We start from the raw sequence: 72,089 nt of genomic DNA on the forward strand, positions 1-72,089 counted from the left end.
ATAATACCGTTACTCTACTAATATAATAATACCGTTACTCTACTAATACAATAATACCGTTACTCTACTAATATAATAACACCGTTAGTCTACTAATATAATCATACCGTTACTCTACTAATATAATAACACCGTTACTCTACTAATACAATAATACCGTTACTCTACTAATATAATAATACCGTTGCTCTACTAATACAATAATACCGTTACTCTACTAATATAATAACACCGTTACTCTACTAATACAATAATACCGTTACTCTACTAATATAATAATACCGTTACTCTACTAATACAATAATACCGTTACTCTACTAATATAATAATACCGTTACTCTACTAATACAATAATACCGTTACTCTACTAATATAATCATACCGTTACTCTACTAATATAATAACACCGTTACTCTACTAATACAATAATACCGTTACTCTACTAATATAATAATACCGTTGCTCTACTAATACAATAATACCGTTACTCTACTAATATAATAATACCGTTACTCTACTAATACAATAATACCGTTACTCTACTAATATAATAATACCGTTACTCTACTAATACAATAATACCGTTACTCTACTGATATAATAATACCGTTACTCTACTAATATAATCACACCGTTACTCTACTGATACAATAATACCGTTACTCTACTAATATAATCACACCGTTACTCTACTGATACAATAATACCGTTACTCTACTAATATAATAATACCGTTACTCTACTAATACAATAATACCGTTACTCTACTAATACAATAATACCGTTACTCTACTAATATAATCATAACGTTACTCTACTAATACAATAATACCGTTACTCTACTAATATAATAATACCGTTACTCTACTAATACAATAATACCGTTACTCTACTAATATAATAACACCGTTAGTCTACTAATATAATAATACCGTTGCTCTACTAATACAATAATACCGTTACTCTACTAATATAATAATACCGTTACTCTACTAATATAATAATACCGTTACTCTACTAATATAATAATAACGTTACTCTACTAATACAATAATACCGTTACTCTACTAATATAATCATACCGTTACTCTACTGATACAATAATTCCGTTACTCTACTAATACAATAATACCGTTACTCTACTAATATAACAATACCGTTACTCTACTAATATAATCATACCGTTACTCTACTAATACAATAATACCGTTACTCTACTAATATAATTATACCGTTACTCTACTAATACAATAATACCTTTATTCTGTTAATGCAATCATACCACTACTCTGTTAATACAATTATACGTTTATTCTGTTACAACAACCAAACCTTTGTAAATACAATCATACTGTTACTCTGTTACTACAATCAAACCTTTACTTCGTTACTACAATCAAACCTTTATTCTGTTACTACAATCAAACCTTTACTTCGTTACTACGATCAAACCTTTACTCTGTTACTACAATCACACAATTTACAACCTCGATCCATCTATAATATGTAAACGTGTAGAATCATCAGCTGGAATTCCACAAAAATCGCCAATAATGAAACCTCCCCATGTTTTCACTAATCATGCTTTAATTAAACGTGATGTTACATAGTGTTATAGTCTATTGTATACATAAGAGCATGTACAACATTATTCAGGAAATTGCTTCAAATTGCGATGAAAACGACATTTTAAAGAACAACTGATTACCTTTTAAGGGTTCTCATTTTTATAAAATCAGTATTACATTTTTCTTAAAATTAAATCAGGTAATTTTAAGAGTTTCAGACATCAAAAAGCAGTTACACATGTAAGTAAAAATCAGCGATTGTTTCACTATTCAGATACACATATAATACCACTCTAAACGAAGCCACAACAAAATGTTGATCTTCATCATATATATAAACAATGCTAGATTTTACTTCAAAATGAACAGAACTTCAACTCTCTCTATATCCACTAAACTATTTTTATTGAGTTTGTTTCATAAGCTGCTACTTTCCAGTAAAATGCTCTTTTCTAAGTAACTGTAATTTTCATCTTCTTTGGGAAATAGAACAAATTGTAGCCTTGTTGTATGTAGGAGACGTCAAACGGTTGTTCTGAACAATTGTTTCGAATTTAGTATTAAATTATGCGTAAAGAACATATTTTAAAATGTGTCATACTTTCATGGATACGTAAGTTAAGTTGAATTTTTAAACGTGGTTTAACGTACAAGTCACTATGCATTAAGACAAATATATACAAACCTATGTTCACATATTCACACAATAAGGTCGCCAACACCAAATACACCTCTATAGACTACCAGTCAGTGGAATAGCTTTTTAAAAACACCAGCCATACATAGAAATGTTTCAAATTCTTAAATGTTTTTTAACGTTGCTAAAACTTTAGAAGTCTCTCTCTCTCTATATATATATATGTGATAAAATGCTAGTGTGTGTGTGTGTTTTCTTATAGCAAAACCACATTGGACGATCTGCTGAGCCCACGAGGGGCATCGAACAGCTGATTTTAGCGTTGTAAATCTGTAGACTTACCGCTGTACTAGCGGAGGTCGCCTATACTTCATAACTTGATAAATATTAAGTTACAGACTCGGAGAAATGTAAAAATAAGGTATTTGAAAATTAGAAACATAAAGGTTTACCTAGTGTAGTAAAACAAGTTTGTGGTTTTGTAGAAAGGTTCGTGTTACTGTTTCGAGTGTCATGGCTATTGGTGATACCAATGGTTATGAAAATGTGTACAATGATGAAACACGAAGAACAAGATCGTACAAGTTAAAACAAATGTATTTGACAAATAAAGCACATGTATGTAATAAGAGCGAAGAATCATCACGTGATCATTTTGACAGAAACGTTGGTAATAGTATACTAGTTACAAGAATATGTAGATTGTGTTTATAAAGCTGATTGATATATATCTTATTAGTAGCTCGGTGAAAGTTCAGTCTTTCGAAGATCGTGTCAAATTCACAAACTAAAGTCGCTAACTCTAAACCAGTTTCCTATAGATACCAGCGTTACATCAACACGTGGCGACACAACGTTTGCTTTGACCTTAGACCTAAAACGGAGCAGGTACATAATTTTATGAGTGAGCCTGCGGGTCAAACTCCAATTGCTTGTTCTCTTCCTTTTCTTACTTAGGTGTAAATATGAATGTTATTGTCCACGCAAACCCGTCTTCTCGTTGTCTAATGCAAATCCGCAACTGAGAAAACCAAGTGTGTAAGAATCCACAATGCTTTCATCGTGAGCCAGATGGTGGTAGCAACAGTGTATTCGCATTCTTATAGAGATGGAAAATAAAGACCATATTTTTAAATAATATTTATATAATGAAGAAAAGCAGCCGTCAAAACATTCGTCTGGCCTAGAAGTGTCGAAAGAATTCAATGTAAAACCTGTATGTCTCGTTTATTTACGACACTGCCAGTTATCTGTCTTAACACCAAGACCTAAGAGCCTCTAGCGAGCAATTCACACATGAATTTATAGTCCTTACTTTTCATATTGACTTTAGAAAAATCACGCAGCTTAGCTTTTATAACGTAATATTATAAGTTATAATAAGGGAAATATCAGGGACAGGGGTCTTTTTTTAACTTGTTGGTCAAACAAAACACATTGAATTTCATTTATCAATGTCGGCCTGCTAATGTTTTCCCCGTACAATGAAAACCTGCGACGAATGTTGCAGTGTTTATGAATGCCATTTTCTCTGTAATTAAATTTAATAATGGTCATATCTTTATTAACCAGAAGCAAACTAAGTTAAACAAGAAAATATGCTTTGTAAGCAAAAGAAGCTCGTTCGTAGAAATCGCCGATGACTTCAAGGTTTTGCTATGGTAGAACAGTTATAAATCTTGCGCTGTTTTTTTATCAATTTAAGTGCACGTGGCTTGAAGATTACGTTCTAATTAAAACACTCTGGTTCGTGCCTAGTTTAGTAAGTTCAGTTGAAAATTACTGCAATCGAAGATAAAACGACACATAATCACTTGTTAAAGTTTTTCAAGAAGAATAAATGTATTCAAGATTTTAAAGTAGAATTCGAGTCAGCCAAAGTCAGAGAAGAAAGACGCGCCTGGCCATGTTCTTCGCCATGTTGTCGGGCCTTAAGCCGCAAGATGTCCAGGCTTGTTTGAGCCATGTCGGCTGTCTTGCTGACGGAAAGAGGGCCAAGCTGATGGAAAGAAGGAGGCAAGATACCGACGGAATTTGTCGGAACTGTATGCCCGTGCTGACCAGGCAAACCCGCTGAGCTCAGCATGTAAACGGAGAGGAGAGCCGAACTGAGCGGACTGACTGTGCTAGACTTATGCCACGGTACAGCCGGCAGATTTGTCCCGACTCCCGGACTAGTAGCCCCGTTGTTGGCTGAGAACAAATGGTTTAGGCCTATATGACTAGGAAGCCCTCCGATGGTCGATGAAACGATGGGGCCGTGTAGCCCGTGTCCCCACAAAGGATCCGTTCCAGGAACAGATGTCCCCGAAAATACGTGAGTTGGATGTAGTAGTCCCTGCAAGTCTCCACGAGGGGACAGTAAAGATTCCATCCCTGGGCTGTATGTAGGACTTTCACGACCCAAAGCCTTCTCTCGCTTTCTCCACTTAGCTCGTCGGTTCTGAAACCAGACCTGAAAAATTGATAACTTTGGTCATATAAAACAGTACATAACAGAGATAGGTTTCAGTAAATTAGTGAGACCTTGAAACATATTGTACAGAAAGTAAGTGAATCTAAAAGATACAAACTTTTTTCACGTTACTTATCAGCATATTTTCCTGCTCAAAACTGAAACGTTTTACTCAACTAGGTCAGTGTAAACAAGATACATCTATAACTTATTTAAAAATTAAACAAACTTACTACACAACTACTGAAAAACATTTTGCACGTAACTGATCATAGAGTTGATAATTTTATCACCTCTGAAATTTTTACCAGACTTTGGTTCGTGTAATTATTCTTATAATATTGCTTTTGATCCATTTGTTTAGATAATTAAATGTCCAAAAAAGACAATTTTCGATTTATATAATGATTAGATATAAAAGTATCTGTATTCATAAAAACAAAATTTGATTATTAAATCAACTTTAGAATTTAATAATCATAGAAATTTAGAAATCTTTACGGACATTCTATTAAAATTATGAAACAGTTTTTGACGTTTTGACCACCTGAGGCCAACGAATGTTGCTCTCAGTGTGATTAAAGTTCATAAGAGAAAAAACAACAACACGTGTTTCTCTGTTATAAAGATAACTCAGAAGTCAATAAAATATCGATAATACTCAATAACATTCAGTTTATTGGTTGTCCCTAAATACATTTTACTGACACGTTTGACGTATATTTCTCATTTAGGCGCAGCTACTGTTCAATGAATATTACATTAGTGTTAAACCGACTGAGTGTTTAATCAACTACACTAACCAAAAGTATTTTAATTCTGTATAACACTGTTCTAATTTTATGAATGTCACTTTGGCGTCACACTAACTTAGTGTTTAACCAGATACAGTAGCCAAAAGTGTGTTGTTTTTTTTAACGCTACTCCGATCTTGTGAATATTGTGCTAACATAACGTGTACATTTAGTGTTTAATGAGCTAAAATGCTCGAAAGTTTTTGTTATAACAGTATTCTTATTTGGAGAACAATCACCTATTTTTACCTATAGTGTTACACCTATTTAGAATTTAACGATGTCAGCCATATAAACTGTTCAAAAAGAGCGTTTCGCTCATATATTATATTCGTTGTATTACCGAAATGTTCATCAAACTCTAGGCCTACTCTCAGAAATCTGTTATTATCGATAACATGAAAAACGTTCGTTTTTTTATCCTAATTGTTCTAGGTGATATATTAATGTAAAAATATAAAATTAGGTGGTATTTTTATAGCACATGAAAATAATTTATAGTCATAAAGTAAATCAATAATATATGTATAAATATTGTCACACAAACGTTTTATCGAAATTTATAAATCGGAACCACTTTAAGTGCTTGAAAAATTCGAAACAAAAACAATACTCCTGTGGGAAGTACAGTAGCACGCCTAACAAACAGGTAGTCAAATGTCTCAAAAATATAATTCGGTTAGAATAAAGTGACTAAACAGGAAGTGGCGGCACGCTCTGTTTGACTTCAATATTTTAGTATTTAAATTTATTTAGAAATTATATATATATATATTGTAAAGTATTTAACTGCCATCTGTTGGCAACTCTCAGAAATATTGGCAAGTCCATGTCTGACAAATATGTATGCGGATTGGCCGTTGGATAGAGTCCTGAATTTCGAAGCTGGCGACTTGGGTTCGAATCCATACGTTTTCACAAAGTACTTCTTGAACTTGAGTTTTAATAGTAACGTTCAGTCCTTTAATGTAGATGTTTAGTGTTAGGGGTACTGCTGACTGGCTACTTCCCTTCTGGCCAGTAGTTCAGAAATAGAGACAACTACGGATAGCATTAATAGTTCTACCATAAATGACATACACTGCTGACCAAAATCTTAAGGCCAATGAACATAAAGAAAAAATATGCATTTTATTTTTTTAGATTCAACCACTTATTTGAGTAGAACTACGAAAGATGAAATAAGAAAAGGGAAAATAAAAATAAAAAACCTTTTTAACATTTAATAGGGAAAATGTGAACACTATGAAATTAGCCTAAACACTAGCTGATCAAAAGTTTAAGACCATACCAAAAAGAAGTCCTTAACAGGGTAGGAAATGCCCAACAAGAAGTCTCAGTAGTGAGTTGCTCGGCTGTCATTGCAAATAACTTCAACCATTCGCTTTGGCATGGTCGATGTAAGCGTTTGCAGAAGGCTGTCTGGAATATTATTTCAAGTGGTGAAGATGGCTTCATGAAGATCATGAACTGTTTGTAATTGAGGTCCATAGAATATAGACTTCCTTTGCCATCCACCCCCAAACATTTTCAGTGGGGTTCATTTCGGGTGAACACGCTAGATGGTCCAAAAGAATCACGTTATTCCCCATGGAAAAGTCCTTTGTTCTGCGGACATTGTGGATTGCAGCATTGTACTGCTGAAAGATTCAGTCATTTCCACACAAGCGAGGGCCTTCAGTCAATAAGGATGCTCTCTCCAACATGCCAATGTAGCCAGCTGCTGTTTGACGCCTCTGTATAAGCTGAAGCTCCATTGTTCCAAGGAAGGAGAAAGCACCCCAGATCATGATGGAACCTCTTCCACTATGTCGTGTAGAAAATGTCTCCGGTGGGATATCCTTATCGCGCCAGTAAAGTTGGAAACCATCTGGGCCATCCAGGTTAATTTTTTTCTTATCAGAGAACAAAACCTTCGTCCACTTTTCTACGTCCCATGTTTGGTACTTCTCAGTAAAGTTTAACAGTGCTGTTTTGTGGTGTGGAAGGAGGCGTGACCTTTGAAGACGTTTACGGTTTTTAAAGCCTTTCTCTCGTAGATGCCGTCTTATTGTTCTTGAGCTGCATTCTGCGCCCATAAGGGCCTTAATCTGGTTCGACGATCGGCTGGTGTCTTGCCGGACAACCCGTCGAATCTTCCAACTTAAAGCCGGCGAAATTTTCTTGGGCCGACCACTTAAAATTCTTGTTCCATATCCCTCAAGGTCTATATCTTTAATAAATTTGCAACAGCAGTTTTACTACGCCCAATCTTACAAGCAACGGCACATTGAGAGAGACCTTGCTTTTGTAGCTTGACAATTCTGCCACGTTCAAACTCTGTCAACATTTTAGCCTTTGCCATGTTTTTACTCAATGTAAGGATATATCAGTGGGAGATGTTGACAACACTAATGCTTGAACACAAATGACTAAATTTCGTTACGTGTTTACCGATTAACGCTATGTTTCAGTATGGTCTTAAACTTTTGACCAGCTAGTATTTAGGCTAATTTCATAGTGTTCACATTTTTCTATTAAATACCAAAAAGTTTTTTATTTTATTTTTCCTTTTTTTATTTTCATCTTTTAAAGCTCTACTCAAATAAATAGTTGAGTCTAACAACGCAATATGCATATTTTTTCTTTATGTTCATTGGCCTTAAGATTTTGGCCAGCAGTGTATATTACTTTCTTGGACAAAAGGGTATTAAGAAAGGTTAAAATCTTAAATAATATCCATAGGTTAGATGCTTTTATTTTAATTTAAAGGTGAATTAATTATAAATAACCTGGTTTACATTCTAAACACCTCCAGCATTTCGTTTAGGAGAATATTTAATTACTTGCGTATGCACAATGTGTGCAAGATAATTACATTCTTTTATAGTTCAGAAATAATTCATTACTTGAATTTTTTATTGTAATATAATATTCTGCAATACACGTGAATAAGAAGAGAAAAAATAAAGCGGAAATGAAACACACATATAGATGTGTGCAAACCAAACGTTGATATTGCCTTTCTGGAAACACCATGATATAACAGCTAACCATCATGGAGGTTAAGGATAATAATGAATAATGTATCATTTAAGCTATATTTTAGTATTTCTTCCCAAATGACTAAATATGTTTGTTATTGAACACGAAGCTACACCGTGGGCTATCCGTGCTCTGCCCGCCACAAGTATCGAAATCTGATTTTTATTTTCGTAAGTCTGCAAAATTACTATTGATTCACAATGGGGTTTACAATGGGCTAACCGTGCTATACCAACCACTGGTATCGAAATCCGGTTATCAATCGTAACCTTGCAACCAAGCTCACAATAAGCTATCTGTGCTCTGTCTGCCGCGGGTATCGGAAACCGAATTTTAGGGTTGTAAGCTGTGAGACTAACCGCTTATCCACAGAATGACACAGACAATGCTTGGATAAATGAATTAGTTACACTTACCTGATGTAACTCCACTGGGGTGTTCTGTGTGGCAACCCATAAGATGTGATCCCAACATTTCTTTATCTTGAGACCGACCTAAACCCACATCTGTTTTGGGACTCACTATTTGCTTCTCCAGAATGACTTACAGCGTATATACCCTAATCCAGTTTACTCGTACTGTTTTTACAATCATTTCTGTTCATTTATTGATAAAACAATGCTTCCCATAATAACGATTACGGATGATAAGACTAATATATGATACCACTTTATTGATAAAACAATGCTTCCCATAATAACGATTACGGATGATAAACAATGCTTCCCATAATAACGATTACGGATGATAAGACTAATATATGATACCACTTTATTGATAAAACAATGCTTCCCATAATAACGATTACGGATGATAAGACTAATATATGATACCACTTTATAAGCTTTACCTGGCCCGGCGTGGTCAGGTGGTTAAGGCACTTGACTCGTAATGTTTGGTGTGATGGGTTTGAATCTCCGTCATACCAAACATGCACGCCCTTTCACCTGTGGGGGCGTCATAATGTTACGGTCAATCTCACTATTCGTTGGTGAAAGAGTAGCCCAAGAGTTGGTGGTGGGTAGTGATGACTAGCTACCTTTCCTCTAGTCTTACACTGCCAAATTAGGGACGGCTAGCGCAGATAGCTCTCGTGTAGCTTTGCGCGAAATTAAAAAAACAAACAAACAAACAAAATAAGGTTTTCCAATGTTTCAAAGAATGTACTGAAACAGCGAATTGCGAAAGTTTTTTAAAAGCAAACTTAGCCTTTAAATTATTTAGAAATACAAAATACCACGTTTTACTTTAGATTCTTTAGTTTTAAAAACTATATATCACCTATTCTTACACTGACAGACAGTACTTTGTTGTTGTTTGTTTAGCATTCGTTTCGTTATTATTTTTAGCCTCTAAGTGCTTTACATCATTCCATTACTAACAAAGTTCCCGTTGGCTCTTTCTCGTCGTAACAATAGCGACAATAATATAAAATAAATTCTATATTGAGCCAGTACTTGGCGGGCTCCTGTCGACAGCTGTGATTCACATTGATTATACTAGTCTTTAATAAGATTGGACCGTCGCATCGAGTCAACTGGATGAAGTGTTATACCATAAACCACTGTTTCCCAGCCCTGATCCTATAACTACGGTTGCGTGTATTCCTAATTGATCACAAATTTGTTCTAATCTTCAACAAGAAACACTTGGGGCGTGACAGCGGGGTGCAAAGCTGTCGATTGTAAAGTACAGAGGTAGATATTGTTAAGAGTTCGAAATGAATTTTCACCCCTCCAGATCGACTCTTTTTTCCAAACTATTCAACCTGACCTGAAGCGTCAACACAGACACTTTATAGCATAACAATACAACACTATTCAATTATGAATATATTACAATGTTCGCAGTGAAAAGATAATATTATAATATTTAACACTTATAATAATAAGAATAATGATCTTAAAATTATTTAATGAATTTTTGGAAATTTAATTCGTAGAATTATTATTACATGATAATTAGACACGTGGAATATTTAATAAGCACGCGTTTCACACACTTAAAGTTGTAGAAAGATACAAGTCGATACCAGACTAATGTTGTTTATAATTACTTACACATACAAGTTCATTCTTTTTAAAATGTCGAGTTTACCAACGAAATATCAAAAGTATTGAAGCAAAATCAAATATTTGTTTGTTTTGAATTTCGCGCAAAGCTACACGAGGGCTATCTGCGCTAGCCGTCCCTAATTTAGCACTGTAAGGGTAAAGGGAAGGCAGCTAGCCATCACTACCCACCGCCAACTCTTGGGCTACTCTTTTACCAACAAATAGTGGGATTGAATATAACATTATAATAATCCCATGGCTTAAAGGGAGAATATGTTAGGTGTAACAGGGATTCAAACCCGTAGCCCTCGGATTAAGAGTCGAGTGTCTTAACCACCTGGACATGCGGGGCCCATCAACTATTATAGAATGAATTTATATAACTCCAAGTTGCGTCCATTTTCCCATATTGACCTTTATGATGCTGTTTCGTGCAAAATGCGAAACGTTCCAGTCTTTTAAGTTGTACAATGGACTATCTGTGCTCTGCTCACCACGGGTATCGACACCCGGTTTCAAGCGTTGTGAATCTGCAGACACACCGCTGTGCCACTTAAAATGGTATCGTTAATAAATTGAAAAACTTTATCAAACAATTAGAATTATAAGTCTTAGAAATATGTATGAGAGCAGAATGATCGATTGTTTGAAATTAAACACAAAGCCAAAGCTGCACAAAGAGCTACCTGTGCTCTGCCCACCACAGGTATTGAAACCCAATTTCTAGCAGTGTGATTCTGCAGACATACTTCTGTACAAATGGGAGACATGTGAGCTCAGCACTTTAAAATTTAGCAATAAAATTTGATTATTTAATCTTAATTTCAACATATTATTTAAGTAATCCCAAAGTATTACACCAATTTTGTTTTACTTAGAATATATAAAGTTCTATACTTTTCACACGATATTTTCTTAATTTATCCGAGTTTCTGATTGATTAGGTTAAATCTTTTCTCGTGATTGAGATATTTTGTTTTAAATTTCATTGTATATTTTGCTGCATGCTTAATTACAAAAACAATCGTTGTTATAACAATAGCACCATAATCAGTAATTCTTTTATCTTGAATACAATTGTCGCTTTTTAAGAACATTTTGGCTTTTGAATGCATATTATACGCTTTTACAACATTTTTTTCTTTGAATGTAGCCCGGGTGAGTCGTAACCGTTAGCTTCCTTGGCAAATGGGTCAAAGGTCCAAGGTTCGAGCCACGATACGCAAGTGAACTAGCTCCACACTTTTCATTATGAAAACATTGTAACTGTGGCAGTTAGTCTGTATATTCAGTTACGAGTAGTCGTGTAATAAGATGTGGATACTACTATCTGTTTTTCTTTCCTCAGGTCAAACTCTCCACTGGCTCAGTGTTAAGTCCAGAGTCTTATAACGTTAAATTAACGTTTCGATACATATTGTGAGCAGATCACAGAGAGTCCACTGTGTAGCTTTGCACTTAATAAAAAACAAGCAAAATATTTTTATCATCAGTTATATGTTAGGGATGGTTAGGCCTAAACACTAGAGGTATCAGACTCGGTTTTATGTAGCGTAAGGTGTCATTCAGACAAACAATGATAAATGCATAATTGTTTACATTAGCCTGCAATTTTATAGTTATAACAGTTTTATTCATGTTAGTTTTCAACCCAAGCTTTTTTTGAGTAACAAGTTGTAACCTTTTCAGTATTTCCTCAGTTTAAATTATGTCATCACTTATAAAGCAAGGGTATGAAAGACCTCGAGGCAAAAATTCCCTTTGCTTGCTCCTTTCTCCAACAACCACGCACGTTCAATATTATTTACTGATAAAGCTAATTTGGCACATAAAAGCAAAGAGCACCCAAAAGTAGATTTATATTTTCTTTTAGCACGAAGGCCCGGGCCTGGTCAGGTGGGTTAAGGCGTTTGACTCGTAATCTGAAGGCCGCGGGTTCGAATCCCCGTAGCACCAGACATGCCCTTTCAGTCGTGGGGACGTCATAATGTGACGGTCAATTCCACTATTCGTTGGTAAAATAGTAGCCCAAGAGTTGGCGGTGGGTGGTGGTGACTAGATGCCTTTCCTCTAGCCTTACACTGCTAAATTAGGGACGGCTAGAGCAACTAGTCCTTGTGTACCTTTGCGCGAAATTAAAAACAAACCAAACCAAACAAACCAAACCAATCTTTTAGCTCGTAACATCACAAAGTCCGTTTATTAAATCCTTACACAGAATCACCATATCTTTTGTTTTAAATTCATAGCATGGATAAATCGACTATAAAAAATAATGATAATTTGATTGGATTTTATCTTTAGGACTACTATTTATTTAATAAAATTTCAACGCTTCTCTTTTAAAAATCAATGTTTCCACAAGTGTACAAAACTGTGGAAAGTGTTGAAATAAATGTTCTTCAGTTGCTTAACTTTTTTATATTACACTGTGTCCCACGACTGTTATAGAAATATATGGTGTATATATTGTTTATTAGTTTTGTATATATATACTCTCTTCACGTGTCTTCACTACCGTACTTCATATAATCGCGTATCAGTTGTAATCCGAAGACAGCTTTCTGAGTTTAGTTGAAATACTGCTGAATAAAAAACAAGCAAAGGAACAACGATATTTTAATACGTTTTGTCGAATACCATTATACCATTTTCTTTTATATGTTATATTACTTTCGGTTGGACATTCTATCACTTGTATGTCTGTCCCTTCGGGCAAGTTGCCCCGCTAGTTCCAACTACTCTTATGCCCCTGTATGTCTTCAAAGCTTTTATCACGTGCTCATTGGTACCCACATCTGCATTGTGCATGAGATATCTTGTTTGCTATTTGAAAATAAAGCTAATTCCTTAACAAGTGACCTCCTCCCATGTCTCAGCGGAAAACTTGTAAGGTTACAAATCCAGATCTGTTACGTGTGGTGGGCACGGCCCAAATAACCCTGCTTGTAGCTTTGTGCTTAACAACAAGAAATAAGCAAAAGCTATCTTCGAGATAAAATAATCGACTGTTGGTAATATTAATTGATAACTTCATATGTATTTATAAATTATCTTTCTCACAAAGTAAACAAAATCAAGTTCGGAATAGACAAAGACAAATAACCTACTTTCGTCTAATGTTTACACATAATTTTAAAGTAAATCATAATACTTCTTAATACGTGAATCACACACGGTCTTTTTAATATGGTTAAGGCACTTGACTCGTCATCCGAGGGTCGCAGGTTCGAATCCCCGTCACACCAAACATGCTCGCCTTTTCAGCCTTGGGGGCGTTATAATGTGACAGGCAACCCCTCTATTCGTTGGTAAAAGAGTAGCCCAAGAGTTGGCGGTGGGTGATGATGACTAGCTGTCTTCCCTCTAGTCTGACACTACAAAATTAGGGACGGCTAGCGCAGATAGCCCTTGTGTAGCTTTGCGCGAAATGCAAAACAAACCAAACACGTAAAGGTTGTCAGCTTTTATGAAACAAATTGCAAGCTATACGATCTAAGTTTTTTTAACTCACTGAACAGGTGAAATTTCCAAGTTGTTCAAAACAATGCGTAAGTCAAGTTATCCAAGGTGTTTCTTGTTGTGTTTTTTTTTTCAGTTCCAAGACTTTTTTTAGATATTTCGTAGTTACTAAACGTTTAACGTTTTTCCAAATATTTGGAAACACTTTATACCTGTGAAACGATCCGAAGGTTTTAAAATATTTTCAATCGTTATTGCGACTCTGATAATTTGAACATCAGGAACAGTGAGGCGTATGATATATTGTAAACGTCCCATTTACGCAAGCATCCGTTCTGTACGTAAGGCCTGTGGGAAAACCGTAGGAGCGACTGTCAGATGTCGCTGTTGATACTTCAAGTTGGAGTAACTAGCCTAAAAATTGGCTGTTGGTGCTGTTGACTAGCTGTCTTCCCTGTGATCTATCACTTCAAAATTAGGGACAATTGCGTACAGGTAGCCGTTGCGTGACTTTCCTTAACAGTCAAAAACTCTCAACCTGACGATGACCGAAGAAGGTCGAAACGTTGTTCGCTCTTCTATGTAAAATATTTTCTCAACCCAAACGAGCCGTTTTTGCATATATATTTCTCAAATAAACAAACTATTATATATTATAAACTAAAGACATTGAGATCTTCTTTGACATTGAGAGCAACAAATAGATAAAAAATCAGACACCGGCAGCACTATTTATATTTGATTTTCGAAGTAAATTAATTAATTAATTAACAATAATTATTATTAATAATTGTGATAATTATATTAATACATTGTTCGAGAATATTTTAAAACTAATCTTATCATTTATGGTAATTATACAAATTATTGTGTGTTAATAACACTAGACATTGTTAATTAAAATCAGTGATTGTATCCTATATTTCAAAATCGTTTATTAATAGCTTGCTTTTGTCTGCTGTGTTGGCGTAACTGACGCTTCGCTTATGTAGAGACACGTATCCAGTAATGTACGTGCACGTGTTTAGTCGCACTTTTTTCCGACAAAGTATTTATTAATACCATATGGCGAGTGGCTAGCATCAGATAGCATCGGGATTGTGACTGTGGAATAAGAAAAACATAGAGCTTAAATTATGTGTCTGTTTCAAATTTCCAATACATTAATTATGTATATTTATTTCATGTAGTAACGCCGACATTATAACGTGTGTATTTAATAACATTATACGCATGTGCATTAAACAACGGAATGCGAATGCATGTTTGGACTTGATAAAATAATCGGTGCATTAGTGATACAAAAAGGTACTGTTTGAATCTTTGCATGTTCGAAGAGGATCCTCGGAATAAGGCTTAGCTTAAATTGAAAACTAATTAAATCTATCTGTTATCTTACTCTATCTTTATCATTTTTCTAATGTGATTCAGTGTAAAAATGTAGCAAAACGACACTTTACGAGCACTGTGTCACAGTACGCCAAGAAGTAACCAATCAGGCAGGACGAGGATCCATTTCATCTATTCAAGTAATAATCCAAAAACTATCAATACAGACAGGTAGAATTACTAAGTCTTTAATTAATATTATAAAAAATTTGCAACAAGACTTTTAGATTAAGATAAAAACCTAAGTACAAAATAATCCAACATACAGTAATTCAGAGAGTTAAGTTCATAGAATATCCACTAATTGCTTACACTAGATACATCATAGTCTTATATAAGATTTCTTACATAAACTTCTAAGAGACAGTTGCAAGGAGGAAGATTTAGACTAAACTTGTAAGTGATGTTACGATGTACATTCAAGTACAGATAGCCTATCTGTGTAGCATTGTGCTTAATTTCAAACAAACAAACAAAAAGTAAATTCAGGATTAGCTTTTAAGGGCTATTATAAAGGATATCAATACCTTCTTAAGTAGTGCTCCAAGAGACATTTCTCCAGACAAGTAGAATAATATCAAAATTGAAGATTAACTCTATTGTATGCTGTTTTTAGGTTGACAGTTTAGATAAATTCGGTTCTAAGTCCCAGTAAATTCATATAAACAAGTTCCCTTTTCAGTACTTGGGATGAAGGAGAGCAAAAATGTATTTCGTTTGTATTTGCTCCAATAAAATACAACAAAAACTTGTTTATTTCATTTCTTTGTGATCGTCGTCAGAGAGCTTAGCTTATGAAGAATACCATATACTGTGTAAATTGCTCATTATACAAGTCAGCACAGCAAGTGGTAACTTATCATTTGTTTAGTTGGTTTGACCTAGTGTCAGCTGTTCATCGGTAGATCGTAGGTTCGAGCCACTATGTGCTGCTAAACATGTTCTGCTATTTCATCCGTAACAATTAAAAGAGTTGCTAGCAGTGTAAGTGATTAGTTGCCGTTTCTGTAGCCAATAGTTATGAATTAAAAATTACAGTATCTGAACTTTAGGATTTCTGATTAGGCCTAGTATTGTTTAAGGTGGCATTCCGATTAAAAACATCGAGTAACAGCTAGGTTCCCTATTGTTACCAGGTCGCTTGTGAATAGTTCATTTGAAACATTGTTAGAACGCTCAACAATTAAGATAACCCGAAAAATACAACATTCAAAATACACACAAGTATTTATACATATGAATCATTACCGGTAAGAATTTAATTAAAGTATATATACTTTATTTAAAAAAGTAATAACTGTATTATGAATTTCTTTTACCTTTGAGAATTCAAAATATTTCAGTATTATTATAAACTAATAAAATTAGTTTTAGCGAGATGAAATCGCTTGGGCCCTCTATATCTCATTCTAGTAATTAAGGGTATATTCAGTCTCAGATTTAGACCGTGGTTTAGAAACTAATGCATTAAAAATAATATTTTTTATTTGTTATCTTATTCTAATTACCTGTTGATGGTTAGCTGATAGGTTCAAGGTCTTAATTTAATGAAGTGTCATACGGCATTATTGAATGGTCAGTTGAAAGACTAAGGACCTGAGTTTGATGAAGAGTGATATTTTTAAAATGTTGATTGATTAGCTGATAGGATAACGGTCTGAGTTTAGTGAAGTGTCATAGCAGATCGTTCAGTGGACAGTTGATAAGTTAAAGGTCAGAGTTTAACGAAGTGTGTAACGGATTTACTAATGTATATGTATCTTAATATCAATGCTTGTTTTAGTTAAATATATATTTACTAATGTTTGTAACTTATGCTGTTAAAGGTGTATTGCGAAAGTCCTGCCTGTTCTCTAAATTTGTAGAAGATTCTCGAGTGTAAGAATTGACAATGTGCAATGTGTGTTTGTTAAATACGAGTATTGTTGCCTTAGATGAAATTTCTAGTATACTATAAACCTCGGAAGCTACAGAATTTGACCAGGAACGTTTATAGATTTCGAATAATACGAACCGTTTAACATCAATGAATAGACTGCGGACGTTAGAATTTCTACGAAGACATTAGATATCGTAGTCAAGAAAAAACACAAGCGTGAAGAATTTAGCTGGCTTCCCGTCCAGTGAATTGTACCTGTGTATCAACACAGAATTAATTCGCTCATTGTGAACAGACGATAAAATATTCATTTCCGGACCGGATAGAGTAGTCGGTATTGTTTGTAAGTTTGTAAAACGTTTGAATATAAATTATTATTTGTAACAGCCGCTACAATAAATTATATTATTGTTTGTACATTAAAATACATTTGTGTTAATAAAGAATATTCTGTGTATCAGTCTTGCTGGCTAATATCATAAAGTTGATGGATATCGGAATTCAATTAACTTCTAAATGCAGAATAAAATTTTAGGCTATTTCCAATCGTAGTACGTAAAATAATCAATTGGAGACTCGTCCAAGATAAATTATAGTACGTAACACGTGTCATATATATGTATTATTAAATGGTCAATTGAAAGGATAACAGCCTGAGTTTAGTGACGTACTTGTAATAAATTCGTTTGAGTTTCGAGTTCCTAAAGCACATTCAAAGACGTTTGATGTAAAGATTAAAGATCCACCAGAATCAACCCTCGCCAGTTCAGTTTACTCGGTTTGTTAAGTAAATTATCCATTTATAAAGATATACTCGGTGGTGAATATCCTTCTCATTGTTTTCTCTTTGTTATTTACTTATCCTTGGGTTCCACACGTTTATCTATCCCATCGTATGCCTCCCGCTAGTACAGCGGTAAGTCTCCGGATTTACAACGCTAAAATTAGGGGTTCGATTCCCCTCTGTGGGCTCAGCAGATAGCCCGATGTGGCTTTGCTATAAGAAAAACAAACAATCTATCCCATCGTACCCTTGTGATTCAAGCCATATTTGAGTGTGGTCAAGTTGGTTTTTTTTCTAGTATTATGACAAACATTTACTGGATGATTCTAGATAAACTAAAGTTTACTTAAACCCAACACAGTTCAGTATTTTAACATTATAGTAATATTAAAACCAGTTAGATTCTTACTTCTGTTGTTGCTAAACGTTCACTTGTACGTACTCAAAGATAAATGAGATTAAATAAGTTTGTTGTGTTATCACGAGGCCCGGAATGGCCAGGTGGGTTAAGGCATTCGACTCGTCATCCGAGGGTCGCGAGTTCTAATCCCCGTCACATCAAACATGTTCGCAGTTTCAGCCGCGGGGGCGTTATAATGTGACGGTTAATCGTTGGTAAAAGAGTAGCCCAAGAGTTGGCGGTGGGTGGCGATAACTAGCTGCCTTCCTTCTAGTCTTACACTGCTAAATTAGGGACGGTTAGCGCAGATAGCCCTTGAGTAACTTTGCGCGAAATTTAAAACATACCAGACCAATCATCTCTTAAAACCGTTGTCTGCAGGTCAGTTTGAGGGAACAATTTTAAATGTCTTTATTTTTTTACAAGTTATTTAAAATGATATTTTTTCCAAATGTTTCTTATAGAAAAGTGAGCTACTCTGAGCTTAGAAATAATCTGTAGAAGTGACGTAACCTTCCGTTTCAGTGAATATAAATGAAAGTTTTAAATCTTATGAGTACATATTGATGTCCGAAACTGAAGTTCATACTTTACTATAAAAATATATATATTGTATTTTGGCACCCATAAAAATGTTAATGAAGTCAGTATATTGCTACACTGAAATAACTTCATTTGTCTTAATGTTTCAACTTAAATCTTGTGAAGGAACTGAGTAACTAACTAACTGCTGCTATGTAAAATCAGTTGCCTTGTAACTAATAAATCAACTACAACAATTTGTAAGGTCAGCGATGATTTGTGCACATAGCCATGCAGGTATATTGTAGAAAGCAATTCCGACAACACTGAGTGATTTTTGACGTGCGTTAGTGCTAGCGTAATCTTGGTTACTCTGCTAAGAAGAATACCATCCGACGTACGTGTTTCCTTATAATTAAGGCGTTCGAGTTAAATACAATTAATAGTTAATATCTCATTTCTAAGAACAAGGACAACTGGATAATTCATCGAATGTTCAGAATACAAAAGGGCCCGGTATGGCCACGTGTATTAAGGCGTTCGACTCGTAACCTGAGAGTCGCGGGTTCGAATCCTCGTCACACCAAACATGCTCGCCCTTTCAGCCGTGGGGACGTTATAATGTGACGGTCAATCCCACTATTCGTTGGTAAAAGAGTAGCCCAATAGTTGGCGGTGAGTGGTGATGACTAGCTGCCTTCCCTCTAGTCTTACACTGCTCAATTAGGGACGGCTAGCGCAAATAGCCCTCGTGTAGCTTTGCGCGAAAACAAACAATCCTTATAATAAAATTAAAAAGATGCTTATGGCTATTTATGAACCTAAGATGAGGTTGCTACATTTATATACATACACTGGAAATAACATAATTTTATATAATTTACACTATAAATCTCTGTATCCTGTAAACATTCACGGTTTTTACGTTAATATTCTAAATATTTACCTGAACGCGTGCTTCGCTGAGATCCAAGCGCATAGCCAATTCCTCGCGGGTAAAGACGTCAGGATATTGAGTTTTCTCAAAAGCACGTTCCAACTGGTGGAGTTGAAAGGTCGTGAAAGTTGTCCTGCTCCTTCGAACCTTCCGAGGCTTATCTGAGTACAGGTCTTCATCATTTGATCCACCCTCGCTGTCCGGCCGACCTCCAGACAGGCCCATGTCTGTGGAAGAAGCGGAAGAGCTGGCCGTCATGACGCTGGACTCTCCTGAAGATCTCGTTACGGTGTAGACTTCTTCTTTCTGCTCATCTTGAGGGACCGTTTGGGGTCTGGGTGAACTACAGCTCGTCGTAACGTTCAGAAACTTCTCTCTACCAGAAGAAACTTGAGAAATGTGTGGACCTTCCCTTATCGAACCTATAACGTAAAGGAAAAACTGCTTTGTTAATGTACTTAACAATTAAGAACATTTTTGTAGTCCTAAGCGGTGATGAAGACACTCTTGTAGTGTTATTGTAGTACAGTAAGTTACGGGTGTGAAGTCCAAACGTTGTTCTTACAGGTGTTTTTGCAGAGGGATCACTAGTTACGAGCAAGTATAGTGGAGATTAATTTTACTATCACTTGAAACACGTACAAACACCAACAACACCGACATAGTAACAACATAAGATGTTTGCTTTTCTATCTAAGTGATGATCGAACTTGTTACCAACTTCTTAAGACTAACAATTATAGTTATATGGCTTCTAAGGCCTCAAATTTTATCGGAACACGTTCCATTTCGCTGTTATTTTCCTTTAGAAATGAGGATTTTAACGTTATCAAACTTGTAATGACATTTCGTACATATGACAATATCACATCATTAGAAAGGTATAACTGGATACCACTTATATTACAGATCTTTTGTTCACTGGTCTTCTTGCAATAAACGGATCCTATACGTTTTAAAATTTGTGTGAGATAGCATATGTTAAGGCTGTCATATATACACGTTTATAAGTCTTGTTTTAGAACCCGGTTTTTCAGTTTATTTACATTTATCTTAAAACCTTATTGTACAACTAACATAATTTCGAATTTTCTGTAAAACTAACGACTATTTGTAGTTAGGTACAAAGCCATGCAATGGGCTGTCTCTCTTGTGCTCACCAAGGATATTGAAACCTAGTGTTTAGCGTTATAAACCTTCAAATTTAGGGCTGTGCCACGAGGGGGCGTAGGTCTACAGAGAACATTTCATTTCGTTTTCGTGTACCAGGGCATAGCTTAGTGGTTGGCGTGCTTGGACTGTGTTTCACTGGATTCGTAGCTCACGTCTCGTTGTTGGAATAGTTTGATGGCGTAAGTGCGCCGGGGACCTTGACTCCTCTTTTGGTAAACACTTTCTTAAATTGTACTCTGTCTTGGAAACTTCATAAAAAAGATAAACCACAGTAAGTTGTCAGGTAATTTTTGTCAACGACCAATACTCTAACTTAGTAATTAATGAAAGACAAAAGAAAGTGCACATCTCCTTCTTTTGGTCATATATTCTCCAGTCATAACTAGAAAAAGCTTTCAGTAAGGCTTAACAAATCAAAAATATGAAGGTTCATGGTTCGCGTCTCGTTTTCGTAAAACATTTAGTTTCACTCATTGAGGCTATGGGTGCGTTATAAGAGTAACGGCTAGTTTTCACATTTGGATTAGAACAGTTTAAAAGTTAATGGTGGGTGGGCATGTGCAACTGCCTTGCCTCTAGTCAATCTATTTAATATAAGGGACGGCCTGTGAACGTAGTCCTCGTGTAGCTTTGTCATAATGTTCGAAACAGAAAAACATAAAGTGCTGTATGAAAATGGTGAGAAGCTAAAGTTCTATGTCTGAAAGTATGATGAAAGTTAACTCATTTTGATACAGTGGTTATTATAAAACTAAACTCTGAATTTTGGTACTTTTCTAAATGAGCAAGTTCGCGTCTGTGAATCAGTCATTCGTTTAGTTTTTCTGTTTCAACCAATCTATAAACAAACAAGACAATATTCAATATCTTGATGAATTTTCCACTTTCATAAATTATTTTCACCTATTCAATTTTTCATATAATTTTAATACTCTTTGTGTGGTTGCACCACTTTAATTAACTTTTATCAGTAAGTGTTTTATTTGACCAGGGGAAATGAAATTTCAATTGATTTGTTTCGAATTTCGCTAAAATCTGTTCTAGGGCTATCTACGTTAGCTGTTTCTAATTTTGAAGAGACAGACCATAGGTAAGGTAGACAGCGACTATCTATGTTAGCTGTTTCTAATTTTGAAGAGATAGACCAGAGGTAAGGTAGACAGCGAGCAGCATTCAGGGCCAAAACTCGAGGATTATTCTTTTACCATTCAATAATGGAATTGACCGTTACATTGTAATACCTTCACGACTGAAAAGGAAAGACGAAAGCAAAACTTTAGAACCATAATATCGAACAACAGCAACATATATTTTCTTGGGTATAATCTTATTCGTTGGAGACACTATTTAACTTCATGGTAGTTTAGTTTTATCATCCATCATTTTTTATATCACGTGCTTTATGTATTCCTAGAACACCGTTAAATGCAAGGAGTTCAGCATTTATTTCATCCAAAAATTTAACATGAAATGATAAAAAGTATGTACTTAAAGAGAAGGGGAAAATGAAATTGTGTTTCTGTGCATTAATTGTTGTAAGAGCACAATGTAGAACTATGTAGAACAATGTAGAACAATGTAGAACTATGTAGAACAATGTAGAACTATGTAGAACAATGTAGAACTATGTCAACAACCCCAAGGAAAGAGATGAATCCAACACTAACATTATATTTTAACTCATTATTTACTGTAATATGATGAATCCAACCCTAACGTTATGTTTGAACTGACTACTTACTGTAATATGATGAATCCAACCATAACGTTATGTTTGAACTGACTACTTACTGTAATATGATGAATCCAACCATAACGTTATGTTTGAACTGATTACTTACTGTAATATGATGAATCCAACCATAACGTTATGTTTGAACTGACTACTTACTGTAATATGATGAATCCAACCATAACGTTATGTTTGAACTGACTACTTACTGTGATATGATGAATCCAACCATAACGTTATGTTTGAACTGACTACTTACTGTAATATGATGAATCCAACCATAACGTTATGTTTGAACTGACTACTTACTGTAATATGATGAATCCAACCATAACGTTATGTTTGAACTGACTACTTACTGTAATATGATGAATCCAACCATAACGTTATGTTTGAACTGACTACTTACTGTAATATGATGAATCCAACCATAACGTTATGTTTGAACTGACTACTTACTGTAATATGATGAATCCAACCATAACGTTATGTTTGAACTGACTACTTACTGTAATATGATGAATCCAACCATAACGTTATGTTTGAACTGACTACTTACTGTAATATGATGAATCCAACCCTAGCATTATGTTTTAACTTATTATTTACTGTAATATGATGAATCCAACCCTAGCATTATGTTTTAACTTATTACTTACTGTAATATGATGAATCCAACCATAACGTTATGTTTGAACTGACTACTTACTGTAATATGATGAATCCAACCATAACATTATATTTTAACTCATTATTTACTGTAATATGATGAATCCAACCCTAACGTTATGTTTGAACTGACTACTTACTGTAATATGATGAATCCAACCATAACGTTATGTTTGAACTGACTACTTACTGTAATATGATGAATCCAACCATAACGTTATGTTTGAACTGATTACTTACTGTAATATGATGAATCCAACCATAACGTTATGTTTGAACTGACTACTTACTGTAATATGATGAATCCAACCATAACGTTATGTTTGAACTGACTACTTACTGTGATATGATGAATCCAACCATAACGTTATGTTTGAACTGACTACTTACTGTAATATGATGAATCCAACCATAACGTTATGTTTGAACTGACTACTTACTGTAATATGATGAATCCAACCATAACGTTATGTTTGAACTGACTACTTACTGTAATATGATGAATCCAACCATAACGTTATGTTTGAACTGACTACTTACTGTAATATGATGAATCCAACCATAACGTTATGTTTGAACTGACTACTTACTGTAATATGATGAATCCAACCATAACGTTATGTTTGAACTGACTACTTACTGTAATATGATGAATCCAACCATAACGTTATGTTTGAACTGACTACTTACTGTAATATGATGAATCCAACCCTAGCATTATGTTTTAACTTATTATTTACTGTAATATGATGAATCCAACCCTAGCATTATGTTTTAACTTATTACTTACTGTAATATGATGAATCCAACCATAACGTTATGTTTGAACTGACTACTTACTGTAATATGATGAATCCAACCATAACATTATGTTTGAACTGACTACTTACTGTAATATGATGAATCCAACCATAACGTTATGTTTGAACTGACTACTTACTGTAATATGATGAATCCAACCATAACGTTATGTTTGAACTGACTACTTACTGTGATATGATGAATCCAACCATAACGTTATGTTTGAACTGACTACTTACTGTAATATGATGAATCCAACCATAACGTTATGTTTGAACTGACTACTTACTGTAATATGATGAATCCAACCATAACGTTATGTTTGAACTGACTACTTACTGTAATATGATGAATCCAACCCTAACGTTATGTTTGAACTGACTACTTACTGTAATATGATGAATCCAACCATAACGTTATGTTTGAACTGACTACTTACTGTAATATGATGAATCCAACCCTAGCATTATGTTTTAACTTATTACTTACTGTAATATGATGAATCCAACCCTAGCATTATGTTTTAACTTATTACTTACTGTAATATGATGAATCCAACCATAACATTACATTTTAGCTGATTACTTACTGTAATATTCAGGTTTCGTTTATTGTGAATCCACAAGTGTTATGACCTGTAAGAATAGGATTAAAAAAAGGCCAACTTTCGTACCCTAAAAGCTTTAAAGATCAGTAAAAGTATTAAATTATGAAGGAACTGTGAGTGTGATTCGTTAAGTTTTGGAGTTAATATCTTGTCTGTAAGTGACTTCATTAGTTACGTCTAATAAAATAAAAGCATGAGACGTAATTCCAGACAAATAATCGTAACACTATTTCAAAGTTCATTCAGAACCATTTGTTAATATACTATTAAACTTCCGATAAAACTGAGCTCCTATGACATTCATTCAGTACAGTAACGTGTTTCGTCAGAGCAGTATACAAGATAGTGAGTTAAAATTCATACAAACAACGTCTTTCACATATCACGGGACGTGAATAGTTTTGAGATATAAAGAGTCATTTGGAAAGTATACTTTAAGGAATATCAGATTAGTGTTAAATAATGAACAGTTTTGTTTTGTTTTTCGTGCACTGAAATCACATAAACATTTCTAAAGGGATATTTTTACAAATTCTTTTATCCAGTTTTGTGCAAAACAGTGCAAAATTGAAGAGTATTTCTGCAAGCAAACGAAACTGAATCATTTTATCAAAATGTTACGCATGACCTTAACAAACCGAGCAGTGACGAGGTCAGTGCCTTCTGTCCTAAATGTAAGGAGATCTTAACTTTATGAATTGTTAACTCGATGGAGAAACAGACTAAACAAATATGTGATATATAAAAGTTTATGAAGGATATATGCTGTGACTATGATACAAGATACTTTTATTGTATTTTATGATTTGTATTTCTATTATTTTATTATTATAATACAGTGGTTTTATATATGCACGTGTGTGTTCTCTAAGAATGTATTTGCAATTTATCGCACAGATACGTATGGATAGACTCAATTTTATTTTTTATTTTAAATTAAGCCAATACGATGGAAGGGCTTACCAAACAATGTATACCTTTAATGACATAGGACATTGAAACCCTATAAGCCATTAAAACAAAGACGCATATATATATTTATGTATTTCCTTACATACTTTAGGTTAACAACTACGGATGCTCATTTACTAATTACCGGTTTTGGCTTATGTTTAAAAGATTTTACTTTTCCATGAACAGTAAGTAAACTTAGTTTCTGTTCATTACTTCTATCACAATCCTTGATTTAAAAAAAAATCATATTTATTTCACTCTTATTTACATGAACATTCTTTTGTAGTTTACCTTTAAAGTTTTTATCTGTTGTAAGAACATTACAATTACATTCTGCTTAAAATATATTTTGGTTTTTACTTTATAAGTCGTACTAACAGTTAATACATTATAATTCCATGATTTATATTAAAAATTTATTCATAATTACTCCATAATTTGTAATAACAATTAATACGTTATTAGTCCATAAGTCGTAGTGGCAATTAATACATTACTACTCCATAATTTGTACTAACAATTAATACGTCATCACTTCATACGTCGTAGTGACAGTTAGTATATTATTACTCCATAATTTGTATTAACAATTAATACATTATTACTCCATAAGTAGTAGTGACAATTGATACATTATTAATCCATAAGACATAGTGACAATTAATATATTATTAATTCATAATTTGTACTAACAATTAACATATTATTACTACACAAGTCGTGCTAACAATTAGTAGATTATTACTTCACAAGTTGTACTAACAGTTAATACAGTATTACTTCATAATTCGTGCTAAAAACTAATACGTTTTTCGTCATTAAATACACTAATTTGTAAAAATGCTACATTTTTGGTAAAGAAAATGTTAATTTTTGGAAAAGTCTCCTATGTTATTAGTTTACACTGTATTTGTAAATTTATTTTTGTATATAGAACGTAAATGTTAAAATTAACATCTAATAATCTATGTTGTGACCCTGTAAAGGAAAGTAGCAGTTTTCACTCCTTAAAACGAATACGTCGTGGTTACGTAACGAGGTTTTTCATTTAGGTTCTGTGTGTAATCTCTACAGAAGATTTGTGTCGGACCAGATAAAAGAGAAACTAGACGTTAAAAATATAATAGAAACTATTGGTAAATAATTTGTAGTTATCTATTATTTATTTCGAACTTTCTATCACGTGCGAAATAAATCGTACACAATCACGAGACAGACTTACCGATTTTGTTTGCCATTCGAAAATCTAGTGCTTCATCAGTTTGAAGCTGGCCCGACTCGGTGAGAGTAAACACCGGGGAACCGTTAAGACGGGGCGACAGAAAAGCAGATTTGGAAGACAGCATGTCTTTCTTCGGTGCTAAAAGCTGCTCGATGCTGTGAAGAGAAAAACGTGCTGGAGTTTGTTTGTCCTGGAGGTTAGTAGACTGACAAACACGATGTTGCACATCTTTACTCATCGTGCCGAAGATTATATCAACAGTCTTTGATATACAGTCTGATAATGCTACAGTTATTAATTATCTAACGTTTGCTGTTGTTGTTTTTAACAGACAAGCTTCACTGGCTTCTAGTTTTGATTGTGACTCTCAGCGAGCGTCGAGCAACGAAATTTTAACACGTTAAAAATGTATACTCCTTAATATTAATATAGATTTCCCTAAAATAAGATAAAGCATAAGTTATCGAATTACCTTACTCTATTTATGGTATCTACCGTTTCACACATTGAAAGGCATTAATTTTATGGGTAATGAACGAATTCCGGATTGTTTCCTGTACCAAAATTCGGAGAAGACTGACTGGAGACGCCCCCCTCAGAATCTGTCTGCACCTTACTCTGTCTGAATCTTCAGCTTAATGGAGAACTATCCTCTTAACGAAGTTAGCCATGATCCAGCATAGAGCGCTATCTATGCACATGTTTCTTCAATGTTATTCGATACGATTTGATTGGTCCCTTGTGTCAGTTATCTTGTTCGAGTTCGGTCCTCGCCGCGCTTCCCATGTTGTTCTGTAATTTGTGAGGCGGAGCCTGATTGGCGAATACCCAAGCAAATAGAGTATTCTGGTAAATCCCCTAAATCCCAACAGCGCCATTTCCTCCCTCCCTCGATATCTCCTCTTTAAAGGAGTTAAGTACAACTAAGCCAGCCCGCACCCAACCATCGGACCGAATAATTGATTCTCTCTACACCCAGATTGAACACTTTGTATTTACCTGAACCTTCTGCACCTAGTTCATTACGTGGCTAATCCCTTTTCAGCGCCCCCAAGCGGCCCGTCGAGCGTGAAACAAGTGGACAATGGTATTGAGCTCAGCCCATTAGCTGTTCCTATTCAGAAAAAAGCTATCGGAACAAACGCAAAACAGGTAGCAATGAGAGGTAATTGTTGTTCGTCCACTTTCCCACCTATATCTTGACACATTCAGGCGTGAGTCCATCTAAACCCTCCCATTTTCTCTGCTACTCTTATCTTCAGTGACAGACTTGGTACTTTATGGAGCATTTACAAGATAGAATAGGCCTAATTACCTCAATAAGAGAGACGTCTACTCAGCAACAAAACAGATGCTGAGAGGAGACGTGGATCGACAACTTTCCCAACTTCTTTCCCATTTCTGCGTGCCTGTAGAAAGTGGGACCGGTTATTTACTTAGAAGATTATTTGCTATTTTTCCAACAGCGGGAGGTCCATTTCGCAAATCTTGTCTTTCTTCAGCAAGTAAATCCGAGTTATTTTTGACCGCCAATTACGTTCTCTTACGGATATGTTTTACACTTTGCCTTAATTGCTGAAACTTCAAGTACTTATTAAAGATTAGGCTTACATCAACAAATAGTTTTGTATATTTACAGAAAGTTTCGTTACGAAAAAAGAGGGGTCGTTTGGTATTATGATAAAAAATCAAATATTGCGCTTGCGGCCTAACATTAAACATCACATCAGAACTGTAGACTAATCATTTGTATTTAGGGTTAGTTATCTTCTACAATTAGTTTTGATTATACACACTAATCATTAAAAAAATAAAGAACAAAATGAACTACTGGTCCCCACTTCGAGAAAACTAAGAACAAAAAGTGAGGTCCTATACCACTTGTATTGCAGTTTTCTCCTTGTCAGTTTTCGGTTGCAAGTGTTAACCACACCTCTAACATGAAACACGAGCCACGAGGACACTTCGTCAGCAAACTCGTCAACAAACTGGCGGCCTCTTGGTAAGCCTTTTCGGCACAGTGAAAAAACAAACAGTACTGCTACTGTTTGATGCGTGGGCTGTTCCGTTCCATTTCCATCCTATTACGGCTAGTCTACTCTGTTAGGGGTCAGGGGGTTTAAGGCCTATTCAGCTGATAAGTAAGTCAATTTATGAGGTTGAAAATATAAATATATAATTTTTTTCTGTTGACTTACTTAACGGCCGAACAAGGGAAAACCGTAGAAGTCTATACTGTTAGGCACGCTATACATCAGTTTGAACTAACTGGAAGATGTTTAGAAAAAAACTTGTAGGGAAAATTGTAAAAAATGTAAAACAATAAAATGGAAACAACCTCTAATAATTCAAGCTAAGTTAGGCTTATTGTTTCATTAAATACGATGTGTTTGCATGCTGTTTTATTCAAGGTGTAGGAAGTTTAGAAATAAATGACGCTAATGGAAATTTAAAATGTTGCTATAAAGTAATGTCTTCTTTTATACCAGAAGAATGACGCAGTCGGACGTTGGGAGAAACACGCTTGTTGTGCACGTGAATGTGAGAAGAAAACTAATTACAGAGAAAAAAAGCGACTACAAGAAAGTGTCTCAAAAACGGAAATAAAAATTTAAGAGATAATTTAAAGTACCTTTATTCTTAATTTGCAAACGGTTCGCCCCCTAGCGGCAAGTCTAATTGAGGTCTTATAACACTCAAAATTGGGTTTAGATACATACGCGTTGTTTGTATTGGTTACATTTATAGTTCATAAACAAACAATGAAACGTCAGGCCACTGTAAACTTCGTAATACACTCGTCACGATCAGAACTACTCTTAATTCTGACCGTACGTAGTTGTGTTAATTGTGGGTTTTCTGTAATTCTTATTTCCTGCGATTTTGACCGTTGCAACACGAAATTTGATATATTAAGACGATTTAGTGCGGAAAATGCCGAACTACTGAAATGTTCGGTTTATGTTAAGGGGATTTTCTTTAAGTTCAATTTACTAACATGTTGAAAATATGAATATGTGTAAAAATATGGAGAGAATAAATAAAAAAAATGTGACCGTTAAGCCAAAAGATTCATTGTTGATTATTTGTGTCCTCTGTGGCTCAAAGGTAAATATGAGGGCTTATAGTACAAACATTGAGGTTTGATACTAGCAGTGAGCACAGTTGACATAACCCATTGTTTAACTTTGAGTTTAGACAGTTTAGCAGTTGTTTGTGATGTGTTTTTATCGAATTTTCTGAGGAAGTGGCATCAACACCACTAGTGAGCACAGTTGACATAGCCCATTGTTTAACTTTGAGTTTAGACAGTTTAGCAGTTGTTTGTGATGTGTTTTTATCGAATTTTCTGAGGAAGTGGCATCAATACCACTAGTTGACATAGCCCATAGTTTAACTTTGAGTTTAGACAGTTTAGCAGTTGTTTGTGATGTGTTTTTATTTAAGTTTAAGTTTAGAGTCGGCCAGTTACCGCGTCCCCTTAATCTCAAAAACGTTTCGCTTCAGAATTTGGGAAGACATGTGGCATAGCTCAAGTTTAAGTTTGGCAAAACTTCGAGGCTCGGTGTAGCTCTGTAGCTGATACAGATCCGTGCTTTAGCTCAAGGATGGCCAGATGAGCCTCTGAACTAGCGGTACAGATCTGTTTAACTTACTTTGGCTGCGGATCAGGAATAATAGAACCATAGGGCTAGGTAGGATGGTGCTGTTTTGTCATTTAGAAATTAAAACATCCCATGAGGTTAAATGAATTTTCTGGGAAATTGACAGGAAATATGAAATCTGATTTTAAAGTTCCATGTGTTTTATTATTATTTTTTTCCAAACACTTCGGCCCTCACAGTGGCACGTCTACGGATTTATACCGCTAGAAACTGTGTTTCGTTACCTGTGTTCGGCAGAACACAGATAGCCCTTCATGTAGCTTTGTGTTTAATACCAAACAACAACAACCTAAACTATTCAGCTACCTTTTCAACACCATTAATTTTTTTTTATTAATAAATAATGCAAACAGAAAACAGTGAGAACATAAGCAAAACAACGAAAAATAACGAAACGTTTTTCTCTTAAAACAACTTTAAGGTTAAACCATCCAAAACCGTACTTAAAACAAAACAGGAAGAACTAGAGAAAACTATGGAGCACACTGATGTGCCTGGCTCCAACTCTGGCGTAAGTAGTTACTAGGAAATACGGTTTGGTTTGTTTAGATAGCTACACGAGGGCTATCTGCGCTAGCCGTTCCTAATCTAGCAGCGTAAGACTAGAGGGAAGGCAGCTAGTCATCACCACCCACCGCCAACTCTTGGGCTATTCTTTTGGCAACGAATATTGGGATTGATCGTCACATTATAACGTTCCCAAGGCTGAAAGGACGAACATGTTTGGTGTGATGAGGATTCGAACCCCGCGACCCTCAGATTACGAGTCGAGTGTCTTAACCACCTGGCTATTCCGGTTCAGGAAATCAGGTTAGGACTGTATCCAAGATGAATAAAAGGCATTTTTTTATGGCTGGAAAGTATTATAACGAAGATTGTCTAACTGTGTCAAACCTACTGTGTCTAGAACAAATAAACAACACTTTTATTGTTTGAGTGTTTCAACAACGAAAGAGGAAGAACAATTTGATGAAATTATCTCTAGTTAAAGAAAAGAATAAAAAGAAAGAAATAAGGTATTATTAAAACAGAAAGGAGAACGTTTTTACTTTATGTGTATTATACCTGAAACCGGAGGAAATAAACATTTTATCCATTAAACTGTTCACGAGATGCGTGTTCCTTTTGGATGTTAATTGTGTATGATGGGGATTTTAAAGTCTCAGGTGTATCACTTTCAGCCGTGGATGCGTTATAATATGATGGTCAATCCTACTTTTTATTGATAAAAGAGTAGCTCAACAGTGGTGGTGAATGGTGTTGACTAGTTGCCTTCTCTCTAGTCTATCATTTCTAAATTAGGGACGGGTGGCATAGATAGCCCTGGTGTAGCTTTGCGCAAAATTCCAAAAAATAGACAATAAACAAGCAGAACTGAGAATGTTGTCGAGAGGCATGACGGGATATGTTATGAAATGTCCCTTGCACACTTAGACGTTTTAAAGGATTAATGTCCATTACGTAGGTTAAGTATTGGTGGCTGAGGGATATCAAATACGTTTTTAATTGTTAAGTCGTTACCCTAGGTGTGTATTTAAAGTTTTAAGTCGTGCACACAAGTTTGTTAGTATTTCATTAAAAAGTATTCTGTATAATTTAAACTACAACAAACTACATGTAGTTCGAGCGAAGAAATTATTACCGAAATGTCCAAAAAGAAACCCATTGTAACTTTTTGTTGTCCACTTCCAATTCTCAGTTTATGCGAATTATCTCGTTAGCTCTAAATGACTGGTACAAGCGCACACCCATTCACGTGCACTCTCACGGATCTCAGCCAATCCGAGTTATTTCAGTAGTACACTGGGTAGCGTATGTAATTAAACTCAAATTGCAAATACTGTATGAAAACGAAAGCTTAAATAAAATGCTGAATATTGCATACGAAGAAGGTAAACTGGTAGATTAATAAATACATATTTTAATGAATAAAAAGTATCTAGAAAAACGATGAAATTAGATTTATCAAAAATAAGTTACTCTTTTTCACTTCGAAACCTTTCTAGAATATATAATTAAAAACATATGTAGTACGGCTACATATATAATTATATACATACATATAATTATAATACATGTATAATTATAAAGAATGTACAATTAAAAACATATGTAGTACGGCTACATACATATAATCATAATACATGTATAATTATAAAGACTATACAATTAAAAACATATGTAGTACTGCTACATATATAATTATATACATACATATAATTATAATACATGTATAATTATAAAGAATATACAATTAAAACATATGTAATACTGCTACATATATAATTATATACATACATATAATTATAATACATGTATAATTATAAAGAATATACAATTAAAACATATGTAATACTGCTACATATATAATTATATACATACATATAATTATAATACATGTATAATTATAAAGAATATACAATTAAAACATATGTAGTACTGCTACATATATAATTATATACATACATATAATTATAATACATGTATAATTATAAAGAATATACAATTAAAACATATGTAGTAGGCTACATATATAATTATATACATACATATAATTATAATACAATTAACAACATATGTAGTACTGCTCCCAGTTTGCCCCTGAAGAAGAAAGGTTCACTTTTCGAAAGCTCTCTGGTTAGAGGGTTTCTATTTCATTTTTATCAAGACTTCTTGAACCTACGTGTTTTTAGAACATCGTGGTTACATCTTTTCTTTGTAATCCAATTACCGTTGATTGTAAATCGAGGCGACAATTTGTCACTAGATAGAAGGAAATGGTTTCAGTGGAATTTCCCGTATTCTTGTTAGAGCAGAAGAGTATTTTGAAGTTTTACCATTTATATGTTAACACATTAAACACATGATTATGAAGAACTTTTCCTTATCAAAACGGAGGCTCGGTATGGCCTAGTGTGTTAAAGCCTTCGACTCGTAATCCGTAGGTCGCGGGTTCGAATCCGGGTCCCTCCCCAAACGTGCTCGCCCTTTTCAGCCGTGGGGGCGTTATAATGTGACGGTCAATCCCACTATTCGTTGGTAAAAGAGTCGCCCAAGAGTTGGCGGTGGATAGTGATGACTAGCTGCCTTCCCTCTAGTCGTACACTGCTAAATTAGGGACGGCTAGCGCAGATAGCCCTGGAATAGCTTTGCGCGAAATTAAAAACAAAACAAAACATCTTTATCAAAACGCATATCTTGACACTAAAATATTTTCCATTCATTTTTATTAAATTAATTAATCCTAATTCGAAATATTCAATCACCACCATGCTGAAATACGTGTAAAATCGCGATCACAAAGAAATGTTCCCCGTTTCTGTCCATAAATCCCAGTTTCAATTAGGTCTGACAATATTATCGTAGAATTCATAAACTCCGTTCTCGAAAAAATGTTTTATCATTTGTTTGATCAAAAATATCATAAGCCTTATTTCGCAAAACATTCCTTCCCAAAAACACAAACAAACACACTAGACACAAACACCCTGAGTAAAACCAAAAAGGTTTTACCTTTGGATACGTGATCCGCAATTTCGTTCGTAACGTTCTCCAAAACGATAAATATCCAAACCAATGATGTTATCTTACACTACTGAGTAAATGGCCTTTGAGAAAGTATGTGAAAATGCTTTTCCTTTTTTGATTGGTTGCTAACTCCCTGGGTAGGTTGGGTGAAGATTCGTTCCTTGCTAATTCCATAGCCATGTAAAAGACACTCTGTGTTATTTATGTAATACTTTATCTTCTACGTATGTACATGTACGTGGTCCTATTTTATAATGTGTTTTTATTTTGGTAGAAATTATTTGCTTATATTTTTAATTTTTACTCTATTTACACCCGTAGGGGTTAATAAAATCTTCTACAGAACAAAGCTGGACTTCTCAACAGAAGTCCATATGGACTAATAACGAGGAATATGGCACAAAAAGCAACATGAAGTTACTATATCAAAAGTGTATTTATTTAATCGAGTTTGTCAAATTTACATTTTTATATATAACTGTGTGTATCAGGAAACACGACTGATTTACACGTTATGGGTTTTGGTTTTGTTTTTCGGTCACGTTTTTCTTCAGGCTTAACTAATAACAGTTAAGAATACAATAATTTCACGTGTGCAGTCGCGTTTTGTTAAATTTTTTTTCTAAAATTTTCATCGAAATACAATGAAGTTAGTCCTAGTTTGAGCTGCAAGTTACCATTTAGGTTAAATCACTAACGAAGTCCAGCTTTATAACTTCTAACTTTCACCTTTACTTCATTCTTGCGTTGAAATTCAATGAACGAAGACAATATTACAAGTTGATATTTGTTTTTGAATAGGAGTCGTTCTGTTCAAATGTTTAGTATGATTGTGAACCGGGATTTCTGTGTTCAGAGTCTTGCAACCTTTGGCACGAAATCCTGCTCTGTAATTTGGGAAGTGGATGCTTCATAAGGGTTACAGTTAAACATTTCTGTTTGAACAGGTAAGACTATTCCAACGGTTGACTGTGGGAACTGCTGAAGAACTAACTGGCTTCCCTCTAGTCTATTAGTTCACAATTAGAGATAGGTATGGAAAAACAACAACAATGTTTTAAATGTTATGCGTCAAAGTAAACTCGCTCTTGTTTCTATTTTATGAATCCTGAAATAGACAAGTCGTAGTTTTTGTGTATTTCAAAAACGAAGAGGTTTTAACACGTATCCTTTTATTATCTACACAAATAGCAGAATTGATCGCCACATTTAACATCCTGATGGCATGTTTTCTGAGGGGTTCTGAGCCTATGACTCGCCAGGTCTTCTTTGGAGGACAACAAATTTATTTATAAATATACAAAATTTACAATTTATTGACCCGAAACTGAGTAGAGAAAAATGCCATCATTACATTTTAATGATATTACAACTCAACAGATGCATATTACAGTTGAAAGGTTAAAACATATTGTAATTATATTACAACCCAATGGACGCATATTACGTGAAGTAATTCGTGATGACGAGAAACCCACTTGAAGTAAAAATGTATCTCAGGACAGTTGGTGTGGGTACTAACACTTTTCCCAAAATAAAGCAGAGAACAACGTTTCGACCTTCTTAGTTTGTTTTTGTTTTGTTTTCGAATTTCGCGCAAAGCTGCACGAGGGCTATCTGCGCTAACCGTCGCTAATTTTGCAGCGTAAGACTAGAGTGAAGGCAGCTAGTCATCATCACCCACCGCCAACTCTTGGGCTACTCTTTTACCAAAAAATAGTGGGATTGACCGTCACAATGTAACGCTTCCACGGCTGGGAGGGCGAGCATGTTTGGTGCGACCGGGATTCGAACCCGCGACCCTCGGATTACGAGTTGAACGCCTTTACCCACCTGGCCATGCCGGGCCCATTTGAAAAAAATCTCACAACAAAACACAACGTTCCAGTAAACATCAAATTTATTCAAAAACCAGGTACAAAACGAAAGTTCATGCTATGTAAAAACTATACTAACAAACACAACACCAACACAAATTATATTGTCCCCCAGTGGTACAGCGGTATGTCTGCGGACTTACAACGCTAAAAACCGGGTTTCGATACCTGTGGTGGGAAGAGCACATATAGCCCATTGCGTAGCTTAGTGCTTAATTGAAAACAACAATAACAACATAATTTATAACATATCATGGAACAACTGCCACGACTTTTGTATTGGAGAAACAAGCAGAAAAATGGAAACTAGGTTCAAAGAACGCAAAAACAACACCTTCACACGTTTTTGAACACTGCAAATGAAATAAACACAACATAGCCATAGAAAACTCCCAGATACTAAGTAGGGAAACAAATATAAACAAACGCAAATTATAGGAGCCCTGCTTATACAACAACAAAACCCAAAATTAAACCAATATGAAGGAACACCTTTATACCTATACTAATTAATAGCCTAAAATCTAACTGCCATACTCCCTACAATCCAGTACCCGTTTATACTCTCGTTCCTAAGACCTGTGCCCAGCAACGGTCAGTTTCCAACTCTCACTTTGTTAACCTGAAGATGACCTGAGAAGATCGAAACGTTGTTTTCTACTTTATTTTGGTAATAGTGTTAATACCCATACCAGCCGTCCTGAGATACATAGATGTATATTATTGTAATGATATAACAACCCAACAGATGTATATTACATTTCAAATGTTAAAACTGGGAGTGGGTTAACAGGCTCGTTCTGTGGCTTAGAAAACTGTTGAAAAGAACCACCCTTCGGTTTTACTACAACAAATAAAGGAACAATGGTAGATGAAACAGTTGTATAATATATTCGTAAGTTTACCTAAGAAATACAGTGAGGAGCATAGTGTTTGTTGTATACGAAAAATGGTATTTGCTAGGCAGAATTAAAACTGTGGATAACTGTCCACTATTAAGATGCTCTGAGGCAAATGTTTACTTCATCACAACTTGTTTTCCAAGGCGTTTTTTTTTTCTCTTTTTATATGCAATATGTGTTTAATAAAAGCTTGTACTGGATGGTTGAATTTTTAAATATTTTTAAGAGGAATCTCCCAGTTGGCCATGATTGCTCTTCCCCCCCCTTCATCTCCAAACTTTCACTTTAAACCCTGCTAATATTGTTTTAAAATATCTTTATTATTATTGTTGTTATTTTGATTCATAAAGAACGGAGAAACTCAGACGTATCTTTTCCAGAGTTTGTACACACTTCACTTACAGGGGGCGCAACAACTGTGCCTTTAAGGATTAACATCACATATGAAGTCTAACCTCTTAATCGCACCGGTCTCTTACCCACTTCAAAATCACTGACACATAAATGTAAAGAGTGCCTGCCAAAGGCGCGTACACACGCACGCCGCCCCCGTCATCCACGTGGAGTCAAGGTAGCCAGTTCCACGTATGGCGCAAGTATCTTTACCACTGAAAAATAATTCGGTGTCGTGAGTTTAACGCGTGTCTCGTTGCTTGAAATGATTCAAATTCATCTCGCGGTTAACAACGAAAATTTGAAATGGAGTTGCGAAAGCCATCATTTCTTGTATATATTTAAAGTAACTCGACAAAAGAGTTTTCGAAAGTCAAAATTCGTGCGCTTGATCACTGTTTTAAAAATCGGCGTCCTTGAAAATGTATTTGGTTAGTTCTTTCTTTATTTTTTTTTCGGATGGAAGGGCTATTATTTTTAGTCTCGACTTTTACGGCTTCAAAGGTCCTCTTTTGAAAACCCCGTCTTTCACACGTCACTGCCGAGAATTCTTTGGCTTCAAGGAAGATCACAGAACCGTTGTAAAACATTATACATTAGCCTTTAAGATAACTTTTTCCCGGGGTGGTTGAGCGGTAAGCGTAAGAGCTTATTATACAAAAAAATTCGTGTTTCAGTATTCGTGGTAGACACAGCACAGATAGCCCATTTGTGTAGCTTAATAACAAATAAATGAAACCGCTTTAGATAATGTAGAAATTTTCACAGTTTTATTACTCAGATGCTTTTGGGAAAAAGCAAAAACCGAAAAGAAACTATTTTAAAGACCGTGACCTTGCCTGAACTTGGACTATTTACAGACAACTACCACTTAATAGATTTTGGATGTTACATGTCAATTGTCACAGCTCAAGGGTTTTGTAATTTCACTTCAACTAACCAATGAAAAACGCGGGTCGGCTCTGTCGCAGGACCCTAAATGTTGAAACTAGTAATCCAACATTTCGAATCTGTTCGATACAACGAAATATTCTTCATATTTTAAGCTGTGTGTGCATATGGGTTTATGGGGTTGCCGAACGACCATCTTCCCTCTGGCGGAAGATAGCTTCACTGTTTTTGTCACGAACACAAGCCGATGAAATATGCACTGAAAATTGTTCCAATCATTATAGCCAATAGATTACGTGGTCAGTGCATTGCCGGGACTGTAGAATGGTTGGTCCATGTCCTGCATGATCTTTGTTTTCAGTTCATAGTTTTGTCACTAGGGTTCACATGAAACAACAGTTTCAACCCTTATATTTATGATATTACACTGAACTAAAATTAACTTGTAAGTCTTGCGATATGTAAGAAAAACAATCCCTTGTTTTAAACGAATCACAGTTAAATTGTTTTTTCTAATCGAAACAGGAGCCTGCACTGGAGAGGCACGTTATGCCGTTCCTTTTTGATATTTGTTTGACCTGTTAACCAAAACATTGCGTCATTTTTTTCTTCAATACAGTACGTAGATGAAATTTCTCTGTCTTTGAGTCAAGAACTACTAACATGACAATAATGAAGATTCCATAAATTATTTTGTTTTTGATAAATAAAACGAACGGTTTCCAATCATTTACGTATTAAAATAACTAGCCCGCTTATTTAAACAGTCGTTTAGTCAACGTATTAAGTTGGTAGACTCAACACACAATTGGACATTGCTGTACCAGACACATATATCGAAGCTCGTGGAACCACGGTATATGTCTCCAGGGTATGTGCTGCAACACGAGGTTACACGTGCAACGCACGCGCGCTCCTCTTCTTCCCAGCCACCTTTAGAGCCCTCGGGCTCTGTTTCTTTGTGCAACCAGTCAACTGTCTAATAAAACTATATTGAAACGGAAATTTTGTCCAATCGTCGTTTCTTGTTGGAAGGCGAAATAGAACAAAATTGGTCAGAGCTGCAGAGATTACCGGGGCATAGGCAAACATAATTTTAGGGTTTTGGTGCCAATAGAAGTTCATATTAGGCACATGAAGCCCGGGGGAAGAATCAATGACAAGCGAGTAACGGAATATTAGGTTGGCTCAGTGTGTGTACTTTCGCCATTTTCTCTTTCCGTCTGATTTAGCTAAAGACGACAAGGCAGCGCAAGGAGCAGAGAAGCCCTTCTCAGTACAGAAACAGTTTAATATCCTTTCACCAGTACTTTTGTTTACCGACCGGACCAAAACGTCAAAGGATCGGTTACGGCGAAATTATATTTTGTTTGGTATAATACAGAGTACAAGCCTGTAGCGAAGAGATTCGGACGAGCTACTGTTAAATGAGGCAGAATGTTTCGGCTTGTGTTTAGAACTAGAAATTAATTCAATAGTTGAATATGAATTTTACAACCCGCGGTCCTTTTCAGTAGGTTTAATCTGCACAGTCACATCGCGTCTTATAAACGCTGCGTTTAGCATGTCTCCGTTTATTATACGTTAAGTCGAAGTAGTTAGCGCATTGGCAAACATAAAGTTGTATAGATTACCATTCACACGTGGAAAAACTTTCCCGGGAAAAAACACACAGATACAAACGCATCCGCCCCTACTGCTTATGTCGAGTTACCGTCAACAACAACGTATACAAGTATTTATTTAATCGTTCGTACATCAGTTAAACTACGGCTTTTGATTTTCAATGACATAAGAATATACAATAGATTTAAATATGGCGTAAATTGGCTGTACGAAAAGCGCAGATAGTCCTCGTGTAGCTTTGCGCGAAATTAAAAAAAAAAACAAAACAAACTATACGAAAAAGACACACAATCCTATATGTTCTTCCAAACCTCGTCGTTTGTCACTCTTAGTTGAAAATTATTTTATTCTGTCTTTGATACCGCCAAATTTATATAAGATTGTAAGTTATAATAATCTCGTTCTCAAAACTATACTCTCGCATGCACATCTTTCTGTGTTGGTTTATACAAGAATGTATAAAGTATCGTTAAGCCTAAATACAGTTATAACTGGGATAGTAAATACTCGGTATATGTTTTCCTCACTTCCAAGAGTAAAGAATTTGCAAAAACCTAACTAGCCTTGAAAGACCAGTCTTATGTCTTAAGACGCTGAGTAAATCTGTTTTCAGAGTGCATAAAATAATTAGAAAAATTTAAATATACAGTTGAGTTCTTATCAAAATTAATTACTGAATATATTTTCAATATCTTTAGCCCTGACATAACAGTTATAGAATGGCTCTGAGGTGTGATTTTATTTAATTTTTTCACACATACAAACTTTTATCTCATAGTGTCTTCATCTCTTGACTGCGGCCCGGCATGGCCTAGCGCGTAAGGCGTGCGACTCGTAATCCGAGGGTCGCGGGTTCGCGCCCGCGTCGCGCTAAACATGCTCGCCCTCCCAGCCGTAAGGGTGTATAATGTGACGGTCAATCCCACTATTCGTTGGTAAAGAGTAGCCCAAGAGTTGGCGGTGGGTGGTGATGACTAGCTGCCTTCCCTCTAGTCTTACACTACTAAATTAGGGACGGCTAGCACAGATAGCCCTCGAGTAGCTTTGTGCGAAATTTCCAAACAAACAAAACAAACAAACATCTCTTGACTGACTCGATGCCTAATTAAAGATTACAAATCGGGTGGCTAAACCTTTTCAATTGATATATTTGGCCGCGCCAGTGGTCTCATACACTAATATATTCCAATACTCCTTAAAATAATTTCAATTTGAGGGGAGACAAGTAGAAGTCCTGATGAGTAATCAAAATAAAAACGCGCGCCTCGTTCTGCAATTGTTTGTGAATTATTGTGTTAATGTACCATTAGAGTATATTATGTTAATGTACCATTAGAGTATCTTATGTTAATGTACCATTAGAGTGTCTTATGTTAATGTACCATTAGAGTATATTATATTAACGTACCATTAGAGTATCTTATGTTAATGTACCATTAGAGTATATTATATTAATGTACCATTAGATTATCTTATGTTAATGTACCATTAGAGTATATTATATTAACGTACCATTAGAGTATTTAATGAATTTCCACAAATAGTTTTCTTTCTTTAAACACCTTCCAAGTTTTCGGTTGGGATAACTGAAACCTGGTATACACTCTAATCATCTTACAACTATCCTAGTTTGTATAACTGAAACCTGGTATACACTCTAATCATCTTACAACTATTCTATTTAGTATAACTAATACGTGGATACACTCTAATCATCTTACAACTATTCTATTTAGTATAACTGATACGTGGTATACACTCTAATCATCTTACAACTATTCTATTTAGTATAACTAATACGTGGTATACACTCTAATCATCTTACAACTATTCTATTTAGTATAACTAATACGTGGTATACACTCTAATCATCTTACAACTATTTTATTTAGTATAACTGATACGTGGTATACACTCTAATCATCTTACAACTATTTTATTTAGTATAACTGATACGTGGTATACACTCTAATCATCTTAAACTATTTTAGTTAGTATAACTGATACATTAATCAATCTATATGATATTAGAACATTAACTACTGTATAAGATATTAAAACACTAATCAATCTATATGACATTACAGCATTAATCACTCGATGTCATATTAGAACTTTAATCAATCTATATGATATTAGAACATTAACTACTTTATATGATATTAGAACATTAACTACTTTATATGATATTAGAACATTAACTACTCTATATGATATTAGAACACTAATCAATCTATATGACATAAGAGCTTTAATCACATTATATGACATGAGAGTTTTAATCACTCGATGTGATATTAGAATATTAATCACTCTATAAGTTATTAGATAATTAAATGGTGTATACTTTAATCATTATATAACATATTAGAACAATCAGTTGTTGTATATTCACATTTACCTCACAAGAGACGTTTCTCTATCTTTGTTGTATATCTTATATTCACATTTACCTCACAAGAGACGTTTCTCTATCTTTGTTGTATATCTTATATTCACATTTACCTCACAAGAGACGTTTCTCTTTCTTTGTTGTGTATCCACATTTACCTCACAAGAGACGTTTCTCTTTCTTCTTTTCACTTTCGCTACAACAGTAGAACAATAAAATGTTATACCTGTAGTTATAGTGACGTTTTGTTTGAATGTAGTGTTATGGTACATCAGAAAACCGTTTTTCAAGTTGATATTAAAATCGTGAAGCGAGTGTCTTTTGGATGCAGTGGGTCGGCAAGAACAATTGAAGATAGAATTTTGATTTTCAGTTTATTTATCTATGTTTTAAAGAACATTTTCAAAAACAGGCTTTATTAAGAATTATATAAGTTTTTGTGTTTCAGTTAGTTGGAGGACATGATGGCAGCCAGGCGTGGCCTAGTGGTAGGCATGTCTAACTATTAACCTAAAGGTCTATGGTTCGTGTCCCCTTTTTCGCAAAATTTCGCTCCGTGCTTTTGGGCCGTAGATGTATTATAAGAGTACAGTCAGATCCACTATTTTGTTAGAGTAGTCCAAAAGTTGTCGGTGGGCACTATTGACTATCTGCTAGCGCAGATAGCCCTCGTGTAGCTTTGGGCGAAAATCAAAAACAAACAAACAGACTATCTGTTAGAAAATTAGGTTTAACTTTGATAATCATTGAATAGCTCTGCACGAATATCCATAACAAACAAGTAAACAAATGTATTTCAATTTATTTAAAGAAGGCGTCTGAAACGAAGACAGAACTTCACAGTTTAATGAAAGGGCGTCAGAGCTCGTGCCTTGGTTTCCAAATCTTGCGACATCGGCGTGAATTCGACACCTTCCGGCTCAGCAACAACGACACACGTGGGGAAAACTGACTAACTGTTTGTATAAAGATGAAAATGTGGTACGCGATCGCTGATCTTCAGGAATAACAAGTGTCGTGTGAAAATTATAAATACAACACTCGGTTATTTCTGTTTTTGTTCGATAATTACTGACTTTTGGACAAATAGTAAATAGTTTGTAAAGTGACTTTCCTAGTACAATAACACACTTAGAAAACGGTGACAACGAATATAAACACAAGCAGAATCGTGAAATTCTGGTGTTATTTTCTGGATACTGTATTATGTATAAATATATTTCGCTGCGCACATGCAAAGTCTACAAACGCATTTCAAGCCCGGAAATAGCTACATCGAATAGTAGAAGTTTGATACTGTTTTTATCAATTATTCAGTTATATAGCAGATCTTTTGTGAGAATACGAATTATGGAAAATAATTAAAAGAAATAGGAATTGAATTTACTTTTGATCTATTTCAATCAGCTCGATCAGTTTAAAACCACTGTTTGGTTTTGTACGTTAACATACGTATGTAACGAATTGACAAAAGCATGTACAGTACTTTACGTAGCCACGCGCTTACAACAACGAAAAAATTCTACTATTAAATATTAACGTTTTAAAGAACGTAAACACTGTTGTTTTATTTTGTACGTTTGAATACGTAAGTTTGCGTTTATTACAAAGAACGAACTCTAGTTTAAAACATGAAGGGTGTGAAACCTTTATCAACTGGTTATTTGTCTTTGTGGATATGATTGCTCAAAATAATTAACATGATATCCAGTCTGGTGTTAGATTTACCACTTGCCTCTGAGTTATACCGCTGTCGGAGAATTCTGCTCCTTGTCAGTTTAAATACAGAATTACCGTCTGCGTAAAAGACCATATTTTAAATATCACTTTGTTATTGGAGTTTGTACCTGACACTGTTATTGGTTGTTAATGTTTGGATACGTAAACGGCCGGGCATGACCAGGTGGTTAAGGCGCTCAACTCCTAATCTGAGGGCTGCGGATTCGAATCCCCGTCACACCAAATATGCTCGTCCTTTCAGTCGTGGGGGCGTTATATGTGCCAATCAATCCCACTATTCGTTAGTAAAAGAGTAGCCCAACAGTTGGCGTTGGGTGGTGATGACTAGCTGACTTCCGTCTAGTCTTACACTGCTAAATTAGGGACGGATAGCGCAGATAGCCCTCGTGTAGCTTTGTGCGAAATTCAAAACGAACAAGCAGTATATAAACTGTCAATGAACTACTGAAGTCAAAATGCTCGCGGCAGATAATGAGTGGAGAGACAACTGCGCAGCCTTGCTCTGAAACAAACAATGAGATCTTGTTTGTTCGGAGTTCAGCGCAAAGCTATATAAAGGGATATCAGTGCTCTACCCACTACAGGTATCGAAACTCAGTTTCTAACTTTGTAAGTTCGCAGGCATGCCGTTGTGTTTGTTTTTGAATTTTGCGCAAGACTGCACGAGAGCTATCTGCGATAGCCGTCCCTAATTTAGCAATGTAAGACTAGAGGGAAGGCAACTAGTCATGACCACCTACCCGCCAACGCTTGGGCTACTCTTTTACCAACGAATAGTGGGATTGACTGTCACATTATAACGCCCTCACGGCTGAAAGGGGGAGCATATTTGGTGCGACGGTGATTCGAAACTGCGACCCTAAGATTACGAGTCAAACGCCTTAACCCACCTGGCCGTGCCGGGCCATCAGAACCTAGTTTAAACAAACTGATTAAAACATTGGTCTCTTGTTGGGTATGGCTAAAATAGAATAAATTAAAAATTATTTTTTTAACAATCAAACTTTTTACTTCCGACTTAAAACGATTACATAAGAACCAATATCTGTATTCCTTTATATAAGATTTCACATACAGAAATTATTTATAAGTTTGTTAAAAAATGACATAATTTGGAATGACAAAATATTTTTTTGGGTTCAGAGGTTAATGACCATGAGATTTATTCATAAAGTTATGTATATTTTATTATTTTTTAAATATTATTTAAATTAATTCGTTAAAATTGTTAATTAATTTGCTTAGGGTTTTAAAATGAAAATTCATTTTGCTGTTCAGAGCAGCTTGTACTTTTGTCACGAAACAAATAACACTTTAATTAATTAATTAAACACTTTGAATAATTTGTATTTTTTTGTTTTAATTATACCGATTTCTAAAACGGTTATTTTTTTCAATTTATTCCTAAGTACCACTTTCGTTTTCATTGTTCTTATTACTTGAAATGTAACAACGTTATATGATATTTTTACGTACACTCTAACATTTGTTTTACACGTGACAGAATTGTAACAGTTTAATTGTTACTGAAGACAGTTCGCAGTTATTTTCTACAACATTTTTGTCGCTAGTTTATTCTCGGGCATTTCAGTTTATAAAACGATACTTTTAAAATTTACAACTATACTGGACTACAACAAGACGAGAAAATGTATTTCGTACTATCAAATCCAGATGATCTATACGACGTTTGAATTGCCTTTCTTGTGTGTCAAGAGATTAAATCGTTACAGAACATTCTGTAACACGAAACGTACTGTAACTGACACATCTTGTAACATTGATCATCCTGTAGCATGGAATATCCGTAACACAGAACATGTTATATCACAGAACATGCTATATCACAGAACATGTTATATTACAGAACATGCTATATCACAGAACATGCTATATCACAGAACATGCTATATTACAGAACATGCTATATCACAGAACATGCTATATCACAGAACATCCTTTAAAATGGACCGATAAGGAAGGTCAAAAGATATTATAAACAAATAAAATCACTTGATCAATCTCTTAAAAATTTCACTTGACCACTTAAACCTTTCTTTTGAAATACAATTACCCACCCCAATGGTACTTTTTTTCAAAATCCTGTTGACTACTCAGTATTTATATATTTTTAAATCTGATTGACAAATCACATATTTCTCTTCAAAACGACTGACAACTGAAATATTTTCTTGAAACCATTCAAGAATGGTATTGTTGTCACAGTTTCTTATTATTTCTGGTGACACCATTCAAGAATGGTATTGTAGACATAGTTTCTTATTATTTCTGGTGAAACCATTCAAGAATGGTATTGTTGTCAAAGTTTCTTATTATTTCTGGTGAAACCATTCAAGAATGGTATTGTTGTCAAAGTTTCTTATTATTTCTGGTGAAACCATTCAAGAATGGTATTGTTGTCAAAGTTTCTTATTATTTCTGGTGAAACCATTCAAGAATGGTATTGTTGTCACAGTTTCTTATTATTTCTGGTGAAACCATTCAAGAATGGTATTGTTGTCACAGTTTCTTATTATTTCTGGTGAAACCATTCAAGAATGGTATTGTTGTCACAGTTTCTTATTATTTCTGGTGACACCATTCAAGAATGGTATTGTTGTCATAGTTTCTTATTATTTCTGGTGAAACCATTCAAGAATGGTATTGTTGTCACAGTTTCTTATTATTTCTGGTGAAACCATTCAAGAATGGTATTGTTGTCACAGTTTCTTATTATTTCTGGTGAAACCATTCAAGAATGGTATTGTTGTTATAGTTTCTTATTATTTCTGGTGACACCATTCAAGAATGGTATTGTTGTTATAGTTTCTTATTATTTCTGGTGACACCATTCAAGAATGGTATTGTTGTCATAGTTTCTTATTATTTCTGGTGAAACCATTCAAGAATGGTATTGTTGTCACAGTTTCTTATTATTTCTGGTGAAACCATTCAAGAATGGTATTGTTGTCACAGTTTCTTATTATTTCTGGTGAAACCATTCAAGAATGGTATTGTTGTCATAGTTTCTTATTATTTCTGGTGAAACCATTCAAGAATGGTATTGTTGTCATAGTTTCTTATTATTTCTGGTGAAACCATTCAAGAATGGTATTGTTGTCATAGTTTCTTATTATTTCTGGTGAAACCATTCAAGAATGGTATTGTAGTCATAGTTTCTTATTATTTCTGGTGAAACCATTCAAGAATGGTATTGTAGTCATAGTTTCTTATTATTTCTGGTGAAATCATTCAAGAATGGTATTGTTGTCATAATTTCTTATTATATCTGGTGAAACCATTCAAGAATGGTATTGTAGTCATAGTTTCTTATTATTTCTGGTGAAACCATTCAAGAATGGTATTGTTGTCACAGTTTCTTATTATTTCTGGTGAAACCATTCAAGAATGGTATTGTTGTCATAGTTTCTTATTATTTCTGGTGACACCATTCAAGAATGGTATTGTTGTCACAGTTTCTTATTATTTCTGGTGAAACCATTCAAGAATGGTATTGTAGTCATAGTTTCTTATTATTTCTGGTGAAACCATTCAAGAATGGTATTGTTGTCACAGTTTCTTATTATTTCTGGTGAAACCATTCAAGAATGGTATTGTAGTCATAGTTTCTTATTATTTCTGGTGAAACTATTTAAGAATGGTATTGTAGTCATAGTTTTTTTATTATTTCTGGTGAAACTATTTAAGAATGGTATTGTAGTCATAGTTTTTTTTATTATTTCTGGTGAAACTATTCAAGAATGGTATTGTAGTCATAGGTTTTTCTGGATACAACCGTATTTCAAACGTTACAAATGTGATATGCATAACTAATGTCACTTGTCTTAATTTTTTAAATTTTGTTCAAGCCGAACGTGTCCTTATGGTTAGCACTCTAGACAATGAATCTAGGAGTCGACGGAACGCGCCCCTTAACCGTAAACTGGCACTCGGCACCTTTGGGGCTGAGATTGAGTTATAAACCTGATATTCAAATCCTTCTATTTGATTAGAGCTTGTTTGTTTGTTTGTTTTTTGAATTTCGCCCAAAGCTACTCGAGGGCTATCTGTGCTAGCCGTCCCTAATTTTGTTGTGTAAGACTAGAGGGAAGACAGCTAATCATTACCACCCACCGCCAACTCTTGGGCTACTCTTTTTCCAACCAATAGTGGAATTGACCGTCACATTATAACACTCCCACGGCTGGGAGGGCGAGCATGTTTGGTGTGACGGAGACTCGAACCCCCGACCCTCGGATTACGAGTCAAGTGCCTTAACCCCCTGGCCATGCCGGGCCATTGATTAGAGCGACAGTTGTTGTGGGGATTAGCTGCCTCCACCTATAGTGTATCATTCAAAATTAGTGTGGACAGAACATGTAACCTTCGTGTAGTAATTTTGCGCAAATTTCTGAAACAACAAATCTCCAAACTAATTAATAACATCTGAAAACCTATATGACTATTAATGTCGTAATTTTCCATTTTAGCTTTATAACTCGGATTACTTCATATTTATGTGACACGATGTTATCGAGATATAATGTCTATTTCGTAGTTGCGCACACTTCTGGTTTGTTCATCAAATGAATTGAATATCAGTTTTATTACAAGGTCTAAAGTATTCTGATTTGGTGATGATTAAAACAGTTTCGTTATTGAACTTACAGTTACGACAGAAAGTGTTCGAACCCCTGCGTCGTGAGTAGTTTTTTCTCCATAACTTAAAAATTATCACGATTAGGCTAATAAAAGTATGGTGTATTGTAAATATTATATTAACACACATCTACATAAATTTTTATGTAAATTGAACGACAAATAATCTGTTTATAAACAAATAACCAAACATAGGACGGGCAGAAAGTGTTTGTGCATCTACTTTAATGGTCAGTTGTGTAGCCTTTCAGGTGAATTACTTGGCGCAATCTCTCCTCATAGCCCTCCATGATCGTTTGACAGTACTCGACTGGTATTTTCTTCCATTCTTCTTTACAGAAGGCCTCCAAATCTTGCAAGTGTTTCGGATGACGCTGATGAGCCCTGACCTTCAACTTATGCCAAACGTTTTCAATTGGGTTGAGATCGGGTGACTGCGGTGACCACTCCAGAACCCTTATATGGTTTCTCTGCAACCAGGATTGCACATATTTCGATGTGTGCTTAGGGTCATTGTCGTGCTGGAAGATCCAACGACGCCCAAACCGCAAGTTCTGCGCATCATTCTTGATATAAGTGCCTAATATATCAACGTACTCTTCTTTTTTCATGATTCTATTGACGCGGTGAAGGCTGCCTACACCAGAAGAGCTGAAGGAACCCCATAGCATGATCGAGCCACCTCCGTGTTTAACTGTAGGGACGGTGTTCTTTGGAAGATTTCGTTTCCCCTTCTTACGGAAAGATAGCAAACATCATTGTGACCAAAAAGCTCGATTTTAGTCTCGTCTGACCAAAGAATACTCTTCCAACAGGTAAAGGGTTTATCTACATGCTTTCTTGCATACCTCAATCGTGCTTCTAAATGAACAGGCTTTAAATATGGAGATCTACAAGGACGGCATGCTTTGAACCCAGAAGAGCGTAACATGTGCGTAACTGTAGAAGTGCTTACTTCAACCCCAGTTTCTGTATGTCATTGCGTGTTAAACGACGGTTCCTACTAACTTCTCTGAGAACCTTCCTCTTGGTTCTCTCTGGAATTTTGGTGGGGTGTCCGGAACGAGGGAGGCTAGCAGTTGATCCTGTGAGCTTAAACTTGGCAATTATGCTTTGAACAGTAGATTTCGGCTCATTAAGTTGTGTAGCAATACCGGAAAGAGACACACGAGATTTGTATTTCACAATAATTCAAATTTTTAAATCACTGGACAGTTGTTTCCTGTTCGCCATGATGACCAAGCAGATAATGACGGAGACGGCGCTAAATTGCTGGAAGTACATTTTTTGCTGGCTAAATTCCAATAATTATGAACACATTGTCTAGTTCTGGAATGAACAGTATAATATTTATAATATACTATACCTCTATTAACCTAATATGATACTTTTTAAGTTATAAGCAAGAAACTACTCCGGACGCAGGGGTACGAACACTTTCTGTCGTAACTGTAAGTTTAAAAATACTGTCTTTACTTTGAATAATTCGTGTATATCATAATACACCGAAAATACAATTGAATAATACAATTGAATAATGAAAGGTTAAAAACAGTTAATAGAATGACTTGTTGAAAGTGTGTTTTCTTACAGCAAAGCCACGAGGGGCTATCTGCTGAGTGCACCGAGGGGAATCGAACCCTTGATCCAAATACTTAATACTGTACCAGCGGGGAACCTTGTTGAATGTCCACGGAATGGTATAATATAGTTTATTCGCCAAACTAAACAAAATTTTTACGGGAATATCAGTTTTTTCATACGTTTTGAACAGTACGAACACTTTCTGCTCCTCCTATTTTTGGTTATTTGTTTATAAACAGTTTATTTGTCGTTTAAGTTACATAAAAATTATGTAGATGTGTGTTAGTATTATATTTATAATACACTATTACTATATATACACGTCTATTAGTCTAATCGTGATGCTTTTTAAGTTATGAACAAAAAACTACTCGGGACGCAGGGGTACGAACACTTTCTGTCGTAACTGTATGCGCGCATAAAGCATTTAGGTGCACACTTAGCTTTCTCGAGATGTCAGGTAAAGACTTGTTATTGTTCTCCTCATAGATGGCGTTTGACCCCTGTCTTCTGATTCATTATATTGATCTATTCAGATGGACGATGTGTTAACGTAATCATAAATCTTTCCATCTGTTTTGATAAATTCCCATGTGCAAAGCATGTTTAACAGCTTCAAACCTTTCCATCTGTTCAAATAAATTCCCATGTGCAAAGCATGTTTAACAGCTTTATACCTTTCCATCTGTTCTGAAAAATTCCCATTTACAAAGCATGTGTAACAGCTTTAAACCTATTCATCTGTTCTGAAAAATTCCCATGTACAAAGCATGTTTAACAGCTCTAAACCTTTTTATCTGTTTTGATAAATTCCCATGTGCAAAGCATGTTTAATAACTTCAAACATTTTCATCTGTTCTGAAAAATTCACAAATACAAAGCATGTTTAACAGCTTCAAACCTTTTCCATCTGTTTTGTTAAATTCCAATGTGCAAAGCGTGTTTAATAGCTTCAAACCTTTCCATCTGTTCTGATAAATTTCCATGTAAGAAAGCATGTTTAACAGCTTCAAACATTTTTATCTGTTATGAAAAATTCCCAAGTACAAAGCATGTAAACAACTTCAAATTTCTCTGTCTATCCTAATAAATAACCAGTTACAAAGCGTTTAAAAGCTTCACATTTCTTCGGATTTACTGTTCCAGAATAGAGTGTTCACTCAATTTCTAACTTTCTAAAACTGTCCCTTTAAGTGAAACGACTACTGTGTTTTTTAAACTTTTTGGTACATTAACTTCAAGATTTTATTGAAGTACGTACTTCGCGTATTGCTAACCCTAATGGATTCTCTAGAAACGGTGGCAGGAATTGTTTGAGTGACTTTTATTTGATTGAGACAATCCTTATTCTCCTTTAGTGCTCAATTTGCACAGAAAAATCCAAAGTTCCTGTGTTTTCACTAACCCACTACGACTCGCCTTCATTCTTTGAAAGCTCACTACACCAAGTTGTTTTTGCAAACCTAGTTTTTAAAGCTCGTGCTGGAAAGCGAAGCAGAGATATTCGGTGAAGAATAATGTAAGGTGCTCTTTCTGTTATTGTGAGTGAAGACTGATGTTAAGAGTTTTTATTGTTATTGTTAGTGAAGAATGAAGTGAAGTGTTCTTAATGTTATCGTTAGTGAAGAATGATGTTAAGAGTTTTTATTGTTATTATTAGTGAAGAATGATGTGAAGTGTTCTCACAGTTATTGTTAGTGAAGAATGATGTTAAGTGTTCTTAATGTTATCGTTAGTGAAGAATGATGTTAAGTGTTCTTACTGTTATTGTTAGTGAAGAATGATGTTAAGTGTTCTTAATGTTATCGTTAGTGAAGAATGATGTTAAGTGTTCTTACTGTTATTGTTAGTGAAGAATGATGTTAAGTGTTCTTAATGTTATCGTTAGTGAAGAATGATGTTAAGTGTTCTTAATGTTATCGTTAGTGAAGAATGATGTTAAGTGTTCTTACTGTTATTGTTAGTGAAGAATGATGTTAGGTGTTCTTAATGTTATCGTTAGTGAAGAATGATGTTAAGAGTTTTTATTGTTATTGTTAGTGAAGAATGATGTGAAGTGTTCTTACAGTTATTGCTAGTGAAGAATGAGCTGAAGTTTTCTTACTGTTATTGTTAGTGAAGAATGATGTGAAGTGTTCTCACAGTTATTGTTAGTGAAGAATGAGGTGAAGTTTTCTTACTGTTATTGTTAGTGAAGACTGATGTGAAGTGTTCTTACTGTTATTGTTAGTGAAGAATGATGTGAAGTGTTCTTACTGTTATTGTTAGTGAAGACTGATGTGAAGTGTTCTTACTGTTATTGTTAGTGAAGAATGATGTTAAGTGTTCTTACTGTTATTGTTAGTGAAGAATGATGTTAAGTGTTCTTAATGTTATCGTTAGTGAAGAATGAGGTGAAGTTTTCTTACTGTTATTGTTAGTGAAGAATGATGTGAAGTGTTCTTACTGTCATTGTTACTGAAGAATGAGGTGAAGTGTTTTTACTGTTATTGTTAGTGAAGAATGGTGTGAAAGTGTTCTTACTGTTATTGTTACTGAAGAATGAGGTGAAGTGTTCTTAATGTTATTGTTAATGAAGAATGATGTTAAGAGTTTTTATTGTTATTGTTAATGAAGAATGATGTTAAGAGTTTTTATTGTTATTGTTCGTGAAGAATGATGTGAAGTGTTCTCACAGTTATTGTTAGTGAAGACTGATGTGAAGTGTTCTTACTGTTATTGTTAGTGAAGAATGATGTTAAGTGTTCTTAATGTTATCGTTAGTGAAGAATGAGGTGAAGTTTTCTTACTGTTATTGTTAGTGAAGAATGATGTGAAGTGTTCTTACTGTCATTGTTACTGAAGAATGAGGTGAAGTGTTTTTACTGTTATTGTTAGTGAAGAATGGTGTGAAAGTGTTCTTACTGTTATTGTTACTGAAGAATGAGGTGAAGTGTTCTTAATGTTATTGTTAATGAAGAATAATGTGAAGTGTTCTTAATGTTATTGTTAATGAAGAATGATGTGAAGTGTTCTTACTGTTATTGTTAGTGAAGACTGATGTGAAGTGTTCTTACTGTTATTGTTAGTGAAGAATGATGTTAAGTGTTCTTACTGTTATTGTTAGTGAAGAATGATGTTAAGTGTTCTTAATGTTATCGTTAGTGAAGAATGAGGTGAAGTTTTCTTACTGTTATTGTTAGTGAAGAATGATGTGAAGTGTTCTTACTGTTATTGTTACTGAAGAATGAGGTGAAGTGTTTTTACTGTTATTGTTAGTGAAGAATGGTGTGAAAGTGTTCTTACTGTTATTGTTAGTGAAGAATGAGGTGAAGTGTTCTTACTGTTATTGTTACTGAAGAATGATGTGAAGTGTTCTTAATGTTATTGTTAATGAAGAATGATGTGAAGTGTTTTTACTGTTATTGTTAATGAAAAATGATGTGAAGTGTTCTTACTGTTATTGTTAGTGAAGAATGATCTGAAGTGTTCTTATTGTTATTGTTAATGAAGAATGATGTGAAGTGTTCTTAATGTTATTGTTAATAAAGAATGATGTGAAGTGTTTTTACTGTTATTGTTAATGAAAAATGATGTGAAGTGTTCTTACTGTTATTGTTAGTGAAGAATGATGTTAAGAGTTCTTATTGTTATTGTTAATGAAGAATGATGTGAACTGTTCTTATTGTTATTGTTAATGAAGAATGATGTGAAGTGTTCTTATTGTTATTGTCAGTGAAGAATGATGTTAAGTGTTCTTACTGTTATTGTTAGTGAAGAATGATGTTAAGTGTTCTTAATGTTATGGTTAGTGAAGAATGATGTTAAGAGTTTTTATTGTTATTGTTAGTGAAGAATGAAGTGAAGTGTTCTTAATGTTATCGTTAGTGAAGAATGATGTTAAGAGTTTTTATTGTTATTATTAGTGAAGAATGATGTGAAGTGTTCTCACAGTTATTGTTAGTGAAGAATGATGTTAAGTGTTCTTAATGTTATCGTTAGTGAAGAATGATGTTAAGAGTTTTTATTTTTATTGTTGGTGAAGAATGATGTTAAGTGTTCTTAATGTTATCGTTAGTGAAGAATGATGTTAAGAGTTTTTATTGTTATTGTTAGTGAAGAATGATGTGAAGTGTTCTCACAGTTATTGTTACTGAAGAATGAGGTGAAGTGTTTTTAATGTTATTGTTAATGAAGAATAATGTGAAGTGTTCTTAATGTTATTGTTAATGAAGAATGATGTGAAGTGTTCTTACTGTTATTGTTAGTGAAGAATGATGTTAGGTGTTCTTAATGTTATCGTTAGTGAAGAATGATGTTAAGAGTTTTTATTGTTATTGTTAGTGAAGAATGATGTGAAGTGTTCTTACAGTTATTGCTAGTGAAGAATGAGGTGAAGTTTTCTTACTGTTATTGTTAGTGAAGAATGATGTGAAGTGTTCTCACAGTTATTGTTAGTGAAGAATGAGGTGAAGTTTTCTTACTGTTATTGTTAGTGAAGACTGATGTGAAGTGTTCTTACTGTTATTGTTAGTGAAGAATGATGTGAAGTGTTCTTACTGTTATTGTTAGTGAAGACTGATGTGAAGTGTTCTTACTGTTATTGTTAGTGAAGAATGATGTTAAGTGTTCTTACTGTTATTGTTAGTGAAGAATGATGTTAAGTGTTCTTAATGTTATCGTTAGTGAAGAATGAGGTGAAGTTTTCTTACTGTTATTGTTAGTGAAGAATGATGTGAAGTGTTCTTACTGTCATTGTTACTGAAGAATGAGGTGAAGTGTTTTTACTGTTATTGTTAGTGAAGAATGGTGTGAAAGTGTTCTTACTGTTATTGTTACTGAAGAATGAGGTGAAGTGTTCTTAATGTTATTGTTAATGAAGAATGATGTTAAGAGTTTTTATTGTTATTGTTCGTGAAGAATGATGTGAAGTGTTCTCACAGTTATTGTTAGTGAAGACTGATGTGAAGTGTTCTTACTGTTATTGTTAGTGAAGAATGATGTTAAGTGTTCTTACTGTTATTGTTAGTGAAGAATGATGTTAAGTGTTCTTAATGTTATCGTTAGTGAAGAATGAGGTGAAGTTTTCTTACTGTTATTGTTAGTGAAGAATGATGTGAAGTGTTCTTACTGTTATTGTTACTGAAGAATGAGGTGAAGTGTTTTTACTGTTATTGTTAGTGAAGAATGGTGTGAAAGTGTTCTTACTGTTATTGTTAGTGAAGAATGAGGTGAAGTGTTCTTACTGTTATTGTTACTGAAGAATGATGTGAAGTGTTCTTAATGTTATTGTTAATGAAGAATGATGTGAAGTGTTTTTACTGTTATTGTTAATGAAAAATGATGTGAAGTGTTCTTACTGTTATTGTTAGTGAAGAATGATCTGAAGTGTTCTTATTGTTATTGTTAATGAAGAATGATGTGAAGTGTTCTTAATGTTATTGTTAATAAAGAATGATGTGAAGTGTTTTTACTGTTATTGTTAATGAAAAATGACGTGAAGTGTTCTTACTGTTATTGTTAGTGAAGAATGATGTTAAGAGTTCTTATTGTTATTGTTAATGAAGAATGATGTGAACTGTTCTTATTGTTATTGTTAATGAAGAATGATGTGAAGTGTTCTTATTGTTATTGTCAGTGAAGAATGATGTTAAGTGTTCTTACTGTTATTGTTAGTGAAGAATGATGTTAAGTGTTCTTAATGTTATGGTTAGTGAAGAATGATGTTAAGAGTTTTTATTGTTATTGTTAGTGAAGAATGAAGTGAAGTGTTCTTAATGTTATCGTTAGTGAAGAATGATGTTAAGAGTTTTTATTGTTATTATTAGTGAAGAATGATGTGAAGTGTTCTCTTAGTTATTGTTAGTGAAGAATGATGTTAAGTGTTCTTAATGTTATCGTTAGTGAAGAATGATGTTAAGAGTTTTTATTTTTATTGTTGGTGAAGAATGATGTTAAGTGTTCTTAATGTTATCGTTAGTGAAGAATGATGTTAAGAGTTTTTATTGTTATTGTTAGTGAAGAATGATGTGAAGTGTTCTCACAGTTATTGTTAGTGAAGAATGATGTGAAGTTTTCTTACTGTTATTGTTAGTGAAGACTGATGTGAAGTGTTCTTACTGTTATTGTTAGTGAAGAATGATGTTAAGTGTTCTTACTGTTATTGTTAGTGAAGAATGATGTTAAGTGTTCTTAATGTTATCGTTAGTGAAGAATGATGTTAAGTGTTCTTACTGTTATTGTTAGTGAAGAATGATGTTAAGTGTTCTTAATGTTATCGTTAGTGAAGAATGATGTTAAGAGTTTTTATTGTTATTGTTAGTGAAGAATGATGTGAAGTGTTCTTACAGTTATTGCTAGTGAAGAATGAGGTGAAGTTTTCTTACTGTTATTGTTAGTGAAGAATGATGTGAAGTGTTCTCACAGTTATTGTTAGTGAAGAATGAGGTGAAGTTTTCTTACTGTTATTGTTAGTGAAGACTGATGTTAAGAGTTTTTATTGTTATTGTTCGTGAAGAATGATGTGAAGTGTTCTTAATGTTATCGTTAGTGAAGAATGAGGTGAAGTTTTCTTACTGTTATTGTTAGTGAAGAATGATGTGAAGTGTTCTTACTGTTATTGTTACTGAAGAATGAGGTGAAGTGTTTTTACTGTTATTGTTAGTGAAGAATGGTGTGAAAGTGTTCTTACTGTTATTGTTACTGAAGAATGAGGTGAAGTGTTCTTAATGTTATTGTTAATGAAGAATAATGTGAAGTGTTCTTAATGTTATTGTTAATGAAGAATGATGTGAAGTGTTCTTACTGTTATTGTTAGTGAAGACTGATGTGAAGTGTTCTTACTGTTATTGTTAGTGAAGAATGATGTTACGTGTTCTTACTGTTATTGTTAGTGAAGAATGATGTTAAGTGTTCTCAATGTTATCGTTAGTGAAGAATGAGGTGAAGTTTTCTTACTGTTATTGTTAGTGAAGAATGATGTGAAGTGTTCTTACTCTTATTGTTACTGAAGAATGAGGTGAAGTGTTTTTACTGTTATTGTTAGTGAAGAATGGTGTGAAAGTGTTCTTACTGTTATTGTTAGTGAAGAATGAGGTGAAGTGTTCTTACTGTTATTGTTACTGAAGAATGATGTGAAGTGTTCTTAATGTTATTGTTAATGAAGAATGATGTGAAGTGTTTTTACTGTTATTGTTAATGAAAAATGATGTGAAGTGTTCTTACTGTTATTGTTAGTGAAGAATGATGTGAAGTGTTCTTATTGTTATTGTTAATGAAGAATGATGTGAAGTGTTCTTAATGTTATTGTTAATGAAGAATGATGTGAAGTGTTTTTACTGTTATTGTTAATGAAAAATGATGTGAAGTGTTCTTACTGTTATTGTTAGTGAAGAATGATGTTAAGAGTTCTTATTGTTATTGTTAATGAAGAATGATGTGAACTGTTCTTATTGTTATTGTTAATGAAGAATGATGTGAAGTGTTCTTATTGTTATTGTTAGTGAAGAATGATGTTAAGTGTTCTCACAGTTATTGTTAGTGAAGAATGATGTGAAGTTTTCTTACTGTTATTGTTAGTGAAGACTGATGTGAAGTGTTCTTACTGTTATTGTTAGTGAAGAATGATGTTAAGTGTTCTTACTGTTATTGTTAGTGAAGAATGATGTTAAGTGTTCTTAATGTTATCGTTAGTGAAGAATGAGGTGAAGTTTTCTTGCTGTTATTGTTAGTGAAGAATGATGTGAAGTGTTCTTACTGTTATTGTTACTGAAGAATGAGGTGAAGTGTTTTTACTGTTATTGTTAGTGAAGAATGGTGTGAAAGTGTTCTTACTGTTATTGTTACTGAAGAATGAGGTGAAGTGTTCTTAATGTTATTGTTAATGAAGAATAATGTGAAGTGTTCTTAATGTTATTGTTAAAGAAGAATGATGTGAAGTGTTCTTACTGTTATTGTTAGTGAAGAATGATGTGAAGTGTTCTTACTGTTATTGTTAGTGAAGAATGATGTTAAGTGTTCTTACTGTTATTGTTAGTGAAGAATGATGTTAAGTGTTCTCAATGTTATCGTTAGTGAAGAATGAGGTGAAGTTTTCTTACTGTTATTGTTAGTGAAGAATGATGTGAAGTGTTCTTACTGTTATTGTTACTGAAGAATGAGGTGAAGTGTTTTTACTGTTATTGTTAGTGAAGAATGGTGTGAAAGTGTTCTTACTGTTATTGTTAGTGAAGAATGAGGTGAAGTGTTCTTACTGTTATTGTTACTGAAGAATGATGTGAAGTGTTCTTAATGTTATTGTTAATGAAGAATGATGTGAAGTGTTTTTACTGTTATTGTTAATGAAAAATGATGTGAAGTGTTCTTACTGTTATTGTTAGTGAAGAATGATGTGAAGTGTTCTTATTGTTATTGTTAATGAAGAATGATGTGAAGTGTTCTTAATGTTATTGTTAATGAAGAATGATGTGAAGTGTTTTTACTGTTATTGTTAATGAAAAATGATGTGAAGTGTTCTTACTGTTATTGTTAGTGAAGAATGATTTTAAGAGTTCCTATTGTTATTGTTAATGAAGAATGATGTGAACTGTTCTTATTGTTATTGTTAATGAAGAATGATGTGAAGTGTTCTTATTGTTATTGTTAGTGAAGAATGATGTTAAGTGTTCTTACTGTTATTGTTAGTGAAGAATGATGTTAAGTGTTCTTAATGTTATGGTTAGTGAAGAATGATGTTAAGAGTTTTTATTGTTATTGTTAGTTAAGAATGAAGTGAAGTGTTCTTAATGTTATCGTTAGTGAAGAATGATGTTAAGAGTTTTTATTGTTATTATTAGTGAAGAATGATGTGAAGTGTTCTCACAGTTATTGTTAGTGAAGAATGATGTTAAGTGTTCTTAATGTTATCGTTAGTGAAGAATGATGTTAAGTGTTCTTACTGTTATTGTTAGTGAAGAATGATGTTAAGTGTTCTTAATGTTATCGTTAGTGAAGAATGAGGTGAAGTTTTCTTACTGTTATTGTTAGTGAAGAATGATGTGAAGTGTTCTTACTGTTATTGTTAGTGAAGAATGATGTTAAGAGTTTTTATTTTTATTGTTGGTGAAGAATGATGTTAAGTGTTCTTAATGTTATCGTTAGTGAAGAATGATGTTAAGTGTTCTTACTGTTATTGTTAGTGAAGAATGATGTTAAGTGTTCTTAATGTTATCGTTAGTGAAGAATGATGTTAAGTGTTCTTACTGTTATTGTTAGTGAAGAATGATGTTAAGTGTTCTTAATGTTATCGTTAGTGAAGAATGATGTTAAGAGTTTTTATTGTTATTGTTAGTGAAGAATGAGGTGAAGTTTTCTTACTGTTATTGTTAGTGAAGACTGATGTTAAGAGTTTTTATTGTTATTGTTCGTGAAGAATAATGTGAAGTGTTCTCACAGTTATTGTTAGTGAAGAATGATGTGAAGCTTTCTTACTGTTATTGTTAGTGAAGACTGATGTGAAGTGTTCTTAGTGTTATTGTTAGTGAAGAATGATGTTAAGTGTTCTTACTGTTATTGTTAGTGAAGAATGATGTTAAGTGTTCTTAATGTTATCGTTAGTGAAGAATGAGGTGAAATTTTCTTACTGTTATTGTTAGTGAAGAATGATGTGAAGTGTTCTTACTGTTATTGTTACTGAAGAATGAGGTGAAGTGTTTTTACTGTTATTGTTAGTGAAGAATGGTGTGAAAGTGTTCTTACTGTTATTGTTACTGAAGAATGAGGTGAAGTGTTCTTAATGTTATTGTTAATGAAGAATAATGTGAAGTGTTCTTAATGTTATTGTTAATGAAGAATGATGTGAAGTGTTCTTACTGTTATTGTTAGTGAAGACTGATGTGAAGTGTTCTTACTGTTATTGTTAGTGAAGAATGATGTTAAGTGTTCTTACTGTTATTGTTAGTGAAGAATGATGTTAAGTGTTCTTAATGTTATCGTTAGTGAAGAATGAGGTGAAGTTTTCTTACTGTTATTGTTAGTGAAGAATGATGTGAAGTGTTCTTACTGTTATTGTTAGTGAAGAATGAGTGAAGTGTTTTTACTGTTATTGTTAGTGAAGAATGGTGTGAAAGTGTTCTTACTGTTATTGTTAGTGAAGAATGAGGTGAAGTGTTCTTACTGTTATTGTTACTGAAGAATGATGTGAAGTGTTCTTAATGTTATTGTTAATGAAGAATGATGTGAAGTGTTTTTACTGTTATTGTTAATGAAAAATGATGTGAAGTGTTCTTACTGTTATTGTTAGTGAAGAATGATGTGAAGTGTTCTTATTGTTATTGTTTATGAAGAATGATGTGAAGTGTTCTTAATGTTATTGTTAATGAAGAATGATGTGAAGTGTTTTTACTGTTATTGTTAGTGAAGAATGATGTTAAGAGTTCTTATTGTTATTGTTAGTGAAGAATGATGTTAAGTGTTCTTAATGTTATCGTTAGTGAAGAATGAGGTGAAGTTTTCTTACTGTTATTGTTAGTGAAGAATGATGTTAAGTGTTCTTACTGTTATTGTTAGTGAAGAATGATGTTAAGTGTTCTTAATGTTATGGTTAGTGAAGAATGATGTGAAGTGTTCTTACTGTTATTGTTAGTGAAGAATGATGTGAAGTGTTCTTAATGTTATTGTTAGTGAAGAATGATGTGAAGTGTTTTTACTGTTATTGTTAGTGAAGAATGATGTTAAGAGTTCTTATTGTTATTGTTAGTGAAGAATGATGTTAAGTGTTCTTAATGTTATCGTTAGTGAAGAATGATGTGAAGTGTTCTTACTGTTATTGTTAGTGAAGAATGATGTGAAGTGTTCTTAATGTTATTGTTAATGAAGAATGATGTGAAGTGTTCTTATTGTTATCGTTAGTGAAGAATGATATTAAGAGTTCTTATTGTTAATGAAGAATGATGTGAAGTGTTCTTATTGTTATTGTTAGTTTTAGTGAAGCATGATGTAAAATGTTCTTCATTTTATTGTTTGTGTCAGTAAAGAATGATATAAGATGTTGCACGTGTTCTTGTCAGTGGAGAATGATGTAAAATGTTTTTCCTTCTTTACGTGTTGAAACAGAATTAGTGTTACAAAGTAACGATCCTCTTTATGTGACATGGAGTTATATTTTGACTTTCGTTTAACATATGTGACGTAAGGCTGTGAACAACTTGTTTGACAAGACTGTCGACTGCCTTGTTTCAGACAACTTTATTAATAGTTTCGACATTGTATCTAAGTATCGAATTTTCTCTATTATATTCACATAGTTGAAAGTACCTCGCCTTGTGTGATTGCCTGATTTATTCTCAACGTCTTATACTAACATACGTATGGATTTTAAGTATTAACAGTTGTACGTGTTTAATTGGGGTTGTGTGGTTTTATTAATATTTTGATGAATAATGTATCTGTTATAAACGGCCAGTTATTCGATGTTCATATCATGTTATACATACACTTAGTTTGAAAATGAATCCATCTGCCTATCCATCCTTTCATCCATTCACTTATCTATCTGTATATTCCATCTGTTTTTCTATCTTTATCTATCCATCTGTCCCTTCAGCTATCTGTCAATTTTTGTTTCTCCGTGTATCTAGAGCGGTTACGAGAAGCTTGCAAGCCAATCAATATATATATATATATATAAATCTTTCTTTTTCCTTTTAGAATTCCAAACAAATTATCGAGTGGATCTCAAGAAAAAAAAATGGAATCAGACACATTTCCTTGTTTTCGCGATTTGGGGCTCGCCAACAACATGCTCACAAGAGATCGTATTAGTGGGTTTTGTTGCTGTTGGTTTTTAAAGCACTTGTTTCACATCGAATCCAGATGACGGCTATGCTTCTAACTAGGCCTAATTAATCCTGCATTCAATGCAATTTAACAAAGATAGCCCCTTACACAACAACAAGATGAACGCAGTTTCAAAACCTTTTGATACACAGGCACCATCATTACCGAGCTTAGTCACAAAACGTTACTTCATGAGTTCTCAAAAGACTCGTGCTGAGGCCACGTGTTCGCGGAGAGGACGTCGGCTTCTCTCGGCACAGAGTAGAGCTTGTTAGTTGGGGATGTTTTTGTGACACTGGCGGCGAATTCGCTACACTAATTGAAAAGATTGTAGTGGATAATTGCCGGTAATAATGACATCTTGAAAGTGGATGTAGGCGTTTCACGTAAACTCTCGGATTTATTTCGAGCTCCGTATCTAATTTCGTTATCGTCTCTCTTCTCAAGAAACTGCAATTCCATCGCTATATATTTTCTCGATATTCGTTCAACTTTCATCTACCATTACTTTCCTTCACTCTCATGTTCACATTTTTTTTATTACTAATCAAAATTGTTCATGAGTTATAACGTATAACGTTTTATTTTAAACAAAATGAGGATAGTAAAAAAACAAACAACAACGAAAAAGAAATGGTTATGAGAAAAAGTTGTTCCAATAAAAGCTAGGGCTATATCATTAAGTTGTCTAATACAACTCTGATAGTGGAGTGATCAAGGAAGTGATTTAGAAACATTGACGTGTTTTATAAAGCCCTGGTATTGGAGTGATCAAGGTAGTGATATAGAAACATTGACGTGTTTTATAAAGCTCTGGTAATGGAGTGATCAAGGTAGTGATTTAGAAACATAGGCGTGTTTTATAAAGCCATGGTAATGGAGTGATCAAGATAGTGATTTAAAAACACTCACGTGTTTTATAAAGCCCTGGTAATGGAGTGATCAAGGTAGTGATTTAGAAACATAGGCGTGTTTTATAAAGCCATGGTAATGGAGTGATCAAGGTAGTGATTTAGAAACACTCACGTGTTTTATAAAGCTCTGGTAATGGAGTGATCAAGGTAGTGATTTAGAAACATTGACGTGTTTTATAAAGCCATGGTAATGGAGTGATCAAGATAGTGATTTAAAAACACTCACGTGTTTTATAAAGCTCTGGTAATGGAGTGATCAAGGTAGTGATATAGAAACACTCACGTGTTTTATAAAGCCCTGGTAATGGAGTGATCAAGGTAGTGATTTAGAAACATAGGCGTGTTTTATAAAGCCATGGTAATGGAGTGATCAAGATAGTGATTTAAAAACACTCACGTGTTTTATAAAGCCCTGGTAATGGAGTGATCAAGGTAGTGATTTAGAAACACTCACGTGTTTTATAAAGCTCTGGTAATGGAGTGATCAAGGTAGTGATTTAGAAACATTGACGTGTTTTATAAAGCCCTGGTAATGGAGTGATCAAGGTAGTGATTTAGAAACATTGACGTGTTTTATAAAGCCCTGGTAATGGAGTGATCAAGGTAGTGATTTAGAAATATTGACGTGTTTTATAAAGCTCTGGTAATGGAGTGATCAAGGTAGTGATTTAGAAACATTGACGTGTTTTATAAAGTCCTGGTAATGGAGTTATCAAGGTAGTGATTTAGAAACATTGACGTGTTTTATAAAGCTCTGGTATTGGAGTGATCAAGGTAGTGATATAGAAACATTGACGTGTTTTATAAAGCTCTGGTAATGGAGTGATCAAGGTAGTGATTTAGAAACATTGACGTGTTTTATAAAGCCCTGGTAATGGAGTTATCAAGGTAGTGATTTAGAAACACTCACGTGTTTTATAAAGCCCTGGTAATGGAGTGATCAAGGTAGTGATTTAGAAACATTGACGTGTTTTATAAAGCTCTGGTAATGGAGTGATCAAGGTAGTGATATAGAAACACTCACGTGTTTTATAAAGCCCTGGTAATGGAGTGATCAAGGTAGTGATTTAGAAACATTGACGTGTTTTGTAAAGCTCTGGTAATGGAGTGATCAAGGTAGTGATTTAGAAACATTGACGTGTTTTATAAAGCCCTGGTAATGGAGTGATCAAGGTAGTGATTTAGAAACATTGACGTGTTTTATAAAGCTCTGGTAATGGAGTGATCAAGGTAGTGATTTAGAAACATTGACGTGTTTTATAAAGTCCTGGTAATGGAGTTATCAAGGTAGTGATTTAGAAACATTGACGTGTTTTATAAAGCTCTGGTATTGGAGTGATCAAGGTAGTGATATAGAAACATTGACGTGTTTTATAAAGCTCTGGTAATGGAGTGATCAAGGTAGTGATATAGAAACACTCACGTGTTTTATAAAGCCCTGGTAATGGAGTGATCAAGGTAGTGATTTAGAAACACTCACGTGTTTTATAAAGCCCTGGTAATGGAGTGATCAAGATAGTGATTTAAAAACATAGGCGTGTTTTATAAAGCCATGGTAATGGAGTGATCAAGATAGTGATTTAAAAACACTCACGTGTTTTATAAAGCCCTGGTAATGGAGTGATCAAGGTAGTGATTTAGAAACACTCACGTGTTTTATAAAGCTCTGGTAATGGAGTGATCAAGGTAGTGATTTAGAAACATTGACGTGTTTTATAAAGCCATGGTAATGGAGTGATCAAGATAGTGATTTAAAAACACTCACGTGTTTTATAAAGCCCTGGTAATGGAGTGATCAAGGTAGTGATTTAGAAACATAGGCGTGTTTTATAAAGCCATGGTAATGGAGTGATCAAGGTAGTGATTTAGAAACACTCACGTGTTTTATAAAGCTCTGGTAATGGAGTGATCAAGGTAGTGATTTAAAAACACTCACGTGTTTTATAAAGCTCTGGTAATGGAGTGATCAAGGTAGTGATATAGAAACACTCACGTGTTTTATAAAGCCCTGGTAATGGAGTGATCAAGGAAATGATTTAGAAACATTGACGTGTTTTATAAAGCCATGGTAATGGAGTGATCAAGATAGTGATTTAAAAACACTCACGTGTTTTATAAAGCTCTGGTAATGGAGTGATCAAGGTAGTGATATAGAAACACTCACGTGTTTTATAAAGCCCTGGTAATGGAGTGATCAAGGAAATGATTTAGAAACATAGGCGTGTTTTATAAAGCCATGGTAATGGAGTGATCAAGATAGTGATTTAAAAACACTCACGTGTTTTATAAAGCCCTGGTAATGGAGTGATCAAGGTAGTGATTTAGAAACACTCACGTGTTTTATAAAGCCCTGGTAATGGAGTGATCAAGGTAGTGATTTAGAAACATTGACGTGTTTTATAAAGCCCTGGTATTGGAGTGATCAAGGTAGTGATTTAGAAACATTGACGTGTTTTATAAAGCTCTGGTAATGGAGTTATCAAGGTAGTGATTTAGAAACACTCACGTGTTTTATAAAGCTCTGGTAATGGAGTGATCAAGATAGTGATTTAGAAACACTCACGTGTTTTATAAAGCCCTGGTAATGGAGTTATCAAGGTAGTGATTTAGAAACACTCACGTGTTTTATAAAGCTCTGGTAATGGAGTGATCAAGATAGTGATTTAAAAACACTCACGTGTTTTATAAAGCCCTGGTAATGGAGTGATCAAGGTAGTGATTTAGAAACACTCACGTGTTTTATAAAGCTCTGGTAATGGAGTGATCAAGGTAGTGATTTAGAAACATTGACGTGTTTTATAAAGCCATGGTAATGGAGTGATCAAGATAGTGATTTAAAAACACTCACGTGTTTTATAAAGCTCTGGTAATGGAGTGATCAAGGTAGTGATATAGAAACACTCACGTGTTTTATAAAGCCCTGGTAATGGAGTGATCAAGGTAGTGATTTAGAAACATAGGCGTGTTTTATAAAGCCATGGTAATGGAGTGATCAAGATAGTGATTTAAAAACACTCACGTGTTTTATAAAGCCCTGGTAATGGAGTGATCAAGGTAGTGATTTAGAAACACTCACGTGTTTTATAAAGCTCTGGTAATGGAGTGATCAAGATAGTGATTTAAAAACACTCACGTGTTTTATAAAGCCCTGGTAATGGAGTGATCAAGGTAGTGATTTAGAAACACTCACGTGTTTTATAAAGCTCTGGTAATGGAGTGATCAAGGTAGTGATTTAGAAACATTGACGTGTTTTATAAAGCTCTGGTAATGGAGTGATCAAGGTAGTGATTTAGAAACATTGACGTGTTTTCTAAAGTCCTGGTAATGGAGTTATCAAGGTAGTGATTTAGAAACATTGACGTGTTTTATAAAGCCCTGGTATTGGAGTGATCAAGGTAGTGATATAGAAACATTGACGTGTTTTATAAAGCTCTGGTAATGGAGTGATCAAGGTAGTGATATAGAAACACTCACGTGTTTTATAAAGCCCTGGTAATGGAGTGATCAAGGTAGTGATTTAGAAACATAGGCGTGTTTTATAAAGCCATGGTAATGGAGTGATCAAGATAGTGATTTAAAAACACTCACGTGTTTTATAAAGCCCTGGTAATGGAGTGATCAAGGTAGTGATTTAGAAACACTCACGTGTTTTATAAAGCTCTGGTAATGGAGTGATCAAGGTAGTGATTTAGAAACATTGACGTGTTTTATGAAGCCCTGGTAATGGAGTGATCAAGGTAGTGATTTAGAAACATTGACGTGTTTTATAAAGCCATGGTAATGGAGTGATCAAGATAGTGATTTAGAAACATTGACGTGTTTTATGAAGCCCTGGTAATGGAGTGATCAAGGTAGTGATTTAGAAACATTGACGTGTTTTATAAAGCCCTGGTAATGGAGTGATTAAGGTAGTGATTTAAAAACACTCACGTGTTTTATAAAGTCCTAGTAATGGAGTTATCAAGGTAGTGATTTAGAAACATTGGCGTGTTTTATAAAGCCCTGGTAATGGAGTTATCAAGGTAGTGATTTAGAAACATTGGCGTGTTTTATAAAGCTCTGGTAATGGAGTGATCAAGGTAGTGATTTAGAAACATTGACGTGTTTTATAAAGCTCTGGTAATGGAGTGATCAAGGAAGTGACTTAGAAACATTGACGTGTTTTATAAAGCCCTGGTATTGGAGTGATCAAGGTAGTGATTTAGAAACATTGACTTGTTTTATAAAGCCCTGGTAATGGAGTGATCAAGGTAGTGATTTAGAAACATTGGCGTGTTTTATAAAGCCCTGGTAATGGAGTGATCAAGGTAGTGATTTAGAAACACTCACGTGTTTTATAAAGCCCTGGTAATGGAGTGATCAAGGTAGTGATTTAGAAACACTCACGTGTTTTATAAAGCCCTGGTAGTGGAGTGATCAAGGTAGTGATTTAGAAACACTCACGTGTTTTATAAAGCCCTGGTAGTGGAGTGATCAAGGTAGTGATTTAGAAACATTGACGTGTTTTATAAAGCCCTGGTAATGGAGTGATCAAGGTAATGATTTAAGGACATTGACGTGTTTTGTACAACTTTATTGTTGAATATTATTAATTCTAGAAATATACAAATATTTCCATCTGATAAAGCTATGGATATAAGAACAGTAACATCTTTTATATAGGTTTCTATTAAGTCGGTGATGTCGCTGGATATATGAAAAGATAGAATATTTTTTTAACTTTCTGAAAAATGTATGGCTGAAGTTGGAGTTAGGTAAGCATGAAGATGACTTATACAAATTTGATATTATACTGAAGAAGGTAGTGAAATATCCTATTTTAATGACTCGCGCCATTATACAGTAGTGTTTTGTCTGTCAGTCGTTCAGTTTACACTAATATTATGTCACATAAGGGACGCTTAATTTTACAATTTCACTTGTCAGTAAAACGTACGCATGTCATGAATCACGAGAATAATTATACAATTTAGAGTTTACAACACAACATAACCTATGAACTTTAAATAGGAAAAATAAAGGTATTTTTATTCTTACCTCGTGTTTTATTTACTCTTGCAACAGTAAATTTTTGGGGACACCATGGAAGTACATTTAGTAAGGTTACTGTGTTTTGTACAACTCTGTGATAGTTTACAGATGAAGCTGAGGATATAAGAACACGTGCACGGTTTATACAGCTCTGTAGTAGTGTTATTGGTTGGTTCTTTCGTTGTTGGATTCTCTTAACTGTGGTGAAAATAACTCAAGGTCCAATCCACGTAATGATAAATTACATCATTAAAACTTTTAGTTGCCCGCATTAACTAACATTTAGTATCCCTCTCAGTGACACAGTGGTTTGTCTGTGGACTTATACTGCTAGAAATCGGGTTTTAATACCGGTGGTGAGCAGAGCACAAAGAGCTTTTTGTGTAGCTTTGTGCGTAACAAGAAACAAACAAACAGCAAAGCTGCCATTTAAATTAAAACATTACAAATATTGGTTACACCGCTGCTTCCTTCCTGGGTTGTGAAGTTCTTCAAATAATCCTAATAAATAATAAAATACCACATTAGATTATCAATTTACCAAGTCATTTTGGCGGTCTTCTCTTTCGATGCTGATGGTATACGAAGTGGATGACGCTTTGTCTCTTGTTGTCACAAGCAATCATATCATTTCCTCGGTAGGTAGTCTGGTGAACACACTGATGGCTTCAACTTTGATGGTCCTCTGAAACTCTGGGTTCCCAAACAGGATCGAAAAGATTTTATTTGTTCTTAGTTTGCCATTCTGTCATCATTGTACTTTTAAAAATGATCGTGATGGATGATTTTCGGTTTGGATTGCCATCCTTCTAGATTCTCTTAGCCACGTCATCAATTCTTTTCAGTAAAGCATATGGGGCCACTTCCAGCACCTGCTAATCTTTGGAGTTCGTCATTTCTTGTAGCAGATACTGTACATCTGTATCCTGTTACCTTGATGTTATTCAGTCTTGTCAGCATTAACACAATAACATCAAGATAACAAGATACAGATGTACAGCACCTGCTAATCTTTGGAGTTCATCATTTCTTGTAGCAGATACTGTACATCTGTATCCTGTTACCTTGATGTTATTCAGTCTTGTCAGCATTAACACAATACTGATTTTTCATTTTACTGCTAGCCGACTTCAGTCTTTCCAGGTAAGTGAATAAATGTTCTATCATTTATTTCTACTTATCCTGTTTTGTGGATAAAATACAAAAACACTAATGACACTTTCAGGGTTTCCTGAATATTAGTAATGACAGTAAATTCATATATTACTGTAAGATACTTTATCAGTAACCTTGATACTGAGTTTCTTAATGGAAAGGAATTATGGATGTTCTGTTTGTTTTTTAACTTAATCCCAATGACCCAACATATTTTCGCAAACAATCCTATCTCAAAGTTCCATGAGATTGCCAAACCTTAAAATACATTTGTTGAAGAGTTTCTGCTATCTGGTTAGAAATGGCATATGTTTTTGGCCATTTACCAAAATAGTCCATTATAACCATGATGGACCTATTTCCACTGTTAATCTCTGGTAAAAGGCACGTCAACAGCAACAATCTCCAGTGGTACTCCAACATAATACTGTTATAGTTACGTATACTGATTATTTTGTGGATCGTTCCACTCACAACAGAATTAACATGTTTTATAACAATTCTCCACAAAACTCCAGATCAATAAAACTTATCTTAGTCGATACACTGTCTTCTTAACACCCAAGTGTTCAACCATTGGAAAGTAATTGTGATTATGGAAAGTTCAGAATCTAGACACTTGTAGACACTTGGGAAAAGCGAACTTTAGTCCTTGTTTCTGCCCACTGTTATCCTCTCATTTCCAAAGTAACATAACGAAATCTATTGCACCCCATACATATTTGTTTCCTAACTGTATAGAGCTAGTGTTTCCCATGATGGTCTTTCTGTACTGTTTCTGAGCCAGCGATATAACTGGTTTCAAACTGCATCCTTTGCTAAGCAGCTTCTCACTAGGTGTTGTACCACGCCAGTGTTTCATCATCGCTCTGGGTGTTGTACCACGCCAGTGTTTCATCATCGCTCCGGGTGTTGTACCACATCAGTGTTTCATCATCGCTCTGGGTGTTGTACCAGGCCAGTGTTTCATCATCGCTCTGGGTGTTGTACCACGCCAGTGTTTCATCATCGCTCTGGGTGTTGTGCCACGCCAGTGTTTCATCATCGCTCTGGGTGTTGTACCACACCAGTGTTTTATCATCGCTCTAGGTGTTGTACCACACCAGTGTTTAATTATCGCTCTGGATGTTGTACCACACCAGTGTTTCATCATCGCTCACTTTGAAGTACACTTTGTTGCTCCAAATTCATCCTAAACCTTTCATGAGCGTCATCAAAGATCTTCTCATTAATGTTTATGTCGTCCACAGAGTTGAGTACAGCAGTCTATGGTAGTTCAGACATTCAACTAATTGTTAGTAGTTGCAAAAGCATTGCATAACCCAAATAGTAATGTAACATCTTCTGTAGTAAAGGCTGTCTGTTCTGTGTCCATTTTCACTTGCCAGTATCCATTCTTAAGATCCAATGTTGAAAACCATTTCGATCTTCACACAGCAAACAAAGTAAGATAGATATTTGGTAGTGGGTGGGCATCTTTCTTTGTAACTTCATTCCCCCTTCAGTGGATCCACCCTTCCTTTTCACAAATGTAACGTATGATGGATAATGACTGGTACTCAGTTCTATCAGTCCGTATTTCTTCGTGGCGTCTATCTCTTTGACAACCTCAACACATTTGTAAGTGAAAGTCATCTGTATTACAGCTACATCTCGAGTGTCAGTCTTTGAGACATTTTGATTGTTCTGTTTAAGTCAAGAAATTCACTGGAGAAGGTGTATTGATAATCTGAGAGCAATTTATGTGAATACTGTCACCAGTCACTTGTAAGACCTCCAAAGCTCTGGTCGTATAAGTCTGTCACCAGTCACTTGTAAGGGCTTCAACATTCTGGTCGTATAAGTCTGTCACCAGTCACTTGTAAGACCTCCAAAGCTCTGGTCGTATAAGTCTGTCACCAGTCACTTGTAAGACCTCCAAAGCTCTGGTCGTATAAGTCTGTTACCAGTCACTTGTAAGACCTCCAAAGCTCTGGTCGTATAAGTCTGTCACCACCCACTTGTAAGACCTCCAAAGCTTTGGTCGTATAAGTCTGTCACCAGTCACTTGTAAGACCTCCAAAGCTCTGGTCGTATAAGTCTGTCACCAGTCACTTGTAAGACCTCCAAAGCTCTGGTCGTATAAATCTGTCACCAGTCACTTGTAAGACCTCCAAAGCTCTGTTCGTATAAGTCTATCACCAGTCACTTGTAACACCTCCAAAGCTCTGGTCGTATAAGTCTGTCACCAGTCACTTGTAAGACCTCCAAAGCTCTGGTCGTATAAGTCTGTCACCAGCCACTTGTAAGGCCTCCAAAGCTCTGGTCGTATAAGTCTATCACCAGTCACTTGTAACACCTCCAAAGCTCTGGTCGTATAAGTCTGTCACCAGTCACTTGTAAGACCTCCAAAGCTCTGGTCGTATAAGTCTGTCACCACCCACTTGTAAGACCTCCAAAGCTTTGGTCGTATAAGTCTGTCACCAGTCACTTGTAAGACCTCCAAAGTTCTGGTCATATAAATCTTGAAAGTGAGGGTATCCATTGTTTATACTGTACCATTCCTGAGAGGTGGCTACTTCTGATGTGGAAACACTACCTATACGTCTCACATCTTGAAATGTTCCATCCAGATTTAACTCAAATATTATGATTTGCTGTAGTTATGACTACAACGACGACATCTATATCACCCTTTACTGCCTGCAATCAATTGAAGGAAGTTAAAATAAGAATAACATAAACAAAAAATGAAAATAAAATAAAATATAAGGAAAATAAGTACTACCATTGGGATAAGTAAGATAAAACTAACATCTTTTTAAAGTATATAAAGCTAAAAACGGGGTTTTGATACCCACAATAGATAGAGTGTATGTAGCCAGTTTTGTAGCTT

At 34.6% G+C, this 72,089-nt stretch overlaps 1 protein-coding gene across 4 annotated transcripts; it reads right to left on the reverse strand.

The window, feature by feature from the left end:
* Positions 1-1,569: 1,569 nt before the first annotated feature.
* LOC143231912 (homeobox protein ARX-like) lies at positions 1,570-29,214 on the reverse strand. Of its 4 annotated transcripts, none has more exons than XM_076466739.1 (4): positions 28,942-29,214; positions 27,064-27,218; positions 19,915-20,327; positions 1,570-4,660 (listed from the first exon to the last, which is right to left on the reverse strand). In XM_076466739.1, the coding sequence occupies exons 2-4, from the start codon at positions 27,185-27,187 to the stop codon at positions 4,052-4,054; spliced, it is 1,146 nt and encodes a 381-aa protein (XP_076322854.1). In that variant the 5' UTR covers positions 27,188-27,218; positions 28,942-29,214; the 3' UTR covers positions 1,570-4,051. The 4 variants fall into 4 exon arrangements, with proteins under 4 accessions (XP_076322854.1, XP_076322853.1, XP_076322855.1 ...); XM_076466738.1 differs by lacking the exon at positions 28,942-29,214 and adding an exon at positions 27,536-28,920; XM_076466740.1 differs by lacking the exon at positions 28,942-29,214 and adding an exon at positions 28,379-28,919.
* Positions 29,215-72,089: the final 42,875 nt, after the last annotated feature.

The sequence above is a fragment of the Tachypleus tridentatus genome, chromosome 11, assembly GCF_004210375.1.
Source record: "Tachypleus tridentatus isolate NWPU-2018 chromosome 11, ASM421037v1, whole genome shotgun sequence".
Taxonomy (NCBI): domain Eukaryota; kingdom Metazoa; phylum Arthropoda; class Merostomata; order Xiphosura; family Limulidae; genus Tachypleus; species Tachypleus tridentatus.

Coding starts and splice junctions, on each gene's coding strand:
- LOC143231912 (XM_076466737.1), bottom strand. CDS start 27,301: ATGAGTAAAGATGTGCAACATCGTGTTTGTCAGTCTACTAACCTCCAG. Junction 20,328..27,063: donor TCGAATGGCAAACAAAATCG/GTAAGTCTGTCT, acceptor TTTACGTTATAG/GTTCGATAAGGGAAGGTCCA. Junction 4,661..19,914: donor TCAGCGAAGCACGCGTTCAG/GTAAATATTTAG, acceptor TCAATTTTTCAG/GTCTGGTTTCAGAACCGACG.